This window comes from Helianthus annuus, chromosome 4 (genome assembly GCF_002127325.2).
Source record: "Helianthus annuus cultivar XRQ/B chromosome 4, HanXRQr2.0-SUNRISE, whole genome shotgun sequence".
NCBI classification, from domain to species: domain Eukaryota; kingdom Viridiplantae; phylum Streptophyta; class Magnoliopsida; order Asterales; family Asteraceae; genus Helianthus; species Helianthus annuus.
The window spans coordinates 173,464,742-173,536,830 of NC_035436.2; the positions used below are offsets into that span (position 1 = coordinate 173,464,742).

At 38.5% G+C, this 72,089-nt stretch overlaps 3 protein-coding genes across 4 annotated transcripts; 2 read left to right on the top strand and 1 right to left on the bottom strand.

Moving 5' to 3' along the window:
- Positions 1 to 12,821: 12,821 nt before the first annotated feature.
- LOC110937060 (kinesin-like protein KIN-14I) lies at positions 12,822 to 19,984 on the top strand. Of its 2 annotated transcripts, XM_022179468.2 has the most exons (20): positions 12,822 to 12,958; positions 13,105 to 13,220; positions 13,495 to 13,661; positions 13,755 to 13,898; positions 13,989 to 14,225; positions 14,350 to 14,418; positions 14,502 to 14,570; positions 14,674 to 14,745; positions 14,854 to 14,985; positions 15,073 to 15,154; positions 15,245 to 15,340; positions 15,438 to 15,602; positions 16,138 to 16,244; positions 16,330 to 16,508; positions 16,599 to 16,760; positions 16,857 to 17,110; positions 17,657 to 17,820; positions 17,927 to 18,109; positions 18,770 to 19,227; positions 19,612 to 19,984. In XM_022179468.2, the coding sequence occupies exons 2-20, from the start codon at positions 13,115 to 13,117 to the stop codon at positions 19,748 to 19,750; spliced, it is 2,985 nt and encodes a 994-aa protein (XP_022035160.1). In that variant the 5' UTR covers positions 12,822 to 12,958; positions 13,105 to 13,114; the 3' UTR covers positions 19,751 to 19,984. The 2 variants fall into 2 exon arrangements, with proteins under 2 accessions (XP_022035160.1, XP_035844513.1); XM_035988620.1 differs by lacking the exon at positions 12,822 to 12,958 and having other exon boundaries at positions 12,992 to 13,220.
- Positions 19,985 to 20,824: 840 nt separating this feature from the next.
- Positions 20,825 to 24,805, top strand: LOC110937063 (programmed cell death protein 2). Its single transcript, XM_022179470.2, has 10 exons — positions 20,825 to 21,265; positions 21,379 to 21,462; positions 21,610 to 21,758; positions 21,843 to 21,940; positions 22,719 to 22,807; positions 22,912 to 23,017; positions 23,651 to 23,766; positions 23,842 to 23,912; positions 24,081 to 24,189; positions 24,506 to 24,805. Exons 1-10 carry the CDS (start codon positions 21,035 to 21,037, stop codon positions 24,662 to 24,664), a joined length of 1,212 nt encoding a protein of 403 aa, XP_022035162.1. The 5' UTR covers positions 20,825 to 21,034; the 3' UTR covers positions 24,665 to 24,805.
- A 757-nt stretch (positions 24,806 to 25,562) lies between these two features.
- On the bottom strand, positions 25,563 to 29,435 carry LOC110937062 (probable polygalacturonase). The gene is made up of 6 exons (XM_022179469.2): positions 29,235 to 29,435; positions 27,590 to 27,916; positions 27,179 to 27,299; positions 26,895 to 27,069; positions 26,733 to 26,803; positions 25,563 to 26,624 (listed from the first exon to the last, which is right to left on the bottom strand). Exons 1-6 carry the CDS (start codon positions 29,244 to 29,246, stop codon positions 25,939 to 25,941), a joined length of 1,392 nt encoding a protein of 463 aa, XP_022035161.1. The 5' UTR covers positions 29,247 to 29,435; the 3' UTR covers positions 25,563 to 25,938.
- Between the last annotated feature and the right edge of the window lie 42,654 nt (positions 29,436 to 72,089).

Genomic DNA, 72,089 nt, shown 5'->3' on the forward strand with positions numbered 1-72,089 from the left:
CGTAAGCACTTCTGAGCCTTCAAGAAAGAGATGATGCCAACCACAGCACCACTCTTGTCGCCTTGAACTTCTAGAGGTTCCTGACCCGAACGAGGAATGCGAATAACCTTTTCGCTGCATAAGATTTCTGCCTGGTGTTGGGATAACCAATCCATCCCAATCACGACGTCGAAACTACCCAAAACTATGGGAATGAGATCAATAGAGAAGGCTTGGCCAGCTAGGATAAGATTACAACCCTGAACTACGTGCGTGGCTTCTAGACTTTTACCGTTAGCTAACTCTACTACATGTTTGGTGGGTAAAAGTGTTGGTGCACGTTTTAGCAGTTGACACATTTTCACAGACATATAGCTTGTATCCGCACCCGAATCAAACAAAACAGTAACGTAAATATTGTCGAGGAGAAACTTACCCATAACAACGTTGGGATCGTTCACTGCGTCGCCTCGACCTAGCACAAAAGCACGACCACGAGCTTCATTGCCGTTGTTGTTGTTGTTCCCGCCGTTGTTGTTGCCGTTGCCCTGGTTGTTGTTGTTGCGATTCTGGTTCAACTGAGGACAATCGCGTTTGAAGTGACCTTCAGCCCCACACTGGAAACATCCCCGGTTTCCACGCTGTGGCTGCTGCTGCTGCTGCTGGTTCTGTGGAGCTGGTTGCTGAGGCTGCTGATTCTGATTCGCAGGCCGTGGACTCCTACAGTCTTTGGCCTCATGACCCATCTTAAGACACCTTTGACAACGACCCTTGTTACATGGGCCGTAGTGATGCCTGTTGCAGTTGTGGCACCTGGGTTGACTACCCTGATATCTCCTCTGTCTGTGACCACTAGAGGATTGCTGACTGGGACTCTGATAGTGGTCAATCTTCTGCTGCTGAGATTGTGGCTGAACAGATGCTGAACCTTTGCTGGAATCCCCATCCCACTTTCTTTTACTGTCACCAGATGTAGCAGGAGTAACCGAGGTGGTGACATTAGTAGTAACATTAACACGCTTGGGCAGTTTATTCTGATCCACTGCCTGATCAGTGATGCGATGAGCAAGGCGCTGGATTTCCTGGATGTTTTCGAGGTTAGCCGACGTCACGTGGCTCTGAATTTCTGGCGCTAAACCCTTGAGATACAACTCAATGCGCTTGTACGGAGGGTCCACCATAGTAGGACACAGAACGGCCAGCTCATTAGACCGTTTAGTATACGCCTCGATTTCCGATCCAATCATTTTCAAGTTATACAGCTCGTCTTCCAGCTTGTGAATATCTTCCCGCGTGCAATACTCACGCTTGATGAGTTCCTTAAAGTCGTTCCATGGGGTGGCGTTAGCAGCTGCCAACCCTAAGATCTGGACTTGGGCGTTCCACCAAGTCAGTGCTATTCCTTCCAAAGTACCGGTGGCAAACTTGACCTTGCGAGCCTCAGGGCACTCGCACATTTCGAATACCGATTCTAACTTTTCAAACCAATGGAGGAGTCCCACTGCCCCCTCTGTGCCGCTGAAAGAGTTTGGACGACAGTCCATGAAGTTCTTGAAAGTGCAGACAGGCTGCTGCGCGTGTTGACCTATTGTGTACGAATAGGACGAAGTTAAATACGAGTGTTAATGTAGGATCTAAAGATCCTAGTGTGTGCCTATACTGCAGGATATACTACCTGCTTGAGCTGCTGCAACTGCCGCAGCAACTTGAGCTTGAACAAGAGCCTCTAGCTGGGCTTGTGTCATGTTGATTCGTCCAGACATGATCTTCATAGTAACAAGTAGCATAGGTAAGAATGGTTCGCGAGTAGGGCGATGACAGAAAAGCGTAGGCATATAGGTGTTCTCATGAAATCAAAGCATGTGTATCTAAGCGTAATGCGAGCAAAGTTCTAAACAGTTCTAGCAAACAGGCAATAAACATAAACCTTATTACCTAGAGTGTCGAGTCTTGCACGTGGAGCGAAGCGTCGTTGTGGATCGTTGAGAGCACTGTTCTGGTTATAGTCCGGTTTTAATAAAACGTTTTCCCCATATTAAAACCAAGTTCTCTATAACCAATGGCTCTGATACCAATCTGTCACACCCCCAAAATCCACCCGCGGAGTACCACCGCTTGGGAGCGTGACTGACCAGGATCAAGCCATCAATCATATCAAACATAGCATTTAATATAAAAGTAATTAACGTAAGTCACCATGACATGATTGACGTTTCAAAACCAAATACTGTTTTAAGTAGCGGAAACAATGTAAAGTAAACCCAAAACGAGTTATGAGTTCAACATCATTAACGATCCATCTGCCCACAACGACCTGCTCCTTCCCTGTGCAAGCTCCCAAGTATACCTAAGGTCCTGCAAGGCATGCAGCAAATAATCAACAAACTAGTTGAGCGAGTTCACAGAAAGTAAGTTCATAATGTAATGCATAAGTATAGCTAGTGGGGGCTTCCCATACTAGTGTGTACTAAAGGTGGGGGCTTCCCATGTTCAACCTGGTTAATGAGGGCTTCTCATTAACGGTACTTACTAGACTAACTTCCGACCATGTGTTCTTCTTTACCGAGAACAGGAAAACGTACAGGGTCACGTAGGCTTTACGTGACGTGCCCTTCCCCGAGGACAGTGGTACGCGTGGGGGCTACGTAGGCTTTACGCAGCGTGGCCTTCCGACCTGGAAGCCCGTAGATGGTATTGGGTTACGTAGGCTTTACGTAACGTGTCCTTCCCGACCCGGGAGACATATGGAAAATATACTGGGTTACGTAGGCTTTACGTAACGTGTCCTGACTAACCTGAGGACGATGGTCTATAGTCTGATATATGCGTAAGTACGAGTAATCATTCCATATCCAATATATCCAACCCCAATTCCCAACCCGGGAATCCCATGCCTTGGCTGTGTGAACTCACCTTGGTTTGCTCGGCAGATACACAGAGAGTACAAGTAGCAAGTAAATGGTCACTCACGTCCTACCATGGTTATTATACGAGTCAGGTTCGTATATAGCACGTATATAGTAATCACGTATTGTCATGGCAAACATGTACGCACGTAAGCAGATAAGACATAGCATGTGAGGATCCAATTGTCTAAGTCCAACAATACCCGGCCCAATGACATAAGCAGCCCAATAACAAAACAGTCCAGATTCTCAATCGGCCCAAGTAGCAATCACATACAAGTCTATTAATAAACAGTCCACATATCAAATCATTGGGCTCAATAGATTGGGCCCGTAACAGTGAAGGCCCAACAGTGTGCGTGTGAATGATGGTCTCGACTCGCAACGGGGTTACGAGTCGCAACGGGGATCTCGAGTCGTAACGGCTGGATACGAGTCGCAACAAATGGTCTCGGTTCATCCCGGTCTGGTTACGAGTCGCAATCTGACTCGCAACCGTGGTTGCGGTTCGTGCGGTTTGGTCTCGAGTGGGTACCGACTCGCAACTGGTGGTACCGAGTCGCAACCGTGGTGTGTAACAGCCTTCCTTAATTCTATCAATTAAACTCCGTGATTTCAGCTAACAGTTTGGTCAGTTTCGGAAACAGATCAAATCAACAATTAATCTATAATCAAGCATGTTCATAATCAACATCAATTCAAGAACAATTAACCAATCTTGTACAGAACATGTAATCGGGTCATGTGATACATAATCCCATAGACTAACATGCAACCTAGGTCATGAAACCCAAAACGAATCATCATACCAACCTTTCGGGAACAATCTATGTTAGCCGATCCTCAATCATTAAATCTAATATTATCATACACACAATCCAAACATATATCATGTTAACCGATTTATCAAGCATCTCGCTATTTGAATAACTTCATACATCCGATTTGCATGAACATACATAAGAGCCAATTTAACAAAACATTTATCAATTTACATCCCAATCAATACATTAACAAGAATTCTAGGTTAAGCAAACACCAACATACAAAACCATACGATAACCATTTAATAAGCAACCTAGTTATCAAGCACTAACCGGTTGGATTGAAGGTAGAGGATCGATTCGTTTCACAAGCTTCAAAGTGTGTGTGTGTGCCGTCGGGTTCCAAGCAAGCCGAGAGAGAGAGCAAAGCTTCTAGGGTTTGTGTGTGTGTTCTTGTGTTGTAACAAATGAGAGGAAAACAAGACCCTTAGTTTTGGTATAGTGGTTGCGAGTGGGGAGTGGGCCGAGCCCACTCGGTTGTCTAATGGACCCGAGAACAAGGAGTGGCCCAAAGGGCTTTGTGTGGCCGGTTCACATACATACGACATACATACACACATAATGCATATAACATAACATATATCATGAAATCAATTAATCATTCGGGTTTATAAAATCACATATCGTGCACAAACGTTACATCAAAGCAAGTCGAAAGTTCGAGTTGTCACACCATGATACTCTAACGGGTTAGTGGTTTAATAAAATGTAATTATTGTTAATCAAGAAAGCTTGCCCTCACGGAAGGACTCTAACGGGTTAGATGGTGTTGTTATGAATTCTTGCCATGATTTGTTAGCTTAGTTAGTAGTTTCGGCCAAAATTGCTATCTTGGTGAATTTATGCGTAAGATTTGTAAAATGAACTCGGTTGTGATTTAATCTAGTCTATGCTTGTCTCGGTGGTTGCATTGTGTTTATCGGTGTTGCTTTCCTTGATTAAGTGAGGTTAGAAAACTCCTAACGGATGACTAACTTATTTTTAGGAGATTTTTGTAGACATTAATCAATTGCACGTTAAAGAACAATTTTAGGTGGTTAAAGTGTGTTTATCGTTTTAACTTTCCGAATGATTGTCATGTTAGGATTCCCGAAAGGGATACTAATTGTCTCAAAATGGAAAATTGACCGAATGCTTCTAGTGCCAAAACTGACTTAGTTGACATGCTTTGGTTGTGTATTAAGCAAGGCTATTTATATATAATTTACTATGTTTTATAAGTATTTATTTATGCTTACTTTAGATTAATTAAAACCAAAACAACTTATGTTTTTACCGGTAATTTAGTGGCAAAGGTCTAGTATTATTTCTCCGCCCATTTCCGTGGATCGATACTTGGTTCTTACCGATACTTTACTACATATATGACGGGGTACACTTGCCCTTTCGTGTGTGTTTTGATGTAAAAGTAATAATCACTTTTATAAATTTAAAACCAATTCGTGTGTAATTTCATTGTAAAAATATGTGTAGTCGCGCACGTACCAAGTTTTTGGCGCCGCTGCCGGGGAATGGCGAGTTTTAGGAACGACCCGAGTCATTGTGTTATCGGTGTATATACTTGTTAATATTTGTGTATATTTTCGTGATTATTTATTTGTTGATTTATTTGTTAATATTTCTAGCTTTTAATTCAATTTATTCATTTTCGTGATTCTTTTGTACACTTGTAAATTTTTATTCTATTTTATTTGTTCAATCCGGATTTATTTATTCATTTATTCTTTGAGTTTTCGGCTCTTAAAAATCATTTTCATACTAGCCGATTCGATTATTTTCGTTGCTTTAATTTTTATAAAAATTTCGGCCCATTTTTGGATTTTTATTAATTTTACAGCCCATATTTATACATATTCTGCTTCTATTCAGCTAAAAAAAACAGCATTATTAAATTAATAAAATATTCATTGTGTCAGTTTTTCGTTTGCAGGTTGATGTCCTCAACTCCCGCGCCCGCTATTGCTGAGCCGACTGACGAACCAGCGCATAATCTTAGAAGAAGTAAGAGGCTGCGCGAAAGGTCGCTTGTCGTTGCACAACGCATAGAAAATGCAATCGACGAGCCGGTGATTATCTCTGAAGACGAAAACTCAGAGGACGAGGAGAGAGTCGTCATGGCGGACGACGACCGACCGTTGAATGAAACGAATCAGCCCGGAAGGGCAGGCCTGGAGCCGAGTATCCTTCAGCCCACTATAGATGCACCTAATTTTGAAATTAAATCTAGTGTTATTAACATGGTGCAGAATTCAGTAGAGTTTGACGGACGTGAGCATGAGGATCCCGGGAGGCATATCGCTGCTTTTCTTGCTATTTGTTCGACATTTAGGATGACAGGTGTTTCGGAGGATGCGATTCGGTTGAGGTTGTTTCCGTTTTCGTTGCGTGACAAAGCTAGAGCTTGGCTTATGTCACTTCCTGCCGGGTCCATCAGGACCTGGAATCAGTTGGCGGAGCAGTTTATGCAGAAATATTTTCCACCTAAGAAAACGAACAAGCTACGTAACCGGATTGTTTCCTTTCGCCAGGACGAGGGCGAGTCGTTGCATGCGGCTTGGGAGAGATTCAAGGATTTGTTGATTGATGTGCCACATCACGGCTTCTCCAAGCGACAGCTGGTTTTGACGTTCTATCAGGGGCTCAGCTATAATACGCAGGAGCGATTAGACGTGAACGCGGGCGGCGATCTTGGAACTAAGACGCCGACTGAAGCGTATGATATTATCGAAAAAGCTGCGTTGAATTCCAGCTCGAGTCGGGATGGAGATAGAGGTCGGGCATCATCATCATCATCTCGCGCAGGAGTTCATGCTGTAGACGACTACACGGCCATTACTGCACAAATCTCAGCTCTTGCATCGAGATTCGACAGGTCCCAGATGATTGCGCATGCTGGCTCGGGATGTGACCAGTGCGGAGTGTCACACGAGCCTGGGGCATGTTTTCAGGGAGTCGTATATGAGGGCCACGAAGAAGTAGATTTCGTGAGTAATCAGGTAAGGCCGCAGAACAACCCGTACAGCCTGACTTAGTTGACATGCTTTGGTTGTGTATTAAGCAAGGCTATTTATATATAATTAGTATGTTTTATAAGTATTTATTTATGCTTACTTTAGATTAATTAAAACCAAAACAACTTATGTTTTTACCGGTAATTTAGTGGCAAAGGTCTAGTATTATTTCTCCGCCCATTTCCGTGGATCGATACTTGGTTCTTACCGATACTTTACTACATATATGACGGGGTACACTTGCCCTTTCGTGTGTGTTTTGATGTAAAAGTAATAATCACTTCTATAAATTTAAAACCAATTCATGTGTAATTTCATTGTAAAAATATGTGTAGTCGCGCACGTACCAAAGCAGCACATTCACCTCCGAACATAAGATGTGCGCAGCATACCTCTTTCTCAACTTCCGCACCTCGGCCATCTTCTTCGCCTCACTCATGCTGAACCCACAATTAAAACTTTTGTTTTTCCCCATGTAGCACTCCATGTGCCGCATTAAGAAGACTCTACAATCAGTTGTGTTTGCTGTGGTCGCCCAAGTAACCGGCATACACTGGATGTTGCAGTCGTCAATGTCATCGGCTCGCGGATTACCAACCTTCCGAAGGTATTGCACAAACATATCTTTCTGCATATACATATACAAGCCATGCTTAATTAAAAAACACATCTTGAATACAATCACACTTACGGTACAACATGGGTCATTTTAATAACTTACAAACTTATACGGTGTGTCCTTGTGGAGGTAGTATACACTATCTTCTATCGGCTGAGCTTGTCTGCCTTTGTCATTATTAACAACATAAATTCCAGGGTCCCATAACTCAAACACTAGCAAGTAAAAATGTTTTTGCTCCAAGATCGGGAACAAAACAATGTCTTGCTTTCTAAAATCAGGAACCTTTTCAGCGCTGTTAACCGCACCTTTTATACCAACCCGAAACTTGTGCATCCGCTCCTCGACTCCACCTTCCTCAGTTGCTAACATCCACGGAAACTTTCACAAAAGAGAAATTAATAAGGATAACCGCTCGCCACACCAAACATGCAACAATTAATCAATTGAACATCAAACATGCAACAATTAACTTTTTTTACATTTATTTAAAGAAGGGCAAACAATTAACACATGTTAGGCAAACATGCAACAATTAACTTAGGGCAAACAATTAACCCATCTTGGGCAAACATACAACAATTAACACATCTTAGGCAAGAAGGGCAAACAATTAACACATGTTAGGCTAACATGCAACAATTAACTTTTTTTACATTTTTTTAAAGAAGCCAATTAACACATAATAGGCAAACTTCAAAGTCACACCCTAACTACTTTTGCACAAAAAAACATCAATATACACAATCCATGTCTATATACAAAACACTCACCACAACTTTAGTACCAAAGAATAGCCTACTGTAAGCCTCCCTTGATTTGTGTTTCTCTTGGAAGTTTAGCACCTCCGCCCAACAGTCGATAATACCATACGACAGGTGCCAATGTTTAAACTCTTGAACATAGCCCGAGACGCTTCTACATGGGCAGGGCTTCGAAATAGCAACTCCCTGGTTTCATATGTACAGATAAAAAATTAACTTCCATAACTTAACACACGTTACTATAATTTAACTCATTTTTTAACAGTCTCCCCCATACTTACACAACCATGTGTATCGGGCTATCTACATCATCAACTGACGACGTACCCTGTTCATTCCTGCGGCAAAAATCAAAAAATAACCAATTAACTAGATCTATTTTGTTCATGGTTTACACCTTATTATACAACAATAAACCCCGTAGTAGTTCTACTTACATGTTTGCCTCCATTGCCCGCTTCCTACGAGAATGCCCATTTAGCAAGCGCGTCGGGGATTCATCAGCGTATACGTAATCCCACAGATTCGCCTCCTTCTTAGTGATTGGTTGTCCCATGTCAACAGACCTTATATAGTAAGGTGATCTATTTGGTTCCGCTACCACTTTCTCTCTAAAAGGGAGCTTCCTTTTTTGGGCCCCCAATTCAGCTAACATACGTACACGGTGTGCTAGTGACAAATTGTCTTCCACCTCATTCGCATCACCACCAAATAATTCCAGCCCAGCTTGCCCCTTGTGGATTGCAATTGCGGGGTCATATGAGCTAACCGGTTCTACCATTATATCCATACTCAAGTTTGGGGTAGTCTCCACATTGCCTAAACACGTATAAAAAAAATAATTCACGTTACTCTGTAACCAATATAACACTTTCACAGTAACGAAAATAGTAAAGCTTACCGGAACGTTCGGGCGCTGTTTCTGTCCCAGCCATCTCATCCATCTTTGCACTTGTGCAACCTGCATGTTCGATGCAAATAAGTACATTTAAATGACTCCCACTAAACCAACAATCCTAATCATTTTAATGCTCTTACGTACCGGTTTGCTGTGACTCGTCAAAATCACCAACAATTTGTGTCATTCCAAGACTCCAATTAGGCCCATCGAAACTACGTTCATCAATAAACGTATCGCCTCCGTCCACTGTTCGTATGATTAACACATGTTAACCCACTAAATGTTCCAAATAGCGAACTGTTTTAAAACATGTTATAGAATGAAAAGCTTTACCGTTAAAATCCGGCTGCCACTCCTCTTCCAGCGCTTTGCCTTTACCTCCTCAGCTTTATCGAAAGCATCTCCTTCCACAAAGCCAACCACCACGCCAACACACTCTTCCTTATTTACGACAGTTGAATCTACTACGTCATGCTCAGTCTTACTATTTGAAGCTGCATAAAACATTCTTATCACATCTCATGCATAGGTTAGTATTTGAAGCTGCATAAAAAATTTACCATTACAATCACGGTGACACTTCTCAACAGCCGCCTTGCCTTTGCCATCCAAAACCACCTGTTCATCCTTATCAATAACATCACCTTCCACAGAGTGTGTTAACGCGACGCCACCACATTCTTCTTTACTTGCATCAGTTGCAATCCCAACTTCATGCTCAGTCTTACTATTTGAAGCTGCATAAACATTCTCGAATAAATTAGACATGACTAAACATGGTGCGTCTAGAGTTTTTACGACCCTACAAATAAAATGGTTTCTGAAGATTACCTTCATTGTCATTCCCTTCAACCTGGTCAGTAAGCTTCACATCCATCTCAGCAATTTTGGCTACCTCTTCAGCAAAGCTAAACAACGGTTCAGAAATCTTATCCTTTTTTGCGTCAGTCGCTTCTAAATCGGTGATCTGCTGATCATCGTCCTTCGCATCCACATTATTGACAGGTGGAGGTACATGTCCTGCTGCCTCCACACTACCTGCATCTTGACCAACCAACTGCATGCCAGAGCTACTGTCAACTGTCAAAGCGACATGACACATGTTAAAACATAATAAACTAATAAAGCACACTATAAAAAACAAACAATCTGAAATGGTACGGAGCACTACCACGTACACCCTGGACCACTGATGCTTTAAAACGCATTATCGCTCGCATTAAACCCAACGGCTTATGGACTTGTTCAACATCACTTTTATCCCCGCTCCCTTGTCCTTCAATATGTTCCGCCCCACCCATACTACAGTCACCTACAGTTGAATTACCAGCCTCATGAACAATCTTATCACCGTTGACGCCTTCATTTAATTCGTCCCCAACTTCACTACCCCCACCCTTTACTTTCGTCGTGTTGCTTCTCAGTCTCGTTGCACCCTATAACATCACATTAATATTAAATGGGTTCAGACACGTACGCATATTACAGGGACATAAACTTTGTCGAGCAGCAAACAACGCGTCACTATCAATGTGTACTTATGTTTTCTTCCTAGGTTGCCATCATCAACCTGCAACATGTTTAAAAGTATGGTTCAATACAAAATGTATTGACGAGTATACAAGTTTAATATAGCATAAGTATAAATATGATTTAAACGAATCCACATGACAAACTGAGTTATCAAGATTAATGTAAAACTGGCATGTGATTAAAGTGTCAACCCTCTGTTACCGTTAGCATAATACCACTGTAGCAACAATAGGACCGTTCTGTTTTAAAGACTTAACATGACCACAAGACTACGGGCGGTGCGTTACTCCTATAACGCTATACATGTTAAGGGGGAGGCTCGTATGAAGTTAATGACAAGTTTATCACATAAGAATGTTCCAGAAACACGAATAAAGTATAACGTATTAGCATGCATGTTTGGATTGTTTGTGTGATTGCATAAAATGTAAGTGTAACTGTGTAGGTTGATAATGATAAGTAAACATATTGCACCCAAAAAATGTTAAGCGGAAAAAGGGCGTTCGTGTATACTCACGGTTTTGCTAATCTTTGTTAGTTATTCTCGCGAGTTGTTGAGTAGTTGTCGAGAGCGCTGGAACACTGAGGTTACCCTACATGGGGTAAACGAAGGTGTGAGTTGTTGGAGTTGGAACTGAGGATTCGGATTGGAATACAAAGTACGTAGGTATAAGTATAAAGTATGATTAAATAGGAGTTATATTTCGTCTAGGCACTCGTTATGACACTAAGTTACTGTGATTTCACGGGTCCTGATTTGCCCGATAGAATCAGCAGCGATGAACATAGAACTGAAATAAACAGAATCCGAACATCACAACTCAGTTCGGGCGAATGGACGGTTCGCAAGGATGGCCAGTACCCTTCACGCGAGTGGGAGTTCCCTTCGCATGAATGGGGGTTGTTTGTGCGACAGAATTTCGTTTCGAACATTTTTAACTATTAAACAATTACGTTGTGAGTCCAGTTATGTCTTATCTTATATCATATACTATTGTAAACTCACTTAGAATGTTTCTGTAACTATTCAGTTGACGGAGCTCGAATTCAGTAGTGGAGAGAGATTTTCGGAGTGTGGAAGGTGAGAAATGAGGGTGAAGATTCGTATTTATAGGCTGGAAAAGAGCTTGAGACGACTGGGTTTTTGGGCGGAAGGGCTGATCCCCTTTGCACGAAGACCCAAGTTTGCCGTTTTCGCGTGTTTAAGCGTTTTAAGCGCGTAAGTGCAATGCATAAGTGTAATGTATGAATAAACATATGTATAAACAGAATTTGCATGTATAATAAGTATGAGTTTGCGTATGAATGTATCAAGTTTGCACGTATAACAAGTATTGCATAACAAGTATGTATGAAATAAGCATAACACAATGTATATAAAAGGTCGAGTTTTATTATGATTCAAGTCTCGGATTACAATGCTTGGAAATGAAAGACGAATACAAGAGGATTACAAGTTTCCATAAATATAAACACAAACAACTTTCTAAACTCCAAAAAGCGAGGCGTTACACACATGACTAGAGTTAACTGGAAATTTTAACTGAGTTATTGATAAAGGACCTGTGGTGTAATGCTTTTAACAATGAAATGATTGTGACTGTAATTATTGAAGTTAAAGGCTATCAATTGCAATCTAATACAAACATAAAGGATGAAAAGTGTAATTTACCCTTATTAAAATGAAAAAAAAGAGAGAAAATATAGTGATTTTTAGTGTAATTATATATATGGAGGGTCCAATGTAAATGCTCTTAAACCCATCAGGGTTAAGCCCAATTACGAGTTTTGTCTTTATATACACAAAATGGAGACAATGGGCAGTGGTCCATTGACAAACACAAAACCTTCAAACACTTAGGTTTGGGAGGGAGAAATTTTGGACTCAAATCTCATAGACGAAAGAAATTAAAAGAAATTTGCCGTTAAAAAAAAATCAATAAATTTAAAAAATTCAAAATATGAGGCAAAAGTCACAAAAGTAATTAAGTAAACACAACTCCACACGCTTTGACTGCATCCTTCACCTACTCATTTTAAGTTTAACTAGTTTCACCACCTAAACAGAGCCGAGAATGTAACATTGTAACCTCACTTTGACTGGGTAATAACATATTAAAGAAAAAAAAAACAATTAAAAACCATATAAAAAAAAAAATAAAAAAGTCGGCAGGACGGCTGGTTCGGTAAGAAGATGTTTAACCAGTAACCACCACCACCGATTCAAGAAGCTCGGCAACAAATTTTAAGCGGGTTTTTATTCAAATTTAAAAGCGAATAACAATAATAATAATAATTTAGCCCCGTATAAAGCAGAGACAGCCAGCTAGAAAAAAGCAAAAATGGCGAATATTAGTGTTATTGTTACACCTCAGTATTAGCATTCAAGCAAGCAAGCAAGCTTCCTTCACAGCCCCACCTGTAATCATTTTTATATATATATACACACTTTACACACCTTTTCCTACACTTCTACCCTAATTTCTCAAGTTTATTGATGCTACTGCTAGATTAACAATTGAAACTGAATTTGAATTTGAATTTGAATTTGAAATTGAAAATTGAAGTTAGTTGGTGATGGCGCTGTCGTTCTCGGTGGCGAATGTGATGGAAGATGTTCTTCAACAACATGATAATCGATCTAGAGAACTGGATTTGGATTCTCGTAGAGCAGAGGAAGCTGGTATGTGTAGTTTTTTTTAGTGTTTTGAAATTAGGTTTTAATTAATTGTTCTGGTTAGCGTTTGTTTCACATAATGGAATGGAATCCGGATGGAATTGGAATGCGGATCTCATTCGTTATGCTGTTCGTTTCAACAAAAGAAGGAATTGAAGTTGAATACAAATCACTTGAAATCATTAAATTTCAATTCCTTTTTTTAGTTTAGGATCTGAGTCTTGTTTATTATATTAGTTTTGAAAATTAGGTTATTAATAATATCTTATTTGGATTATAGCAACAAGAAGATATGAAGCCACTGTTTGGATTAGAAAAATGATTGGAGTTGTTGGGGCTAGAGATTTGCCTGCAGAGCCTTCTGAGGAAGAATTTAGGCTTGCTTTAAGAAGTGGGCAGGTTCTATGCTATGTGATCAATAAGGTCGAGCCAGGAGCTGTGACTAAGGTCAGTTCTTGTAAATTTTTATAAATATTGTAAATTTGATAATTAAATTTTGTAAATTTTTTAAAAGTTGATGGTGATTTTGATCATTTGCAGGTAGTTGAAGGTCCGTGTGATTCGGCATCTGTGCCTGATGGAGCAGCTTTATCTATATATCAATGTTTCGAAAACGTTAGGAACTTTCTGGTTGCTGTAGAACAAATGGGACTGCCTACCTTTGAGGCATCTGATTTGGAACAAGTAAGTGTTTGGATGGCGCAACGAGTGAATGAACAGTTTATGTTTATGATAGTTTTGAGTAAAGTTGAGTTGTTTTGTTTGAATTTTCAGGGAGGCAAGTCGTCTAGAATTGTGAATTGTGTTCTAGCGCTCAAATCCTTCCATGAGTGGAAACAAACAGGTGCGAACGGGGTGTGGAAATTTGGTGGAAATGTGAAACCAGTCGCGCCTAGCAAGAACTTTATACGCAAGAACTCAGAACCGTTCAAGAATTCGTTGTCAAGGAATATTTCAATGAATGAAACATCCATGAATGCTCAGTTAGTTGAAACTGAAAATAGCAAAATGGTTGGTAGCCTGGTTACCCCCCCCCCCCCCCCCCACACACACACACACACCCACACACACACACACAAATTATCTGTCTTATCTTAGGTCAAATGGATAATCTTGATACTATGCTTCTATGCAGCCTAATTCATCGTTAAATATGCTTGTCCGTGCAGTTCTAATGGATAAGAAACCAGACGAGGTTCCCGTTGTAAGTGTCATCTGGTGTTTACTGCTTATAGCAAGTTAATTCCCTGATTCGTATCTCATTAAGCAAGCATAATGTTTGTGCAGCTTGTAGAATCTGTGCTAAGTAAGGTCATGGAAGAATTTGAGAATCGAATTGCTAATCAATTCGAATTGGTAAAATTCTTTAGCTATGATATGTTCCTATTTGGTGCTTCATTAACTTCCATGTTGTCTTACATTCATACTTGCTTGTGCTTTGTGTATTGTCGATCAACAGAAAAACACATCCGCTAAAGACGCCCCTACCGGAAACAAGACTTTTTTAAAACCCACTTCTGATGAAATAAAGGTGGATTTTTTTTTCTTTTTAGTGTTGTTCCTTATAAAAACATCCTCAAACGCGTTACAACTATTAAGTTTGACATATATTTTTTTGAACTTTACTATAAAACTCAAGGTGGAAGACAAAAAACGCGCGGTTGTAAAGAAAAATCAGAACTTTCATGAGAACTCCATTCCTGATGAAGAAAAGAAAAGAAGACAACAGAAATATCAAATGCTTTTTGATATACAAGAAAAAGATATCAAAGTATGATATATTTTGAAGCGAAATCCATCGCCTTTATATTACCTTTTTAAATCTTTTGGCATCTTAAGATGATTTGTTGTTTCACAGGATTTGAAACAAACTCTCTCAGTCATAAAATCCGGTATGCAGTTCATGCAAATGAAATTCCATGATGAGATTCAGAACTTTGGTATGTTCATAACATGTCAAACGAAAATGAAAGACGCGTAATGCGTTTGATCTTTATTGTAAAACCTTCTTGTTGTGGATGTTGCTATAGGTATGCATGTTCATGGTTTAGCTAATGCTGCTTCTGGATATCATAGAGTTCTAGAGGAAAATCGAAAGCTATATAATCAGGTCCAAGATCTTAAAGGTGACATTCACGGTTTACCGAAAGTATTATGGCCGACTTTTAAAGTTCATTGAACTAGACTTTGATTGAGAGACCTGATTTGTGTTTTTTTAAATAGGAAATATAAGAGTCTACTGTCGGGTGCGACCCGGAAAGTTGAATTTGCAGAGTGTTGTTGATAACATAGAAGAAGGAACAATTACCATAAATACCCCTGCCAAATACGGAAAAGGATGTAGATCATTTAACTTCAACAAAGTGTTTGGGCCTTCGGCAACCCAAGGTTTGTTAAACTGCTTTTGGTCTCTAAATCTTACATTAGAGTAAAATGACATTTTCGTCCCCTGAGGTTTGGTCAGTTATGTGACTTTCGTCCAAAGGTTTGTTTTTTCGCATCTGGACCCAAAAGGTTTGAAATCTTGCCATTTTCATCCGGCTCGTTAACTCCATCCATTTTTTCTCCGTTAAGTCATGGGTATTTCCATCTTTTTTGTTAACTTAAAGGGCAATTCAGTCTTTTTCACTTTATGTACAAGCATTTAGCATAATGTACAAGTATTCAAGAGACTGAATTGCCCGTTAACTTAACAAAAAAGACGAAGATACCCCTGACTTAACGAAGAAAAATGGACGGAGTTAACGAGCCGGATGAAAATGGCAAGATATCAAATCTTTTGGATCAAGATGCGAAAAACAAACCTTTGACGAAAGCCGCAAAACTGACCAAACCTCAGGGACGAAAATGGTATTTTACTCTTTACATTATTTGCAACTATGTAAATGTCTTAACTATTTGCAATATATACTTTTTTCTGCAGCTGAGGTTTTTGCAGATACTAGGCCCCTCATTCGCTCTGTTCTTGATGGTTACAATGTTTGTATCTTTGCTTATGGTCAAACTGGATCAGGAAAAACACATACAATGGTAAGAATTTTGGCATTTCCTTTAATTAATAAAGATGTGACTCAAAAGTATAAAAAATACATAATTCGTTTGCTTATTTATCCAGACTGGACCAAAAGATCTTACAGAGGACAGTCAAGGAGTTAATTATAGGGCGTTGAGCGATTTGTTTTTTCTCGCGGAACAGAGGAAGGATACCTTTGAATATAACGTGTCTGTTCAAATGATCGAGATTTATGACGAACAAGTTCGGGATCTGCTTGCTACTGAGGGCTTAAACAAAAGATATCCTTTTCTTTTTGCTACTGTTTACAAGTTTAAATAATAAGTTTACACCAAAACCTCTTCTTGTTAAATTCCTTAATCCGATATCACATTAGAAATTCGCAACAATTCACAGAACGGATTCAACGTCCCAGATGCTAGCCTGGTCCAGGTGGCGTCAATGTATGATGTTATCGAGCTGATGAACCTAGGCCAAAGAAACCGTGCCGTTGGTGCAACTGCTCTCAATGACCGCAGTAGTCGCTCCCACAGGTCTAATAATCCCTATTAAGAATGTCATATCATTATATCAACATGTATTATTATGTTATTTTGTTAGTCTAATATTTAAATTGCCATTACTTGCAGTTGCTTGACTGTACATGTCCAAGGGAAAGATCTAACATCCGGAAATGTTCTTCGTGGTTGTATGCATTTGGTTGATCTAGCTGGCAGTGAACGCGTTGACAAATCTGAGGTGGCTGGAGACAGATTAAAAGAGGCACAACATATTAACAAATCTTTATCAGCGTTGGGCGATGTGATTTCATCTCTTGCTCAAAAGAACTCACATGTGCCTTACAGAAACAGCAAACTCACACAATTACTTCAAGATTCACTTGGTAGATAACTCATAACAGATCTTTGTAAAGCTTCAAATATTTACTCCTTTATTCTTTCAAGGAGTAAAATGCCATTTTTGTCCCTGGGGTTTGGCCAGTTTTGCGACTTCCGTCCAAAGATTTGTTTTTCCACATCTGGATCCAAAAGGTTTGAAATCTTGCCATTTTTCATCTGCCTCGTTAACTCCATCTATTTTTCTCCGTTAAGTCAAGGGTATTTCCATATTTTTTTGTTAACTTAAAAGGCAATTCGGTCTTTTTCACTTTATATATAAGTGTTTAGCATAATGTACAAGTATTCCAAAAATCGAATTTCCCTTTAAGTTAACAAAAAAAGATGAAAATACCCCTGACATAACGAAGAAAAATGGATGGAGTTAACGAGCCGGATGAAAATGGCAAGATTTCAAATCTTTTGGATTCAGATGCTCAAAAACAAACCTTTGGACGAAAGTCGCAAAACTTGCCAAACCTCAGGGACGAAAGTGGCATTTTACTCTTTTTTCAAGTTTTAATTATTTTCTTGTCTTGTGGGTGTGTTATTAGGAGGGCAAGCAAAGACACTGATGTTTGTTCATATAAGCCCGGAAGTTAACGCTGTCGGTGAAACACTTAGCACACTTAAGTTTGCTGAACGGGTTGCAACGGTTGAACTTGGTGCGGCCCAAGTACATAAAGATAGTTCGGACGTGAAAGACCTTAAAGAACAGGTCTTTTTAGTTCTTACATAGTTACATACCCTTTTATTTGTAGATCTTTATTTTGATTGTAAGAGATTGTTTAGATCGAAATATATATATATATTACTTGTTTCAGATTGCCAATCTTAAGGCGGCTCTTGCAAAGAAAGAAGGGGATCAGGAAAACGTGCAACACAAGGTATCTGGAAGTCCAGGTGGCAAACTGTCATCCCGTTCCCCTCCTATCTTACAACAGATAGATTCATACCATGAGCCAAAGAATCGTAGGAAGCCGAGGCCGGAAGTAAGCAATGCTGAGGTAATTTATGAATTTAATTAAATGGAATACTCATAATGTGAGATAAAACAAAATTAAGGAAATGCGGAACATGTCAAACTGGTGAACTGTTAAAAGACGCGCAAATTTTCATGCATTCAACATCCTAAATCGTTATATAATAAGTTAAAGATCATTATAGTAGTTACAAATAGTTACTTGTAAATATGTTAAGAAATGGCCAAAAAGTGTTAGCTGGTCAAACGGGTCAAAACTAATATGTTTTATCTCGAACAATTCATATCGAATACGAATTAGCTTGACGGACTAGTTAATTCTAAATGCAAACAACCCTCTTAGATAGTTTGATACGGAGATTTAGATTAGAGTAAAACATCATTTTCATCCCTGAGGTTTGGCCACTCTTGCGACTTTCGTCCGAAGGTTTGTTTTTTCCGTATCTGGATCCAAAAGGTTTGAAATCTTGCCATTTTCATCCAACTCATTAGCTCCATCCATTTTTCTCCATTAAATGAGGGGCATTTCCGTCTTTTTAGCACACTACCACCTCTAGTAGACCCCTGCATGGTTAAAGTAGGCTATTGAAACATAGATTGAACCTTTGCTTTATAGTTTATACATGATTTCTACTTTACGTCGTCTATGTTACTCTAAAACTGGGCCCGTTATCTATCTTTTCAGAGTGGTAAGAAATCTAGGATAAGGCAGAAAACACAAAGCTTTGATTTAGACGAACTACTAGCGAATTCACCACCGTGGCCTCCGGTAAGCGGTGCAGGAGAAGCGTATCTAGAAGATGACAGAGACACAGGCTCTGCTGACTGGGTTGATAAGGTCATGGTAAACAAACAAGACGCAGCCCGATGTTGGGAAACAGAAAATGCTGGAAATTCTGATGCATTTTACCAAAAATACGTTCCGGATTCTTCCAAATTATACTCGGAACAATCTTATACAGTGTTTGAAGGTGGAAGTGGGTTCGAGATTGTGACTACTGATGGTGTGGATGAACTTGATGCCGCTACCAGTGACTCATCTGAGCCTGATCTGCTTTGGCAATTCAATCATTCTAAACTTCCGACAATGTCCAGACTTAATAATAATTCTACTGGAAAACCGACAAAAAGCCCGGATTTGAGGTAATCCTATCTTGTCCTTATGTCATACTTAATTCTTAACTATCAAGGGATTTACGGTTGATTTGGGTTTTGTTTCGTCTCAAACGGGTCATGCCCACATTTTAATAATTGCAGATGGTTAATGTGTAAAAATCTGATTATACAAACCATACTATTTCATTTCAATGATAAACGAACTTGTAATAAGATTATTTAAAAGATTTTACGCCCTTAAAAATTAAATAAGTTTAGGCGAAACTCATTTGTCCCATCAAAGATAGTACATAATTTGTTCACAAGTAAATTGGTTGAAACAAGAAAGAACAATGTCAATATCACATATGTTATAATAATTCAGTTTCTAAACAATACAAATGTGGTCAATGGTATGACCAACTAAAATAGGTCAATGATTCCAAGATTTTTGCCTTCACCTTCACGGAAAGCAACCAATGTCGGTAGCCACTCTCAGCCGCCAGTGCGCGGTGGAAGACAGGTAACCGGTGGTGAAATGAAGAAGAAAACTGGGAACAGGAAGCAGTGAAGTGTAACATGACATGATTTTTTTTTTTTTTTTTTTTTTCACATAGATAGTGAGTGAGAGTGATGAGAGGGATTACATATATTTTTATTATTTTCCCTATTTTGTTGGGTTTCATGAACTGTGAAATAGTTGTTGTAACTTGTAAATTCCGCAACAATACCAGTTGTGTGTATCTGTTTGCTACGAAGGTTCTTTTGACCAACAAAATAATGCATGACACTCTTTGTTTGCACACAAATTTTCACTTCTATGTTTAATGTAACAATCAAAGTGTTAATTATTATGTAGATATAGCGGCCTAGCGGGTAGATAATTATCATGTAGCGGAGAGACAGGAAAATCCAGCTTCGCAACTATTGTTAGTCTAGAGTATGTATATTAGAATAGTTTAGAATTACAATATACCAAAGCTTTAGAATAAATTAGAACTACATAAAGTAGAAGGGGCAGCAAGAAGCTAGAAATCCCAAAAACAATCCGGCTTTCAGTTACTAACATAATATTAGTTGGTCAAAGGTCAATGAACACTTCAAATTCCTTTCTAGCTCTGTCAATGCATGTAATACCGGCAAACTAAATTTGTTTTATAGATCCCAAACATGAAAAAGAAATACAAAGATTGAAAAGAAATGAACTCTTTAAATCCCGAGCTCGGCTTTTGTGTAGTATGCCAAGATTGGGGTACACGGACTTTTTGACACATTATACACAAGATATTTTTTTTTTGTAAGGGATATAATATGAAGTACAAGGTAAGGGAAAAAAATAACACTTACGAAAAATGAACTAAAGAGAGTGGGTGAGGGATTTCGCAAGTCATAACAATGAATCTAACATTATTGCAAAAAGGAAAAGTAAAACAAAATTTCAAAAGTTACATTATTATAATCGACAACTAATGTCAACGATTCCTTTTGTATCTGTCAACAAATGTCAAGAATTGCAGATTGTAGGTATGATGACTGAGTTGTTGACTGTCATTACTATAGTTTTTTTTCCCCCTCGTGGTACCAACTACAAAGCGGTGCCACTCAGTTTTTATACAGTCAAGCCATCTCGGAGGACTGATATCGTACAATATTTAAAAAAAAAAAACTTATATATTTTACAAATAAAGGAGGGGAAAAAATAAAATCCGGTGAAACCCTAAGCACTGATTTTACAATCCACTCTTTATATAATCAGCTGCAAAACCCTAAACCCTCTTCTTCCCCCAAAAACCTGTATCTATATTTTTAAACCCTAAATTGGCTTTCGAATTCTCCAGAACATATCGATTCCTACATGTCAAAAGAAGTAATCACTAACGCGAACGACGGTTCCATAGTTAACCTCACCAGTATGCGAATTTCATCACTCGATGATGAAGAATACGAAGAATATGATGACGAAGATGATGATGACGATGAAGAATTCGAAGATGAAGCTCCTGTGTCGTTAGGTTTTGTCGAAAAGCCGAAGCATGAGTGGTCGCTTCTTCGTCATTTGTTTCCAAGCAAAGCTGGAGGAACTCCTGTACATTCATATTCTGATTGTTATTATTTTTTTAATTTAATACTGCAATTAATATTATTATATTAGTGGTTTGTGATTTGTGAATATGATTGATTTTGTTTTTGGTGATTTAGGCGTGGCTGAATCCAGTAAATTTGCCATCTGGTAAAGCATGTTTGTGTGACATTTGTGGTGAACCTCTTCGGTTTTTGCTTCAGGTATTTATTATTAACATTTTTATATATGTGATATATTCTAAGGTTTAAAAGTTTGATTTATATTTAGTACATGATGATGATTTGTGACTTTAAACAATTAGGATATTGGCATAAGTATACTAATCTTTACAGTAATTGATTTTGTAGGCATATGCTCCTATCGTTGATGATCCTCTCGTTGATACGGAATCAACATTTCATAGAACCTTATTTGTATTCATGTGCACATCAATGTCATGCCTTCTCCAAGACCAACATGAACAATGGAAACACCACCCAGAAAAGGGATCCAGGAGGTATTCTTAGATTCATATTTTTAAATATTAATATGTCATATTGATTTATTGTCTCTTGTCTAATGCTACTTTTTTTTTATCAAGTGTTAAGGCCTTTCGTAGTCAACTTCCTCATCACAACCAGTTTTACTCCAGTGAACCACCTAAAAACGATGGCAGTGACAAGCCTTTAGGGACAGCAGGTAGATAAATCTTGCTTAAATTTCATTTCATACTTTTACTTAGGGCTGTCCAAAAAGCTCGTGGCTCGGAGCTCGCTCGGATTTAGCTCGGAAAAAGCTCGCTCGATATGGCTCGGTTTGAAAGTGAGCCGAGCCAGCTCGGATCGGTTAGAAAGTGAGCCTAGCTCGGCTCGGCTCGTGACGAGCCAAATTGGCTCAGTTTGGCTCGCTTGGTAGCTCGGCTCGGCTTAGCTCGAATTATTTTACTTATAACATATTTTATTTTTATATACATCTAATATATTACAAAAAAGTGATTATTATTTACACGTATTTAGGCTTGTAGTTTGATATCTATGACATATTTAAAGGTTGATTGCCGTGCTAATGAACAAATATTGTATTTACTTGAAATATAAAACTTATTTTGCGTTGTTGAACGTGATTTTGGCTTGTAATGTATTAGGTTGAACTTACTTTGAAAATGTTTTTTTGAAGTATTGTATAATATTTTAGAATACTGAATTTTGAGAGCTATGTATTAATTTTTATTTTTAAAATCGAGCCAAACCAAGCCGAGCCGAGCCAGCTCGGTTTAAAACCAAGCCGAGCCCGAGCTTAGATTTTCAGCTCGGTTTCAAATCCGAGCCGAGCCAGCTCGATTTATAATCGAGCCGAGCCCGAGCTTGCTCTAGCTCGGCTCGGCTCGGCTCATGAACAACCCTACTTTTACTAATCTTCTATAGTTCTATATGGTTACCTAGATGATTGCTTAAAATTAGTTTCATGGTTTTTGTAGCTCCACTTTGTAGTTGGTGTGGTACCTGGAAAGGAGATAAAGTCTGTAGTAACTGCAAAAGAGCACGTTACTGTTCCAAGACGCACCAGGTTGTTACTGCAATGCTAATTTTGTTTATGTAACCTTTTTTGCTTTTAATATTTTTTGTTTGGTAACATCGGTTATTCATCTCTGTTTTTATTTCTTTTTGCAGGCCATTCACTGGAGTTCAACTCATAAAACCCAATGTAGAACAATAGACCTCATGCTTCAGCCATCGAATTCTGCGCCCACCAACTCTTCAGATGATATACCAAAAGGCTAGTATTCTTTTTATATATGGCTACATTTGCTTATTTGTGATTTTGAATCATAAAGTGACTGAAGAGGATTATGTAGTAAAGTGCTTCACTCCGTATATTTTTTGAAAGTTGCAAACATTTTCTATAGTTTTATGTTAAACATACGTATTTGCCTTATAATATGATCACACATAAATCGTTGCTCTTGATTTTGGGTGACGGTATCCCTTTCTTTGTCTTTATTGTGCGCAATTTAAGCATTTTTCTAAGAGCTTAGCTAGTCAAATGTTGTAATTGTCACTAGATATGAGTAAATTGTGGCAATTTTGACTCATACTTATAAATTGGTTTGTTTGAATTTGTGTGATCTAAATGGATCAAATAAAAAATAGCTAAAAGGGAAACACGTTGAAACGTCATTCAAAGTTCTCTTTAATGTAACAGAAACTCCTTAGTTGTTCTCTTCAATGATTTTGATTATTACTATTTGTAATGTAAAGTTTTTTCTAACTATATTTTTACCCATTAGTTTTTCATAAAAATATAATGAAATAGACAACAAGGATTTTGCTAGTCATCCTAACCTGACCTCTAGAAGGAATGCTGAATACTTCATTGGTGGTATATATTCATTATATTTATTTTGAACAGCTGCAAGCAGTGCCACCTGGCCAGAATATGAGATCATTAATGAGGATGAACCTGAGCTTGACCCTGGAACGTCAAACGTCGGTGCATATGGTAATGCATTACGTAATGACAACGAGGTATGAAATGTTTCACTGGGTGATCTATTACGTGCATATAATTTACTCACAAAATTTTGATTCTTTTCATTAAAGGATGAAGGTGATGCAAAGAGTTGGGCATATTTTACCCAAAGAATAGCACGGGCCCCAGAACAAGTATTAAGGTGATTGTGAAACCTTTTTTTATTAGGAATGAACAATAACCCGAATCGACACACTGATAAGTAAATGGGTCAAAATCGCTTATTGTAATTGTTTTACAACATTATGTTATGAAAATACCACCGTTTTGGAGCCAATGTGGGTTGATTTTTGTTTCGTTACTGTTGCAGATATTCTAGACATGAAAAACCGTTGTGGCCCATGTTAAGTGGCCGGCCATCTAAAACTGATATACCTAAATGCAGTTCATGTGGCAGCGATCGGGCTTTTGAATTTCAGGTGTAGTAATTTATTTTTCTATTCTTCACACATGGCTTTTTGTAGATGTAGGAAGCTTGTCCCATTTGCTTATGAATGGGTCATAAGAAATAGTTAACTACACACAATGACAAAAACATTAAAGTTCAATAGTTCATTACATTTTGGTGGTAATAAACAAACGGACAAAAAAGTTCGTACGAGTTACAGGTCAACCTATCCCGACCTGGCTATTTTGACCTGTTCATGGTCCCATTTTAACCCTCTGGCCAGCCCCTACCATTTTACTCACATCGTTGTATTGAAGATTCCGTATTAACGACCATGAGCTGTGCAGATTTTGCCACAGTTGCTTTACTACTTTGATGTTAAGAATGAATCCAACTCACTTGATTGGGCAACAATTGCGGTGTATACGTGTGAAGCTTCTTGTGATGGAAGTCTGGCATATGAAGAAGAGTTTTGTTGGGTTCAGCTCACATCTCAATCAAATTAAAGATCATATTCTATTTATATTTTATTTACTTGTGCTCTATGCTTTCTTTTTCATATAAGTCAATGGGATGAATTTTGACTCCCTTTGGTGTTATTGTTGAATTTGCAATTTTGATTTTATATTTTAAGATATTTATTATTATTATGGATGGTTTATAAATTTTGGGTAATGGGTTAAAAGAAGCATATCGTTGGGCGGTGGCATGTACAATGGTTACCGTACGTTTGAAAGGTCAAAGTAAATGGTATGGAAAAAGAGTGGCATCCAAAGAATATTTGTTGATACAAATAGACGACGAATATAGTGGTCCGAACTTGTAAACAAGTGTCCAATCAACACAATGCCATCCATAAATGGTTGCATGTGACCCCCTACCCCATTTCAGTAATAATGTTTCCTTTGGCTTTATTCATATTTACACATGAAAGTTAAGTTGGAAATCCAAATGATTCTACATTTCTACTACTTTTTTGACTCATGATTGACCCAAGATTTTTTCTATCAAGTCATTCTCAGAGTGTACTGTGTAGTGAATGGCGTGTTGAACGTTCTTTGTACGCATTTACATTGCACAGTTAAACACGTTTGGCGACCTGTCTTAACTAAGTTCAGACCTCTTACTAGTTCAGCGCTTAATGGTTCAGACCTCTTACAGAAGTTGTCAAACAGCCCCTAACTAAAGATTTGTCGGCACAAGAGAACTGATGTTACAAGAATAACTCATTTGAATAGTCATATATATACTATTTTTTTTATAATCCTGGTTAAAGAAAATGTGGTCCGGTCATCCCCAAATACTGGCAACAGATGTTTTCTGCAAAATCTTATTTGTATCCATTTGTGGGAAGTTTAGAATAAGATTGTACTTGTAAACAAAAGACAGAAACAGTTTATATAATAATTTAAAAAGCTTTATGCAACTTCTGCTAACATTAAACAATCTTGAACTCGAAAGCCAATAATGAAATTTACATTCGCAATGCAGTTTAAAAGAAAGATATAACATGATGAATGATGAAAGTTGTATAAGAAAAGAAAGCCGCTACAAAACTTTTCTTACACATGAAAATGAAAATGAACAAAAGGCTGTACACAAACCAGACCTCCACGAGCCGAAAGAATCCATCGATGATGCATACCCCTTCCTTTCAATAATTGAATCCCACCACTAGTATCACCATAAAGATTTCTCACTCGACTTGAAAATCAACAGCACACGCGCGTTCTACCAACAAATGATAACTTTTTTTTTTTGGAATATTTAATGTTTATAATCATAGGACAGCAACAAGATTATGTGATTTAGGGTATGATAACGAAAAGCAAACCGAAGAATTTAAAGGAGCTGTTTGGAGTTCAAGACAAGGAGCCGGAGACACGTTTTCCGAGAAACCCGAGACGTTAGAACACACCCAGGATGAACTCGAACTCGAAGTTGCCGGGTTTAACGCAAATGAGACATTAGAAAGACAGATCGAAGTAAACGGAGATTCAAGAATACCGTGAAATTCACCGGCTTTTGTGATATTCATTCCGACCATATTCTTAAAACTGATTTCTTTAACAGTAGGTAACGCTTCAGGGTCGTATTTGTCATCCGGGTGGGAGTTAGAATCACCCGTTAATTGGATTGCCAGAATGACGTTTTTCAAGTCGATATCCGATACAAAAACGTCTTTGATATAACCGCCTCTGCCTTTTGAAGTCAGGAACGAGATTCCGGTCATGGAATCATACAGTTTTAGGTTTTCGATCAGTATCTGCGATACCCCACCCGACATTTCACTCCCGATAGACAAACCCGAGCCTGTAAAAGATTGAAGACGAACCCCTCTGATGTGCACGTTCGTAGTTGGCTTACCGTATGCGATCCCGTACTCATCCCAACCACTTTTTAAAGATACCGCATCATGACCCGAGGTAATGTTGCTATTTTCAATGCATACACTATCCGAAGAATCTGAAAATTTACATTAAATATTTAAATACCATCATTATACTTAAAAGTATTACGTTTGTGAGAAAAAAAAACATATAATAAACGCGTGATTGAAAATTAACGGCGTACCTGGAACTATGCCACTTGTGTAAGGCGATTCAGCAGGAGACAATGCAGTTATATTTTGAACACGAACGTTGCTATAACATAAAAAAAACAAACTAATCAAGTCGTGTCTAGTTCATTACTCTGATAAACTTCAATGCAATAAATAAAAAATAATATTATTACCTGCAATAGGCAGGATGAATAGTATATGCAGGCGGATTTAAGAAAGTTATATTCGAGATGACAATGTCCTTAGAGTTGATAAACTCGACAATATGAGGACGGCTGTAATTCAATGTGTTAGAATTGAAATAATCCCACCATATAGAACCCTGCCCGTCAATGGTTCCATTATCACCTGCAAAAGTTTCCGAAATTTGTTAGCAAACAGTTAAAAAACCGCAACAAACTTATATCTTTCGTAAAGTTTAAAGAAAAAAAGTTCGGGAAAATGAGAGAGAATGTGCCTGTAATAACCACATCGTTAAGATTTTCTCCGGTGATCAAACTACGGTATCTTTGACCCGGGAGATCAATACCGCGACCATAAGAAGGTAAAGGATCAATAACCTTCCAATGATCGACATCCTGCAAAATTAAGTTAAAAAAAAATTAACCCATAGTTAAATGTTTCTGCAATATAAACAGGGGCGTAGCTTTCAAGGGGCCGAGAGGGGCGCCCGACCCCCCAAACTTTTCACTAAGTAGTGTTACGTATGTACGTTTCCTATAGAATTTTTTAGGTATATACGTTTTCGACCCCCCAAATATTAGGTCCGGTGACTACCGACCCCCCGGTGGAAATTTTCAAGCTTCGCCACTGAATATAAAGCAATGTAAACTAGTTGTAATAATAAAGTTTTCAAACGACCCGTTACCTGTGATCCAAGAATAATGGCTTCTTTTTCAAGAAAAAGTGTGAGATGGCTAGTGAGGTTAAAACTTCCTGTAAGCCATTTTCCCGAGGGTACATACAATTGAGCACCACCCTTATCGGTGAAAGATTTAAGATAAAATATCGCATTTTGAAAAGCAACCGTATTTAAAGTTTTCCCATCACCAACGGCACCAAATTCTAATATGGAAACACTATGCGGGCGAGGAGTTAAATGCTTTTCGGAATTGCATTCGCCTTGTTCATCGTTATAGAGTTCAATCGCATTGCTTGCTGCCGCTGCTGTCACAAGCAAAAGGAATAGCACCACCTGAAAAAAGGAACAAAAAGAAAAAGGTAAAGAAAGATTCATATTTAGGATTCGACTATGCAACAGTGTTTTTTCTACTTCGAGAAAGATAAATTTGCTCGCTTTTTAGTACCAATTGTTGTACCACTTTCAACAAAGCATATCCTACGTGTCTTAAAAAACGGCCCGAAATTAAAATATAGAGAAAAGGGAAGACGGTTAGTCGGTTACGGCAGGTTTCATCTCTTATGTTCAAGAATTTTCATTCTACCAAAAAGAAGAGGCACCCAAGGTAGCTAAAGTTAATAAATTTAGTATAAAAATCATACATTTGAAGCGAAAACTTCCTCTCACCCTCAGAAAAAATTAAAAAAAAATAATTCGGTCTAAAAACTACGGCTGACGTGACATTTCTGGCTATCGGAGAACTAGTTATGAATCAAAATCATCTTGCAAACCAATTCAATAAAATCATATGATAAAGAACAAATTTTGGGATTCTAATCAATTCTAATTGAAGCTAAACAATCAACATACATGTAGATGTATGAAAATTAACATACATTTGATTATGTACTTATGCTAAATTGCTAATCACTCAGTATTATAACATACTTAATTACACTAACAACATGCTAAATCTCCAAGAAGTGTGTGCATAAACAAAAATGAGCATATGTGATTACAAAATCAACCGAAACAGACAGATCAAAACAAGTTTGTCAATGTTCTTCAGATCCCTTTTCCCCTTAAATTCAAAACAATAATCCATTGATTAAATCAGCATCTAACACCATAACAATGAAGTAAATCTAGACAAAAACAAATCAATTTGACCCTTTTGATTTAAAAAAAAAATAGAAAAAACAACAAACAAATCAATGTGAGTAAATCAAATCAAAATGTGGAAACACCAAATCAAAATCAAAGATCAGATCCATGTTTCCCACCACTTAGATTCCAAAATCACTCAAATCAACCAACCCACCTAAAATGTTAAAAAGAAAAAAACAACAAACGCATCAATGTGAGTAAATCAAATCAAAATGTGGAAACACCAAACCGAAATTAAACATCAGATCCATGCTTCCCATCACTCAGATCCCAAAACTACTTAAATCAACCCACCTAAAAAGACCCAAAATGTAAAACAAACAAAAAAACCTAAATTGAGGAACAAAATGGGAAATTGAAATCAAGAAAAGGGGTTATTCGAAAACCCCAACAGAAATGAAGATCGAAAGGCGGAAACTTTGCGATCAAGAAGGAGAACCCAGATGAAATTCATGGATTTTTGAAGAGAAAAAATGACGAAATTACAAGGAAACAACGTACTTACTAGCCTCTTCATGGGGTAAAGATTGAAGAAGAAGAGGAAGAGCAGAGGGAGGAGAATCTTGAGGGGAGAAAGAGAGATTGTAGGATGATAGTTACGATGAGATTGATGCCCATTAAGTGACTAAACCCAAAACAAAGAAATAGAAACGTATGGTAATAGAAAACGACAGCACTAATACAATAAAAGACAGCTCCTTCTTGTTCTTCTTCTATATTTTTATTTTTTTTATTATTATTACTTAACTAATAACTAATGTTTCATTCACCAAATACCATTTTTTTTCTAATATTCCTACACCAAATATATGTCTTTTTGGTTTGACGGTACCAAGATGTTAAATAAGACTTTGTTTTAGTTTCCGAAAGTTAACAGGAAAGATACACAATTTAGATGTAACATTTGAGAGTGTGTGAATTGTCGTTAAAAAATAATGATATATGTATACTAATTAGTTTTATTGCCTATATGATCTGGTGAAAAAGTTAAATTATTTTATGTGATAAATTAAATTAAATTATATACAATGAATTAAACAAATGGAAAATACACAAAAAAGGTAACAAAATATACAAAAAATATTATTTGAGGTCATCACCTTTTTAGCTTCATTTTGAGTATTATATTTTCAATTTTTTTTCTTTTTTTTTAATTGTGGGATTGATTTTAAGAGACTTGTCAATTTTAGCAACACACATCGTAGTTAAAACTGGAAATTGTTTATTATCTCAAATAAAAATAATTTTGAAGTTTGTTACACTTTTGTGTGTTTTTTTTTCAAAATTAAAATAAAAATAATTTTGAAGTTTGTTCTCTTTTATGTGATTTTTTTCAAAAATAGATAATGTTAATAGTAAATTATTATAAAGTTATAGACGAAGTAATTAACTTTTTTCATGTGAGAAATGTTAAATTTTCTAATTGTTATGTATAGCTATATTTCTAGTAAAAGAATAATAACATTTATCATAATACCATTAGTGATGTAGGTAAATTTTAGAGAATTGGATTCACATAAAAAAATTATTTTATGGCAATATAATTGATCATATCTGTAAGAAAATTATTGAGGCGTATAATTAAGGATATTTTATACTTAGTATCTCTTTCTTGTATTATTGTTCGAAGTAAAATATTTTTAGTAAAGGAAAACAAATAATGTGACTCAAACAAAAACTATTTTGAAAACTAAATTTACTTATTTTATTATTAAGTATGAACATTATAATTGATGGGGAACATGGTATATGATTAAGTTGATGTTGACATCATGTAGTACAAGAATAATCATTCATTTGAAATATTGTTCGAGCATCTTGTATGTAAATAGTTGTCTACAACATGTTACATACATGTATGCATTGGTACCACTTTATTACATAACCAAATTTAAATATATAATCATATAACTACGTGTTCTCATGGTATTAACTATATATAGATGTCGATAAAATCGTCTTTTGTATACAGTTAAAATAATAATATGCATTTTTAACGGTTTTCTACTTGTGTGTATATATAAATTGTTATGTGTAGCATACTGGCGTGTGTGTATATATAAATAAATATAGATATATTTGTGTGTATATATAAATAATAACAGCGGTTGAATGTGAACAGTAAAATGCTAAAAATGGAGATGATTCGATCGTTTGTAATTGCCGACACATGGAATTGGAGAGAATCCTCACTGATTGTGACCAACTATTTACTATTCTAGCTGTCTCAATATAATTAATTGTTTGTCAGATACAAAAAAAACATACAGTTTCAAATGTATTATTGATATAATTTTACCTTTTAAATATCACAGTATCTTTTAAAACCCGATATAATTAATTTTCACGGTTTGAAAAAGATGTTAAATATAACCACTTATTATTAGTTAATTATGAAAAATACTACAAAATAACCATTCCAATATACAAAAATAAAATTAAAAAATAAAACGAAAGTGATGTATGTATATTAATACAGTTTACTTACTGCTCCTGGTTCTGTCTGGGGTTTAATAAATATAATTAATAAGAAAAGTAAGTGTGAAGTAAATTAGAAATGAGTTGATGATGTGGGTTTGGTTGGTAACGTAATGGGATCCAACCAGTGTTGGCATGGGACCCAACCAAGGCAATTAATCAAATGGCTAGCCTGGCTCGGTCGCTTTTGCCAGATCATAGGAACCCACCTCAGCCCCCGGTCCCACTTATTGTTTGTTTCTTTCTTCCAAGGGAAATTATTCTTTCACACCTATATTACCCTTTTGCCCCTCACTTCATCCACACATGCTTATTTTTTTAATCAAATTTATTATTATAAAACTATATATAATATGTGTGTTTTAATGTAAAACTGTAAAAAATCTCTTATTTATTCGATACCAAATTCCTATTTGATTTGAATGAATTTACAGTCATGTTATTTTTAAAGTGGTTTTCATTTATTTTTGTATATATTTTTCTTTTATTTATTTATATTGAGATTTCATTATTCATTTGAGTTTTTAATTTTTTTAAAGTGAGTTCTTGTGATGGACATTTATTACTGGAGGCGTAAGTATCGGTAGTCGGGACGTCCTGTCTAGGCTGGTATTCGTATAAATTCAATCAACGGACTGACGGTTTGTCTATCTGGGGACTAACGATGAGAGTACAATAGTTTATTAGGTCAAAACATGTCACACCAAACGTCACGTGAACTAATAACACTTTGATACATCAACGTGTTCGTATTAATTCATGCTAAACCTCATTTTATATCCCCCCAACTCGAATCACTCATTGTACAAAATCCATAATTTTTTTTTAATTTATTGCAGATAATTCTCCTTAATAAAATCAATTTAGTATTATTCGCAATATACTAAAGTAACAAGCACAAGTGCTCCTTCAAGAAGTTGAATATAAAGAGGGTTTACCACTTGCATGTCACAATCAGTATAATCACTTGTACACTCGTTTCCATTCTTCCCTTCTTTTGTTTGAAACCACACTGATTCTTGTCCCAATTGATCATATAACGTAATAACTTTGACAATCCATCCAAATGCATTAGAATCAAGTAATCAACAACAATAGGATTACAATATAATTGACTACCATTTCATATTTTCTACTGAATTTATCAATTCACATATTGTTAAAATAACTTATATATATATATATATATGTGTGTGTGTGTGTTATTTTCTTCAGTTTAAATGTTGTTAATATCTTGTTTCTATATATTTCTTATCATTTTCCTAACATCCTTTATTATTCTTTGTATGAGGATGGGCTTGTTTATTTGGGCTGAGAAGTTAAGGGACTTATGGGCTGATCCAGGAGTCAAGGCATATACGGGCTTTAGGGTTTCGCATTGTTGTTTCGGTTATAAAGAGGGTGTAGCTTTGGGATCATATACACCAACTCTCTTACATCTTTCTCCTTCTCTCTGACATCTGAAACCTTCTCTGTGTTTTTAGTTTCCCTCACACGTACATTCATGAGGATCTTGATTATATTCTTGTAAGAAGATCATCTTGTTGATAATCTTCTGTTCTTATTGATTCTCCAGTCAATCTGTGATGACTGGTTGATTTTCTTTGTATCTGTTTTGAGATTATTAATAAAATTGTGTGTGTTCTATAAAAGATCCTTGAAGTTCTGACATGGTATCAGAGCTCCGAGGTTGATTCGGTGCTCTGGTGTCCTTCTGTTGTGTATATTGTGGGGTTTGATTAACATACTTTGTTAATCAGATCTAGGGTTTCTGATTGTTTCTAATTGGAGGCAAGTTTTGCTGTTTTTCGGTGATCCTTGGAGTCTTGGTAGTCCGGAGAGCTCTGCTGATTCCAGATCTTGGTGTTTATAGTGCTTTGGAGGTTATGCCTTTCTTGGAGATTGAAACCCTAATTTCTAGGGTTTTGGTGTCCATCTGCAAGACTCTCGTTGGTCTCTATTTTCAAGGCAAACCAATAGAGTTTCTGGTTATTTGTTTTCTCATCAATTTCTTGTAACCCTAAGTGAAGGTTACAAGGCTGATCGCTGGAGGGAGTTAAACGCTTGGGTGAGATTGTTCCTTATTTTTTTTCCTTTCTTGCCTTGCATTCACGCGTGTCTTGTGTCTAGGCATACTGTTGTCGGGTTTAGACATACCGGTTTGATTTGGGATACAGAGAGGGTTCACTCTGTTGCATTCGTGTTTGTCTTGTTCTTGTGTCTATAGCTTGGATATTGTCTGCGAGGCACCTTTGAGTGACGAACCTCTGATCGGACCACTGTCATGGTTTCGCTAGTTATTACTTGTGCCTGTTTTGTTTTTTTTTTTTTTGGTCTGTGACTATTTTTCTATGATTCTTGTTGACTGTTTGTGCTTCGTTGGTATATTGTGATTAATTATTATTTGTGTCTGTTCTGTTTTTGGTTTGTGATTATCTTTCCGTGATCCTTGTTGACTGCTTGTGCTTCATTGATATATTGTGAATAGTTATTATCATGACAGATAAAGGTGATAAAAGTGAATCTTCTGTTACTTTGGTTAGTAAACTAGATGCTAGTGATCCTCTGTACTTACAAGCCAGTGATTCTAGTAGTCTTACTATTGTGAATGTTAAACTGAAATGAACTAAGAACTATGTGGTTTGGTCAAGTGCTATGAAATTTGCACTGATGGCTAAAAATAAGTTAGGTTTTGTTGATGGTACTTGTATCAAATCCACTACTGATGATGTTCTAGCCAGTCAATGGGATAGATGTAACTCAGTTGCTTTAACATGGATTCTTAATTCTGTTTCTAATGAGTTATATGTTGGTCAAGTTTATTCTAGGCTTGCTAGTGAAGGTTGGAGTGATTTAAAGGATACTTATGACAGGGTTGATCGGTCAGTTGTGTTTGGGTTATATCAGAAAATTAATTCTGTGAGTCAAAATGGTTCTAGTGTTTCAGAGTATTACCATAGAATTAATACAATGTGGAAACAATTTGATGCCATGGTTCAGTTACCTTCTTGTACATGTGTTGTCTCTACTAAATATAATTAATTTAGTCAATTGATCAAACTTATGCAGTTCTTGATGGGATTAGATGATATTTATTAACCTGTTAGGACAAATTTGTTGACAAGGATCCTTTACCCACAGTTAAAACTGCTTTTTCAATCATATCCGGAGAAGAATAACACCGAGATTCAAATAAATCTTCAAAAGTGCCTAATGTTGGGTTTGTTGCTAAAACAACACAATATAGTGATAATAAAAAACAGCTTAATAAAGGTCCCAATCCCAATCTGAAGTGTACACACTGTAATAAGATTGGTTATGTGATTGAAAATGTTCTGAACTTCATGGTTATCCTCCTAATTACAGAACTAAACCTAATCAGAACAGTACTCAGTGGTCAAAATCAAATGTGTCTGCTAATAATTTTGTGGCTAATAATGTGAATGATAAAACTGCTAGTGCTTCTTTGAATGCTTTGACTGCTGATGAATTTTCTAAATTGTTAGGTTTACTGAATGAGAATAAGTTGGAGGATATACCTAAGTCTAATATGGGAGGTAAGTGTTATAGTGCTTTTTCATCTCTAGGGTCTTATAAAAACGTGTATTGCTTTAATTCTGCCATCTTTCATCAAAATAGACTTAAGTGGATTGTTGATTCTGGTGCTAATCGGCACATGGTTATGAGTAATGATAACATGTTTAACTTAGTTGATGTTTCTGAATATAATATTTCTGTTAAACATCCTAATGGGATTGATGCTAAAGTTAAACAAATAGGGTGTTTTAAATTGTCTGAAGATGTGATTTTAAAGGATGTTTTTTGTCGTTCCTGAATATTGTGTGAATCTTATCTCTATTCATAAATTAGCCAAGGATAACAAGCTTAAGGTTGTTTTTTATGAACAAAACTGTTATATTCAGGATGTGTGCTTAAAGAAAAACCTGGTGATTGGTAGGCAAACTAATGGTCTTTATTTCTGTGCTAATTCTAACAATTCTGTCTTTGTTTGCTTTAATAAGACTGAAACAATAAAGCTCTGGCATTCTAGACTTGGTCATCCCTCAGATCAAGTCTTACAAGTGTTAAATTTTAAAAATGAAACATGTCAAACTGAACCTTGTGATACATGTCACAAGGCTAAACAACACAGAATACCTTTTCATTTAAGTGATCATAAGTCTAAAAGGGTTGGTGACTTAGTTCACCTTAATGTTTGGGGTCCTTATAGAAAGCCTAGTATAGATGGTTATAAATATTTTCTTACCATTGTGGATGATTATTCAAGGTCTGTTTGGGTTTATCTAATGAAGTCTAAAACTGAGGTGTTTGACAACATTAAAAAATTTTATGATCTGGTAAAAACTCAGTTTGAAACTAATATCAGAGTTTTTAGAAGTGACAATGGTTCAGAATTTGTGAACTCTCGAATGGAAAATTTTGTTAAACTTCATGGCATAATCCACCAAACATCTTGTACTTATTCCCCTCAACAAAATGGAATTGTTGAGAGGAAACATAGGCATTTATTAAATGTGGCAAGAGCTTTGTTGTTTCAATCTGGTATTCCTTTGAGATTTTGGTCTGAGTGTATCCTTACTGCTTCATATTTGATTACCAGGACTCCCTCTTCTGTGTTAGGTGGTAGAACTCCTTATGACTTGTTATATGGCTTTAAACCTTCTCTTGATCACTTGAAAGTTTTTGGATGTCTGTGCTATTTTACTATTCTAAATAATACTGATAAATTGAGGAAAGAGATGAAAGATGTGTTTTTATGGGCTATTCAAATCTTAAAAAGGGTTATAAAGTTTGGAGTCTAGATCAAAGGATATTCTCTTTTTCAAGAGATGTCAGTTTCTATGAAAGTGTTTTTCCTTTTAAAGTTAAGTTTTTTTTTTTTTTTTTTTTTTTTTGAGTTTGATCTAGGTAGAACACATGTTTTAAATCATTCACTTTTTTTATGTTTTTGAACTTTCAAGTGATGTAAATCTTGATGACGAAGAGAAGGAGTTTACTAATTCAGTGCCTGAGACACAACAACACAGCAGCTCTAATTAGCCAGTTGATGTTGCTGATACTCAGCAACCATTTGACGTAGATGGTATGGCTAATGTTCAGCATCAGAATGAGTCTCAAAGTGAGTTTGTGAGGGTTGTGTCTAATGGTACAAATGATGAATCAGTCCTTCCTGAGGGTAATCAATCTGATATTAGAAAGTCTACTAGACATGTTTCTGTTCCTAAGAAGTTTAATGATTTTGTTGTTGGTAATGTTAAATATACCTATGATAAAGTTGTTAGCTATGCTAATATGTCTAGTGATAATATGTGTTTTGCTTTGAATCTCAATAAAATTGGTGAGCTCATTACTTATAAAGAGGCTTGTAAAGATAAAAGATGGCTAGATGCTATGAATGATGAATTATCTGCATTGTATAGAAATGATACTTGGGACATAGTTTATCTCCCTGTAGGAAAGAAACCTATTGGGTGTAAATGGGTATACAAATTAAAGTATAAATCGAGTGGTGAAGTTGATAGGTTTAAAGATAGGCTTGTTACCAAAGGGTTTAATCAAGTTTAGGGCATAGATTTTGAAGAAACCTTTTCTCTTGTGGTTAAAATGGTCACAGTAAGGTGCGTTATTAGCCTATCTGTGCAAAATAACTGGCCTATTTACCAACTTGATGTTAATAATGCTTTTCTTTATGGTGATCTTAGAGAGGAAGTTTACATGAATTTACCTGATGGTTTAAATGTTGATAGTAAAAATAAAGTGTGTAAACAGAAAAGGTCTTTATATGTTTGAAACAAGCTCCTCGTATGTGAAATGAAAAACTTGTTCAAATTCTTGTTAAAATTGGTTTCGTTCAATCAAAGTGTGATCATTTTATGTTTGTTAAATCTGCTGAATCAGTGTTTATTATGTTGTTGGTTTATGTGGATGATATTGTGTTGACTGGAAATAGTTATATTAAAATTGATAAAGTAAAATCCTTGTTAAAAAAAGAATTTTCGATCAAAGATCTTGGGTTATTAAAATATTTTCTTGGTATTGAGGTCATTAAAAATGATGATGGGATTTGTCTTTCTCAAAGAAAATATTGTATGGATCTGTTAAACGAATATGGTATGAGTAGATGTAAACCTGTCAATTGCCCTATAGAGCAAAATTATGTTTTAACACGTTTAAGTAAAAATGAAGATTTAGAAAGTGTTAGTGTTACTGAATATCAAAAGTTGGTAGGTAAACTTATCTCTCATACCCGACCAGATATTGCATACGATGTTCATTATCTGTCTTAGTATATGCATAAGCCAACTGAGGTTCATACTCATATAGCTTTTAGACTGCTGGGGTATTTAAAGAATGCTTCTGCTTCTGGTATTATGTTTAAACAAAGTGATTCTTTTCAATTAACTGCTTATGCTGATTCTGACTGGGAAAAGTGTGTTGACAGCAGAAAGTCTGTCACATGGTATCGTATTTTTCTTGGAAAATCTTTAGTTTCTTGGAAAAGTAAGAAACAAAGTGTGGTTTCCCGTTCGCATGCTGAAGCAGAATACAGATCCATGTGCAGTGCTTCGTGTGAAGTGTTGTGGTTAGTGAATATTTTTAGGGAGTTGGAAGTAAAAGTTGATCTTCCTGTTACTCTGAGATGTGATAATAGTGCAGCTATTTCTATAGCTGCAAATCCAGTGTTTCATGATAAAATAAAGCATTTTGAGGTTGACTTGTTCTTCTTGTGAGAAAAGATAGCATATGGTATCATTAAAATAGTTGGCATCAAGTCTGAGTTCCAACTTGCAGACATGTTTACAAAGGTCTTATTGCCAAGGAGTCATGATGAAATGTGTAAGTCCTTAGGTCTTACAAATTTGTTTAAACATTTAAACTGAGGGGGTGTTAAAATAACTTATATGTGTAATTTTCTGCAGTTTAAATGTTGTTAATATTTTGTTTCTATATGCTTCTTATTATTTTCCTAACATCCTTTTTTATTCTTTGTATGAGGATGGGCTTGTCTATTTGGGCTGAGAAGTTAAGGGATTTATGGGCTGATCCAGGAGTCAAGGCATATATAGGCTTTAGGGTTTCACATTGTTGTTCCGGTTATAAAGAGGGTGCAACTTTGGGGTCATATACATCAACTCTCTTACATCTTTCTCCTTCTCTCTGACATCCAGAACCTTCTCTGTGTTTTTAGTTTCCCTCACACATACATTCGTGAGGATATTGATTATATTCTTATAAGAAGATCATCTTGTTGATAGTCTTCTGTTCTTGTTGATTCTCCAGTCAATTTGTGATGACTGGTTGATTTTCTTTGTATTTGTTTTGAGATTATTAATAAAACTGTGTTTTTTCTATAAAGATCCTTGAAGTTCTGACACATATGTGTATACTTATTATATATAAAACCCACATATTGTTAACCATTCTTAAGAAGTGCGTGTTAAACTTACAATTAATAAATGTGTATTTTATAACTTTGATTTTATCGTGTAAACATACTCAGTTTTGTTTATTCATACTTCAAATATATGATACTTTTCTACGTTTCATACAATTCACACATACTTTTTATTAAATAAAGTTGATGCTCGTGTGGTGTTGTATATTTTTATATATATTTTTAGCCCTTTTTACACGTTAGTCAAGTTTTAAATTTATAAAACACGATATTTTACTAACACCAAACACACATATGGGCAAGTGCACCCATCGTGAGCGTAGTATAGTGTTGGTAAGATACCTAGGTCGTCCAAGGACACAGGAGCTTTTAGTATCGGTTTATCCTCAACGTCTAATCAAATCAAAAGTTTAGAAAAATGTTTTAAACTAGAAAATAAAAACTAAAAATGCTGAAAATAAAAATAAAAGTAAAACAGATAGACAAGATGAATCACTTGGATCCGACTCGTGTGTAGTGTAACCTTTGATTATTTTCGCACATTTGCACTTTTTAAGAGATTATCTTAGTTATTGTAGTAGGCCCCTCTTTTGAAGGTGACGTTAGCCTCAACCCAGTAGTTTGAGTCAGCAAGGATACAATCCTAAAGGGTCAGATTATTGAAAGATAATTAATTAAGTTATTAATGCATAATGTGGTAGGCCCCTCTTTTGAAGATGACGTTACCCTCGGCTAAGTAGTATGAGTTAGCAGGGATACAATTCTAAGTAGCCGGGTTAAAGTTTTAATAGTAGCTTACATATGAGGGGATCAAAGAGTTTGGACCCCCGCCATCCAATACCGGTGGGTATTGAAGGATGTCATACTAAATTTGACCCAGGTCCTTGCAGGATCTATACACTGAACAAGGAAAGACTTTTACCAAACCATTCCCTTAACCCCCGACCAGGTAGCCAACATATCTCCATATAGACCGTGGAGATATGAATGGTGAAAATCTTTTATTTTATATAGACAGTAAAATAATGCCAAGACACCACGGGCAAATGATAAGGAAGAATCACCTTCAACACAAGAAACTAGTTATTAAAGTCATTAATATATAACCAAATAAAAAGTGCGAAAAGATTAAAAATAAAAAGTATTACACTAAACACTTGTCTTCACCAAGTGATGTAAGATACTTAGGTAAACATGGCCTTTGATTGTCAAGAACTCTTATGATCAATCTTGGATCCCGAGACGACTCACACACTCTATGATGGATGATGGTGGTGGATGATGGTGTTGTGGTGGTGGTGGAGTGTGGGTGAAGTGTGAGAGAGGTGGTGTGCCAAGGGATGGTTTGCAAACGAGCCAAGCACCCCTATTTATAGCCTGAACAGCAGCTCGGGCACGGCCCCGTGTCCATCCTTCTTCTCTTTCTTCATTAATTGCAGTTTATCTGCATTAGTTGACCACGCCCCCGTGTCTGCTGGGCATGACCCCGTGTGCAAAAGCGTATCTGTACTATCAAGATTTCCTCAGATTCTGCGAATCTTAGAGTTGACCACGGCCCCGTGTCCGCTGGGCACGCCCCCGTGGTGGGTGATAGAAGCTTCTACAACTTTGTCTTTTCTGCAGACACTTGGGCACGCCCCCGTGCTCACTGAGCACGGGGCGTGTTCAGCCTTCTATTCTCTTGTTTTTGTTTGGGAAGATGCTGTCGGGGGGTCGGACATGCCACGTTTGTTCCTTTTCTTGTATTTATGTTAGATTTAGCTGTCTTTTTGCTTCTTTTGTTCATTTGAGCTCATTTAATCCTGAAAATACAAAAGGAAGACAAAAACACACTTTTTCCAACATTAGTACTAAAAAGGGTTGGTTTTATGCCACATTTGATGTAATTTATATGTTGCATTTTGTGCACATCAAATACCCCCACACTTGAATCTTTGCTTGTCCTCAAGCAAAACTCTTTATAATGTGGCTTTTACACTCCCAAATGGTTTTGGGCTTGTCATAGAGTGTCGGGATTTCCAAGATTCTTTATTAAGTTTTATTTTTATTTATTTACAATCCTATTCGTCATGATTTATTTAAAACGTTACATAAGATAAATTATTTATTAGGGCATAACATGCCTTTCTAAAATTCCATTTATATACAAGTTCACATACCTCACGGGGGATCTCTCATCACTCGGCCGAAGATGTATTTTAGTGAATCACTTGAGAGCGGCATGGAACTTACTCCTACCATAAGCTTGCCAAGCAATCAATCCTCCTCCTTTTTAACTATACACCTTTGTAAATATCAAGAGGACTTTTGGGGTGAAGGGTTAGGCTTGGGTTAAAGGTATGTGGTTGGGTTAGTGGTTAGTAAAAGGGAGAAAGGCATATAAAGCGTCGGTTTTCGTAAGACTTTTTATTTTTGTAACTTTTTACTTTGATGAAGCACTTTTTTCAAACAAAGTTCTTTTTGATAAACTTGTTTGGTTATTTCTTTTGGCTTCATCATCATCAATTTTTTTTTTGATAAGGAAGAAAGTCATAAGAAAATCCGAGCTTTATTACTAAAATAAAGGGTTAAAAATAAAAAAAAAGGTTTTGGTGGGTAAAAGGGTGTTTGTTTGGGTTAAGAAATGAAAAAGGTTTAGGCTCAAAGGGGTTAACTAGGGGGATTTTGGGTAGGTGGTAAAAAAAAGAAAAATAATGGTGTAGAAATAAAAATGGCTAGTCCTAATGCCTCCATCATTTACTTACTCGGGTTTAAGTTGGTAAGGACCGGGAATGTATCGTCGTGGCAAGTTCTAGAGTCGTAAGAACCAAGCGGCTATTCACACAAGAAACGAAAAATGAGCATTTAATTTAAAGATGTTTATTTGTACGCTCAATAAAGGCTCAAAACTCACTTTTTGTGGGAATGGGTTTTTACGTGATCAAGTATATATAATTAAATTTTAACTAAACTTGTCATGCCGTTTCATAATTTCTTATGTTGGTTCTTTTTATCACGACGCTATCGGTTGTAAATTTGTAAAAATATAACCTTTTTAGAACTTGAAATTCCGAAATTAAACCTAGACAAGTAAGAAAAAAATGAAAAAATTTTGAAAAAACTTGGGGTGATTAGCGGTTCCAATAGAGTTTTGTGTAAGGCTTGTAATTAAGACTTGCAAGATTCAAGGTTTTAGCATCCCCCCCACACTTAAATTACACCTTGTCCTCAATGTGTCCCAAAAATAAGTTTTTAGGTTGATTGAATGTGTAAAAAGGTGTGAAAAAGCAAAATTTTATGTTACAGGGCGTCTGGACACGGCCCCGTGGTGTCCGGGCACGGCCCCGTGTTCAGATCGCCAGTAACAGAAATTGGTAAAAAGAAACAGAAGCCTGGGCACGGGGGCGTGTTCAGTGAGTACGCCCCGTGTCCAGTTACCTGAACTGGGCCTTTTCTGCAGATGGTTGGGCACGGGGGCGTGTTGGGTGAGCACGACCCCGTGCTGAACTTGCTGTAGTGAAGAAAAATTGTCGGGTGGCCCTGTTTTGTGCATGGGGTGATGGTTCAAGTTTCCCTTGGTATCCTTCACCATCCCGAGTGTGTTTTATCCATTACAACATCATCCAAACACCAATTTAACTAAAACCATCTTTCATTCAAATAGAGAAAAATTACATAATACTCCTAATAAGTTAAAATTCTAGATAAATAGGTCAAAGCACAAGAAGTTTAAACCAAGAAGTTCTAGCCTAAAGTTTATTTTATTAGCAAAATTTCCGAAAAGATAATTCTCTCGGTTGGATGCGGCTCGAAGAACTTCTTCCTCCGGATATGGGTCCCTCACACGTCAGCGAGCCATTCCTTTATCTCCCTTGGGAGAAGAAAGGCGGGCTCATTGGCATCGGTTTGAGGGGGTGCAACCTCCACCGGGACTTCTTGTAGATCTTCAAGAGGAGGCTCCACTGGAATGTCATCCCATCCGGTAGGATTGTTGACTCCAAGTGCTAGGTTCCAATCCTTTTGAGGGAGGATTGATTCCATGGGAGGTGTCACAAGAATATTCAACCTTTGGTGCAAGAGGTTGATTTCTTGAAAACTGTTTTCCAACCCCACCGTAAGATAATTTATACGGTCTATGAGGACCTCCTCTACCGATGTCATCTCATCAAGAGCCTCACGTAATGCCATCACGTAGCGTACGAGAGTTACTTCAATTGAAGACCTTCTTTCCCTTCGACTGTTTCTGGAGTGCGCAGAAGAGGTTCCACTGTTTTGGCTTAACATTCTACGAAAAAAAACGGAAAAGAGTTCATTTTAATGAAACAGTAACCTCGGACACGACCCCGTGCTCAGTGAGCACGGCCCCGTGTTCACCTTTCTGCAGATTTTTGGAACAAGGAATCTTGGAGTTTTAAATTATTTTTCTAACTTCTAAAGTAGTTTTGAGCAGAAATAACTTAAAACAATGTTGCAAAACTTATTTTTAACAAGATTCCTTGAACAAAAATCTAACAAACATCACAATAAAGCTTGGAATCATGGTGATTTCAAGCTCTAATGGAGGTGTTGAGGTAAAAGAAATGGAGAAGAAGGTAATGGACAAGAGAGGAAAGGACAAGATGGTTGTTGAGAACCTTCTTTTAGAAAATACCTAGGATGGTATGTGTGAAGATCCCACCAAATCTCTGTCCCTGGAATGGTCCAAATGTGCAGGATTCTTAGCTGCATTTATAGAAAACGACAGCACGCTGCACTCGACCCCGTGTCGGCTGGACACGACCCCGTGTGTAGACAAGGTCCTGACACATTTTGTCCGTATTCTGACAAAAAGTCAGAAAGGAATCTTTTGGTGGACACGGGGGCGTGTTGACCTGGACACGGCCCCGTGTCTAGAGGCTGTTTATGGAGTTTCGTCTATTTCTAAGGAACTTATCCGGATCGGGCTGTTCCTTACTGGATGGAACAACCCCAAAGTGCCTTAGATACCTTAATTGCTCTAGATTAAGACTATAACGCAAGAGGTTGTCGGTGAGGGTGATTCCTATGCTAAATGTAGGTGGACAAGTCCAACCCTTTCCCGGGCTCTCGTTAAAGAAGGTGTATGCCGAATCGCTCAGGTCTATGTATGAACCGAACGAAGTCGATGGAGAGTCCTTCACGGCACAATCGACACAGGGACGACTATGTGACAACTCGTATTTCAGAACCCGTCTTTGTGTTTAATGTAACGTATGTGGACCCTATGTGATTATGTGAACTATGATGATTAATGAGATATGTGTTATTATGTTATGTGAATATGTATTGTGCATGTATGTATGTAATAGGACCACATAAAATGAACCGATCACCCAACAACAAACCCGATCGCACAAGTCCATTCGGTTTGCATCTATTGTACTCGAAACCCAAAAGGGCAGCCCATGTATGGGTTCGGCCCATCCCTTTTATGCCTATACTATCACCTAAGATAGGGTTTTGTTTCTCATTAGTTGCAAACCTCCCAACACACACAAACCCTAGACTCCCTTCCTCCTCTCTCGAAGTCGACGGCATCACAACCCCTCTCCCGAAGCTTTGATTCGGATCATCCTCTTCTCTAATCGGTTAGTGTTTTAATCATTAGTTGCATGATAGATGATGTGTTGGTTTACATGATAATCTAGGGAGATTATGTGTTTGATTATGATTTGCGTTCATAAACTCGGTTCACATGTGTAAATTGATAATGTTCATATAGTTCGGATTGCATGATTATTGACTTTAAGAACCAAATGTATATTACTCGACTGTGATGTGTTTATGTTTAAACGATTTATGGCGAGGTCATGATAGAATGCACATAGGTGATTTAGATCTTGAACCATGATTGACATGCTAAGTGTTATGATAGTTGTTGATGTTATGTTTTAGGGTTCATAAGAAATCGATGTTAAAACCTTTGTTTGATCGATCATTGTTTGGTTTGGAAACTGTTAGTTGTTGATTGATAATCTCATAAATGGAAATCACATAATTGATTGATTGTTGACTAAATCGGATAATAGAAACAATGTAACTGATTGCATGAATTAAGGAAATTGGTTAACTAATCGCACAAGCTCCTCAATCGTACAAGAGCCAAACGTACAAGCTTCCCATCGCACAAGCCTTTGATCACACAAGATCTGATCTGATCGCACAAGTGTGATCACACAAGCTTGGTACAACCGATAAAGCACAGGGTACTGTTTAGTTATGCATGATCGCACAAGACCTTGTGGATCGCACAAGACAGTGCCGGTCGCACAAGGCTTGGGCCACACACAAACTATTTGAACTGTATTACTGTTGGGCCTTAAAGCCCAAATATCAGTCGCACAAGATACATTGTAATCGCACAAGGCTATAGCAAATGCACAAGATTATCAGAATCGTACAAAACTCATGTTTGTTGTTTGGGCCGTTTACATGCTGGACTGCTTATATTTTATTGGGCCGGGTATCATTGGGCTTCAACGGGTGAATCGCACAAGACTGTTAGACTTGTGCGAGCCCATTCTTTTGAATCGCACAAGTCGGACATGTTATGTACTTGACTGTTATGTGTTTGCCATGATCCATACGTGCTCGAAAACTGTTAGTTATGTGTAAACATACGTGCATTACTTAAACCCAGTCCTGACTTGTATGGTAACCATGTTAGGACGTGGTTGACCACTTATAACTCAAGTAACCTTCCTGTGTATCTGCCGAGCAAACCAAGGTGAGTTCACACCCTTACCAAGGCATGGGATTCCCGGGGTTGGGAATGGGATTGAATGATTTCTTGTACTTTCGTCGTTACTAGAAGATGTACCACTGACCTCGTTAGAGGAAGGTCACTTATAGATACAGCTAGACTAGAACACATGGGAAACCCCCACTAATCTTCGCACACATGCCTGGAATGGCCGCGATACGAATACGAATCTTCGCACACATGCCTGGAATGGCCGCGATACGAATACTAATCTTCGCACACATGCCTGGAGGGCGGCGATACAAATACAACTAGTCTAAAACACATGGGAAACCCCCACTAATCTTCGCAAACATGCCTGGAAGGCCGCGATACAAATAAAGACGATACTTGGTTTACAAAACGAACATATTCTTTACGAAACAAATACTATAACCAAACAACCAACTGTGAACTCGCTCAACTTTGTTGTTGACTCGTTGTTACATGCCTTGCAGGTCAATAGGTACTCATGGAGCTTGCACCGGGAGCCGTAGTCGTTGTGGACATGGATCGTGGATGCCATGTTAAACAATTATGACATTTCGAACTTATTTCTTATGTTGGGTTTTACATTTATGCTTCCGCTAAACATTGAAACTATACTTTTGTTTTGGAACACCTTTCATATTGTTGGGTTGAATTATATTTACTATTGTTCAATATGATTGGTGGCTTGATCCTGGTCATGTCACGCCTCCAGGCGGTGATACTCCGTGTGTGGATTTTGGGGGTGTGACAGATTGGTATCAGAGCCATTGGTTATAGCGATCTTGGTTTTAATAAGGGAAAAAGTTTTGTTAAAACCAGACTATAACCTGTACAGTGCTCAACGATCCACAACGACGCTTCGCTCCACGTGCAAGGCTCAACATTCTAGGTGATATGGTTTAAGTTTTATTGCCTACTTGTTAGTTACATAGAACTTTGCTCATGGTATGCTTAGATAAACGTAGCGACTATTGTTTGAATTGCATGCGTGCTTACTCTCTTCTGTCATCGCACTTTCGCGAACCTCTCTCACTCATGTTTCCATGATGTTATCAAGATCATGAGTGGACGCATTAACATGACTCAAGCCCAGTTGACGGCTCTGATCAACGAACAAGTTGTTGCGGCACTTGCAGCCGCACAAGCAGGAGGTATACCCTGCAGTCGCAAACTCACTCTAGGATCTTTAGATCCTACACTCCTAAACCAATTCTTGTGTTAAACCTTGTCATGTTCTTATACACAACAGGTCAACACGCTTAGCTACCTGTATGCACCTTCAAGACTTTCATGGACTGTCGTCCTAGCACATTCAGTGGCACTGAAGGAGCAGTTGGACTCCTCCATTGGTTTGAAAAGCTCGAGTCCGTATTTGAGATGTGTGAATGCCCTGAGGCTCGCAGGGTGAAGTATGCCACTGGTACTCTCGAAGGCATTGCACTGACCTGGTGGAATGCGCAAGTTCAGATTTTAGGGTTGGCAGCTGCTAACGCCACCCCTTGGAACGATTTCAAGGAACTGATCAAGCGGGAATACTGCACACGAGATGACACCCACAAGTTAGAAGTGGAGTTCTTCAATCTGAAAATGACGGGGTCAGAGATTGAGGCATATACGAAAAGGTCAAACGAGCTGGCCATCTTGTGTCCAACTATGGTGGACCCTCCTATCAAGCGTATTGAGTTGTATCTCAAAGGGCTAGCACCAGAAATTCAAAGTCATGTGATATCGGCCAACCTTGATAATATCCAGGATATTACACGCCTTGCTCATCGCCTCACAGATCAGGCAGTGGAACAGAACAAGCTGCCCAAACGTATCGGTGCTACAAATGCTACTACTTCCGCTACTCCCAGTGACAACAAGCGGAAATGGGATGGGGATTCCAGCAAGGGTTCAGCTACAGCTCAGTCCCAGGCTCAACAGCGAAAGACTGATAATTACCAGAGCCCTGGTCAGCAACTTTCTGGTAGTCAAAGGCAGGGTGGATATCGAGGAAACCTCCCAAGGTGCAATACATGCAACAGGCACCACAATGGCCAGTGCAATAAGGGTCGTTGCCAGAGGTGTCTCAAGATGGGTCATGAAGCGAAAGATTACAGGAGCTCACGGCCTGCGAATCAGAACCAGCAACAACAACCACCAGCTCCACGAAACCAGCAGCAACAACAGCAGCGAGGCAACATGGGATGCTATCAGTGTGGTGCTGAAGGCCACTTCAAGCGAGACTGCCCCCAGTTAAACCAGAACAACAACAACAACAACAACAATAATCAGGGCAATGGGAACAACAACGGGGGAAACAATGATGGAAACAACGGCGCTAGGGGTCGAGCATTTGTGCTGGGTTAGGGTGATGCAAGGAATGATCCTAACGTGGTGATGGGTAAGTTCCTTCTCGACGACTTTTATGTTACTATATTATTTGATTCGGGTGCGGATACCAGTTATATGTCTCAAAAAGTTAGTCAATTGTTAAAGCGTATACCAACACCTTTAAACACCAAGCATGTCGTAGAGTTAGCTAATGGTAAAAGTCTAGAGGCCACACACATAGTTCAGGGTTGTAATCTTGTCCTCGCTGGTCAGACTTTCTCTATCGATCTCATTCCCATAGTTCTGGGTAGTTTCGACATCGTTATCGGGATGGATTGGTTATCTCAACAACAAGCAGAGATCCTATGCAAGGAGAAGATTGTTCGTATTCCCCGTTCTGGTAAAGAACCTCTCGAAGTTCAAGGCGACAAGAGTGGTGCCGTGGTTGGCATCATCTCCTTCCTGAAGGCCCAGAAGTGTCTACGAAAGGGCCACACCGCTATCTTAGCACTTGTTACTGACGCATCATCGAAAGAGAAGAGATTAGAGGATATTCCTGTAGTGCGTGACTTTCCTCAAGTGTTTCCTGAAGATTTACCTGGGCTACCGCCTCATCGCCAAGTCGAATTCCAGATCGAGCTAGCTCCAGGAGCAGCACCAATAGCTCGTGCACCGTATCGCTTAGCCCCATCAGAATTGGAAGAACTATCCAAACAACTGCAAGAACTCTTGGATAAGGGTTTCATTCGTCCTAGCTCTTCGCCTTGGGGAGCTCCAGTGTTATTTGTGAAAAAGAAAGACGGTACCTTCAGGATGTGCATCGACTACCGTGAGCTCAACAAGGTGACCATGAAGAATCGCTATCCTCTTCCACGCATCGACGACCTGTTCGACCAATTGCAAGGGTCGAGCTATTATTCGAAGATAGATCTGAGGTCAGGCTACCATCAACTGAGAGTCTGGGATGAGGACGTCTCCAAAACAGCATTTAGAACTCGCTACGGCCACTACGAGTTTCTAGTTATGCCATTCGGGTTAACAAACGCGCCTGCGGTCTTCATGGATCTTATGAATAGAGTGTGCAAGCCTTACCTGGACAAGTTTGTTATAGTTTTCATCGACGACATCCTGATCTATTCTAAGAGTCAGGAGGAGCACGAGCAGCATCTACGACTCATTTTGAAACTACTTCGAGCAGAACAGCTATATGCCAAGTTTTCGAAATGCGACTTCTGGCTTCGTGAAGTCCACTTTCTAGGCCATGTGGTAAACAAGGATGGGATTCATGTTGATCCATTCAAGGTAGACTCGATCAGGAACTGGCCTGCACCACGTACACCAACGGAAATACGCCAATTCTTGGGTTTGGCGGGTTATTACAGACGGTTCATCAAAGACTTCTCAAAGATTGCACAGCCGCTTACGCTACTGACACAGAAAGGTGTTACTTATCGTTGGGGTAATACCCAGGAAACAGCTTTTCAACACTTAAAAGATAGGCTCTGCAGCGCGCCTATTCTTTCATTGCCAGAGGGCACGGACGATTTTGTGGTCTATTGCGATGCATCCATTCAAGGTCTTGGATATGTGTTAATGCAACGTGACAAGGTCATTGCTTATGCGTCACGTCAACTTAAGGTTCATGAACGGAACTATACTACGCACGATTTAGAGCTGGGAGCTGTTGTTTTCGCGCTTAAGATATGGAGACATTACCTGTACGGAACCAAGTGCACCATCTACACCGATCACAGGAGTCTCGAGCATATCTTCAAGCAGAAGGAATTGAACATGCGTCAACGACGATGGGTCGAACTTTTGAACGATTACAAATGTGCCATCAAGTACCATCCAGGCAAAGCCAATGTTGTGGCTAACGCCCTCAATCGAAAAGATACTACACCTAGGCGTGTACGAGCATTACAACTTACCATTCAGTCTAGTCTTCCGGCGCAGATACGAGATGCTCAGGTAGAAGCATTGAAACCAGAAAACGTCAAGGCTGAAGCCCTACGCGGCTTAAGGCAACGATTAGAACAAAAGGAAGACGGCGCCTACTATGTAACAGGACGCATCTGGGTCCCACATTATGGAAACTTACGCGAGCTGGTAATGGATGAAGCACATAAGTCTCGCTACTCAGTACATCCTGGTTCAGATAAGATGTACCACGATCTCAGAACTACGTATTGGTGGCCTAGCATGAAAGCGCACATAGCAACTTACGTTAGCAAGTGTTTGACTTGTGCGAGAGTCAAGACGGAATACCAGAAACCATCAGGCCTACTTCAGCAACCAAAGATACCACAATGGAAATGGGAGGAAATTTCCATGGATTTTGTTACTGGCCTGCCTAGATCTCAGTGTGGGAATGATACTATTTGGGTGATCGTGGATCGACTCACAAAGTTTGCACACTTCCTGGCTATTAAGGAAACGGATAAGTTCTCCACTCTAGCAGACGTATATCTTAAGGAAGTTGTCTCAAGGCACGGAGTGCTGACCTCTATTATCTCTGATCGTGATGCATGTTTTACTTCAGAACTGTGGCAAGCGATGCACAAATCTTTTGGCTCTCGATTAGACATGAGCACAGCTTATCACCCTCAGACGAATAGGCAGTCTGAGCGCACTATCCAGACTCTAGAAGACATGCTTAGGGCATGTGTGATTGACTTTGGCAACAGCTGGGAAAAGCATCTGCCATTAGTAGAATTTTCATATAATAACAGCTACCACACCAGCATTCAAGCCGCTCCATTTGAGGCATTGTACGGGCGTAAATGCCGATCACCTCTTTGTTGGGCGGAGGTGGGTGATAGTCAGATCACTGGTCCAGAACTTGTGGTAGACGCAACAGAAAGGATTGCTCAGATACGGCAACAAATGGCGGCAGCTCGTGACCGTTAGAAAAGCTACGTTGATAAGCGCAGAAAACCACTCGAGTTCCAGGTTGGGGATCGAGTGCTACTCAAAGTCTCACCTTGGAAAGGTGTAGTTAGTTTTGGCAAACGAGGCAAGCTTAATCCGCGGTATGTTGGACCGTTCGAAATCATAGAAAGAATAGGCAAAGTGGCCTACAAACTAAACCTACCAGCAGAACTCGGTGCAGTTCACAACGTTTTCCACGTGTCGAATCTGAAGAAGTGTCTGTTAGATGAGACCTTATAGTTCCTTTGAAGGAGCTCACTATCGACGAACAGTTGCGATTCGTCGAGGAACCAGTCGAAATCACGGACCAGGATGTTAAGGTCCTCAAGCACACCAGAATACCTCTTGTTCGAATTCGTTGGAACTCCCGTCGTGGCCCAGAGTTCACCTGGGAACGCGAAGATCAAATGAACAAAAGTATCCCCAATTGTTCGCAAACAGTACAACCACTACTGAGGCTGAAGCTACTGCGGAATTTCAGGACGAAATTCCAAACCAACGGGGGAAGGATGTGACACCCCAGGAAAACCATGCAACTTAACTAGCTTCCTCAGTGAGTACGTACCAAATTTCGGGACGAAATTTCTTTCAACTTAGGGATAATGTGACAACTCGTATTTCAGAACCCATCTTTGTGTTTAATGTAACGTATGTGGACCCTATGTGATTATGTGAACTATGATGATTAATGAGATATGTGTTATTATGTTATGTGAATTGTGTTGTGCATGTATGTATGTAATAGGACCACATAAATGAACCGATCGCACAACAACAAACCCGATCGCACAAGTCCATTCGGTTTACATCTATTGTACTCGAAACCCAAAAGGCCAGCCCATGTATGGGTTCGGCCCATCCCTTTTATGCGTATACTATCACCTAAGATAGGGTTTTGTTTCTCATTAGTTGCAAACCTCCCAACACACACAAATCCTACACTCCCTTCCTCCTCTCTCGAAGTCGACGGCATCACAACCCCTCTCCTGAAGCTTTGATTTGGATCATCCTCTTCTCTAATCGGTTAGTGTTTTAATCATTAGTTGCATGATAGATGGTGTGTTGGTTTACATGATGATCTAGGGAGATTATGTGTTTGATTATGATTTGCGTTCATAAACTCGGTTCACATGTGTAAATTGATAATGTTCATATAGTTCGGATTGCATGATTATTGACTTTAAGAACCGAATGTATATTACTCGACTGTGATGTGTTTATGTTTAAACGATTTATGGCGAGGTTATGATAGAATGCACATAGGTGATTTAGATCTTGAACCATGATTGACATGCTAAGTGTTATGATAATTGTTGATGTTATGTTTTAGGGTTCATAAGAAATCGATGTTAAAACCTTTGTTTGATCGATCATTGTTTGGTTTGGAAACTGTTAGTTGTTGATTGATAATCTCATAAATGGAAATCACATAATTGATTGATTGTTGACTAAATCGGATAATAGAAACAATGTAACTGGTTGCATGAATAAAGGAAATTGGTTAACCAATCGCACAAGCTCCTCAATCGCACAAGAGCCAAACGTACAAGCTTCCCATCGCACAAGCCTTTGATCGCACAAGATCAGATCGCACAAGATCTGATCTGATCGCACAAGTGTGATCGCACAAGCTTGGTACAACCGACAAAGCACAGGGTACTGTTTAGTTATGCATGATCGCACAAGACCTTGTGGATCGCACAAGACAGTGCCGGTCGCACAAGGCTTGGGCCACACACAAACTATTTGAACTGTATTACTGTTGGGCCTTAAAGCCCAAATATCAGTCGCACAAGATACATTGTAATCGCATAAGGCTATAGCAAACGCACAAGATTATCAAAATCGTACAAAACTCATGTTTATTGTTTGGGCCGTTTACATGCTGGACTGCTTATATTTTATTGGCCCGGGTATCATTGGGCTTCAACGGGTGAATCGCACAAGACTGTTAGACTTGTGCGAGCCCATTCTTTTGAATCGCACAAGTCGGACATGTTATGTACTTGACTGTTATGTGCTTGCCATGATCCATACATGCTCGAAAACTGTTAGTTATGTGTAAACATACGTGCATTACTTAAACCCAGTCCTGACTTGTATGGTAACCATGTTAGGACGTGGTTGACCACTTATAACTCAAGTAACCTTCCTGTGTATCTGCCGAGCAAACCAAGGTAAGTTCACACCCTTACCAAGGCATGGGATTCCCGGGGCTGGGAATGGGATTGAATGATTTCTTGTACTTTCGTCGTTACTGGAATATGTACCACTGACCTCGTTAGAGGAAGGTCACTTAGAAAAAAAAAACGATTAGGCCGTTGATTCCTACCTTTCTTAAAATCCTTGTGTCCCCAGCAACGACGCCAAAAACTTGATCCGCGTGTGGTGTTGTATATTTTTATATATATTTTTAGCCCTTTTTACACGTTAGCAAGTTTTAAATTTATAAAACACGATATTTTACTAACACTAAACACACATATGGGCAAGTGCACCCATCGTGAGCGTAGTATAGTGCTGGTAAGATATCAAGGTCATACAAGGACACAAGAGCTTTTAGTACCGGTTTATCCTCAACGTCTAATCAAATCAAAAGTTTAGAAAAATGTTTTAAACTAGAAAATAAAAACTAAAAATGCTGAAAATAAAAATAAAAGTAAAATAGATAGACAAGATGAATCACTTGGATCCGACTCGTGTGTAGTGTAACCTTTGATTATTTCCGTACTTTTGCACTTTTTAAGAGATTATTTTAGTTATTGTAGTAGGCCCCTCTTTTGAAGGTGACGTTACCCTCAACCCAGTAGTTTGAGTCAGCAAGGATACAATCCTAAAGGGTCGGATTATTGAAAGATAATTAATTAAGTTATTAATGCATAATGTGGTAGGCCCCTCTTTTGAAGGTGACGTTACCCTCGGCTAAGTAGTCTGAGTCAACAGGGATACAGTCCTAAGTAGCCGGGTTAAAGTTTTAATAGTAGCTTACATATGAGGGGATTAAAGAGGTTGGACCCCCGCCATCCAATACCGGTGGGTATTGAAGGAGGTCATACTAAATTTGACCAAGGTCCTTGCAGGATCTATACACTGAACAAGGCAAGACTCTTACCAAACCATTCCCTTAACCCCCGACTAGGTAGCCAACATATCTCCATATAGACCGTGGAGATATGAATGGTGAAAATCTTTTATTTTATATAGACAGTAAAATAATGCCAAGACACCACAGACAAATGATAAGAAAGAATCACCTTCAACATAAGAAACTAGTTATTAAAGTCATTAATACATAACCAAATAAAAAGTGCGAAAAGATTAAAAATAAAAAGTGTTACACTAAACACTAGTTTTCTTCTCGAAATCACCTGATTTGGACCTCTTGAAGATGGCTTTCATTCGGTTGCTTATGCAAACTGTTGTGTGACATCATCTCATCAAGATTGGTTTAGATCTAAAGGATTTCCACACTTTTAACTTGATCTCAACAAGATCTCAACACTTTTCAACTGTTTTCAACTTTTCTTCAACTTTTCTACAACTTTCACACTAAAACCGATGGGATTTGGGTTCATTCAGACTGTCTACTCAATCCTTAGTGGAGAGCCGGCTTGAGAACGGATTTCCACCGGAGAGATGATCGATTTACAGGTCAAACATTAAAGATCACTAAGAACAGCTCGACTGATCGAATGGGGTGGTACCCATCCGATCGAGTGAAATGAATGCGGTATGTTTCCGTTATTTGACACGTCATCACGACGTCTCTGTTAAACTTCAAACTCTTACTTAGAAAATTTTACAAAGTTTTCAAAATAACAGATCACTCACTCAAATGATCATCCGATCAGATGACCATCCGATCGAATGACCATCCAACTAGGTGACCTGTCCCTTATATTATTCCTTGTTCAAAACGATTTGATTAAAATTCGAACTTCAACAATTTTCCAAACAAAGCACACTCATTCGAATGGCCATCCGTTCGAATGGTCATCCGCTCGGATGACCATCCGTCCGGATGACCATCCGCTCGAATGAATGGTCATCCGTTCGGATCACCATCCGAACACCCTACCATTCGACACTCTGTTTACACGCTGTTCAACGCTTACGCTACTGCTCTATGCTCAGGCTAACTCCAACGTGCTCCCTTCAATCCAATAAAGTCTGTGTTTACTAGCTAAACACGCACGGTGAGTATACTCAAACCCACTTTCTTTTAACGCACTTTTGGGTGTTACATACGTTCTCTATCAAAACACAACGACACACAACATATGTGACAGGTTGATAGGATGCTATGATGTGATGAATCAAGTAGGAAGTCTAGAAACCCACCGAATAAAAATCTGAATAGTATTTGTTCTTGAGACTGATATCTGTAATGACTGTTTGCTTTATATGTTTGATAGTATGGGATATTAAACGTTAAATATATTTTCATTAATAGTTGTTATGGATTCTCTTGGACAATCTGTTTCGCTCAGTGCCACGCCCCGATGTTTCCGCCATCGGTTGGGGTGTGACAGATTGGTATCAGAGCCATAACTATAGGGAATTAGGTCGTGTCTTAGGTTTGACCTAGTCTATAGTCTAAGTACCACAGACCAGCTCTTTGCGAACCCAGTAGGGGTTTCGTACGAGCCCACTATTGACATTCTCGCTCGAACTCGCGAAAACTACATCTTTGCGCGAACACCGCATACTACAGCTTCGTGCAAAGATGACCTTTCCTAAGGTCAAAAACTATTTTGCCTTTCCTAAGGCTAACACAATACACATGTTTTCGAAAACACTCGCATAACATAATCGAGTGATTGGGTCGAGAATAGGTGTGAAAACCAAGAACTCTCGATAAAATCGCTCACTCCACGCGTATTGTTACTCCCAGCACGAGATCTTCGTTGAGTTAGGAGTGACATCTATACCTCAACGGGAATCTCCATCTCTACCTCATGGTTTTGCCACACCTTCAGGAACGAAGTTGTTAAGTTAGGGGTGAAACCCGCATCTCTGTAGGATCGTTGTTAGACCCAAATAAGTCGATCAGAAGAGTTGTTTGTCCGAATCAAAGGCGGAATCAGTGAAACGGATGCTCGATTCAATATAAATGTCTCTTAGATTGATCTAATAATGTTTACAGCACCTGGAGACAATTCGGCAGCACTTCGTTACCGATTACAAGATCACACACATAATCTCGCTCCAAATGAGCATGACCCCTATATATAGAGTAAGAGATTCTGCTTGAAATGAACCAAACCTGTTCAAGCGGAATTAGATAATATGTTGATTTCGCTTGAAATTTCAAGGGCAGTTTCAAGCGAAATCACTTGAATGAGATTTCGCTTGAAATGACTCTTGGCTCTTTCAAGCGGAATCACTACCATGACCCTCAAAATCAGTTTCTAGCACCTCGGGCACTGATTATCCTATCCTATCTCATTACATGACTCGATACAAGACGAAGTCAATAGACATAATGCACTAACAGACTCCCCCTTGGATATTGACGAAGTCTTCAGTGTCTAATCTTTATCATGACACATCTTCAGTCTTGATCAGTCTTCATTCTCTTTCTCGAATTGTCTAGCACTGTAATCATCCATCAATCTTCATTTTTTCTTTATAAGCTCCAATCCTGACTCTATCTTTATCGATCAACCAGAATCTGAACTTGACTCTTACTTTTTCATTTTCTTCAGGCTCCCCCTTTCATCAAGCTTCCGTGCTTTAGGGATCGATACCTTTCTTTCCGGTTACAAGCTCCCCCTTGCTTTGAGCTCGTCTTTAGACTCCCCCTTAGACTATGCTTTCAGGATCGTAGTCTGGACTTTTACCTGCAATACTCATACGTTTATAAGTAACAGCATTTAAATTTCAAACATTCAGAAATATTAATCTAGCTTACTCAAACAGTCCCCCTATCAACAATCTTTATTGATTTGGCAGTATTAAGAATCCAAAATCCCTCACAGTTAATCATCCAAGTCCAAATTAATGACCTTGGAGATTATCACAAACTGTTTTTAATTTTTGTTAAAAAATTCAAGTTTCAAATTAATGAACTTGTTTTATTTTCAGAAACACAATCAGCTTACTTAGATTTTGAAACTCAGCATCCCAGACATCAGTTGTCGAAAATAAAGCAGAAATCAAAATCTTTTTGTATTTTTATGAAAATATAAAGCAGTAAAGAAATATATACAAACATATTTACAGACAATATTTTTGTTTGGGTATGCGTCAAAGGATCATATCAGTTTTTGACAAGTCACAAGTACCGTTGAGCTTAGTTACACATTAAGAATTAAACAATTCACTTAGATTGTCGATATACTGGTCCCCTTAAATTTTCACACAAATTTCAACTGATTCAGGATACGAATTAGGTGTTTTAAGAACTTAAACTCATTCATGTGTCCCACCTCTTGAATATAATCCCGTATCCAGATCCCAATATTCAGTCTTACAGGTGAGTATACCTAGATGATATCTGTAAGGGGTTAGATGCGAAACCGTGAGAGCTCAGGTCAGAACTTCCGTTCAGCAGAGAGATGACGGTTCGACTTTAGGTGTGTCCCCTTTAGAGGATCTTTTCTTCAACAGCAATGATTATCAATTTTATTGTTTCATCATTTTTGCTGAGGGCGATGCTATATTTCAAGCAATGCGAAAAATATTATTCGGGGACTAGGTCAGAACTTCCATTTAGCAGAAGTCCCGGAATAATACCCCAGATATACTATAAAGACCTAGTATCTCAGAAAGAGGGGTCCTTCAAACGAGATTTCAGGGGTTACCTATATATCCAAGTAGTGTTCCCCATGAAATAAGCAAGTTTGAATTTAAGTTTATATCCCGAAAAAGTCTACTAAATGTATAAAAACCTATCGACATATCATCAGTGAGACTGTTTAACGCTATTTAATCATTACATTTCTTTAGCATACTGTAACTGTCTACTGATGTACTATCATTTCCTCTTTTTACACAAAACTCAAATTTTCAATTTTATCATGTTTTTGGCTTTTTCAAATTTTCTAATGTTTTTGGATTTTCTGACAATTTTTCTCCCCCTAAAATGCAAAATCATTAAAAGAAAATTTGACAACACGATACTGATAGCTTTGTCTCGCCATCCATTTTCTGTTTAATGTGCCCTGAACTACAGAAAATATAACATAAAGTACCCCCATGATTTACAACCCATTGATTTTCGACAGTTTGAAAACCGTTTTTCAATCTTGTGAAAGTAATCATGTTTGTTCCACCGTGAGTGTTTCGGCCTATTCAATCAACACATATTTTTGAATTTTCTATATTTGACAAAAATTAAAAACAAACATATTTTTGGTTTTTCAAGTTTATAACAAACTAAAAACATATTTTTGGTTTTTAATTTTTTTCAAATTTTTAGAGTTTTTGAAAATATTGTTTATTTATGTACAGAAAATGTTAAACTCCCTGTTTCAACCAACACAGGGTCCAACAGCCTTCTCCTCCTGTCGTTGTGCCAGGCTGCTCCATTTTTCATTCTTACAGTCTTTGATTTTGTTGAGCACCTGCACATTCAACTAACTCAATTTCTTGAACAATTTAGCCCAGGTATGTTGAACCTTAGGCATTTCAATACAATATGTCTCATTTAATTTTGGGAAATCTTTGTCATTTTGTACAAAGACTTTTTCATCTTCGACCTTAACTTTCTCATCCTTTATCGAAGTCGCTTGTTTCTTAATAGACTATTTTTGACCCTTTGGTGTACCTCTTTTGTAAAAATGTGTCTCTTTTTTTATCACTTTGATTTTGAACAACAACTTTTGGTTTCCAAAACTGTTGGGGTTTTGTCATATCAACTGATGTTTTCCACCTTTGTGTTGTTCTTAATCTAGGTGTCACAGGTTTCCATGTTTGTTGTGAGTCAGCCTTTGATATTTTAGGCTTCCAAGTTTGCTTTGAAACAAACTTGTTTAACTTCTGAGTCACAACATCAGACTTTTGTTTTTCAACATCAACAGATTTCTTTTTGTCATCAACAACAGGTTTCAGATTTGGACACTTTCGTGCAAGATGTCCAATTTGATCACATTTGAAACATGTTCTCTTGGACACATCTTTGACCTGTGGTTGTTGCTTTTTCTTTTGAGCTAAGAACTCGTCAATAGACTGTCGTCTAAATTTTAGTTCTTTCTCTTCTTCTGACGTTGTTCCATGAACAAAATTCATCTTTGTTTGAAAACTTGGAACTTCATTTCTTTTTCCACGTTGTTTCTTTTTATAACCCAAACCAACCTTTATGTTTTTCTTCTTAAAACCTGGTTTGTTATAAAAAGTTTTATGACCTTTTCCAGCAAACTTTGGAATCTCAGATTTTTCAATCTCTACCATCTTGAAAACTTTGTCAATCTTTTCCGAAATCACATTCTGAATTGGGAATACAACATCTAAGAATAATTTGTCCGATCCAATCATGGTATAAACCAATCCTTTTGAATCTTCATTCAAATTTTTGTCGGATTTTGTGTTTTTCAGATATCTATCATGAAAATTGCCTTCATTTTCATCCTGTGATTTAGATTTACCTGTATCAACTGACTCTTCTTTCAACACACTTTCAACAACTTTACCTACCACCTCTGAATCATGAGTATCATCAGATTTGGAATAGGTTACGTCAATGTTGTCTGGCAATTGATCTACCAGGTTGAAAGCTTTTTCGACCTTTTCCTCATCATAAAATGCAAACTTTTCCGGTGGTGGAACTTGATGAAACTCTGAGCCAATACCTTTCTTGTTTTGCTCAGAATCCTTTCCATCCGGTTTTATTTTGAAAATACGTTCAAGCACATATGACGACGCGTGATAACTTTTTAATTTGTTGTTATCCTGTTCTAAATCAACAATCTGTTGCTTTAGCTTAGCAACATCCTCAATATAGAAATTAACAACACCTTGTTTGATTTCATACATTTGTTTAAGCTCTTTAGTTGTTTCAGAAAGATAATTCATTCTTGATTGAGCGAATTTCATTTCATCTTTCACTTTTTCATATGACTCTTTTGTAATATGATATGCCAGTTTCATTGAGTCATATTCTTTCTTCATTTCTTGACAGACAATTTCTTTTTGATCACATTCTTCTGTTTTTTTCAAAACATTTTCTTTCAAAGCTTCATTTTCTTTTCTAACTTTTTACATTTTTTTGAAAGTTTTTCATCATTTTCTTTTAAAACTTTTTCTTTTTCTAGCATTTCTGTGCATTTTTCTTTAAAAATGTTTTCAATTTTTGTAAATTCAAGATCTCTTGTTCTGAACTTCTGATCTTTTTCAGTACAAGCTCTGCATGTTTCCATGCATTTCTTGCATTGTTTAGTCGGTTTTAAGATTTCAGAATCAGAATTTACCTCAGTGATTGGCACTTTGGTGTTTTCAGCTATCTCGGTCTGCTTCATCTCAGCAACATTCTGTTTTTCTTCAACACTTGCTTCATCACCAGCATCACCAGCTTCCAAATTCTCATTCTTTACTTCTGTCAAACTTTCAGTTTTCTTCTCTTCTTCTCCAACTTGCTGTTTTCAGTAACAGCTTTCTCAACTTCTTCTTTCACTTCTTCAACATTCACAACTTTGATTTATTTCCCAGCCTCAACTTCAACAGCTTCAACTTTAACCTCTTCAGCAGTTTTCTTCAGATTGTTCACCATTTCTTCAACATTCTTCTTCATTCTCTCTTCATCCCTTTTTCTCAGACACGATGTCAAGGCATATTTGATATCTTTTTCATGCCTTTTTGCATATGTGTCATCTTTCAACACATTTCTATAGTATTCGGCTCTTAAAGGAATTATGAGAAGAACATCTTCAAAGATTATGTCTTTCTTTGGAACAACTGATTCACCTTCTCGGTTAAAGTAGCATTCTCTCTTCTTATCCCATCTCTTGTTGCTGACAGCACTCTCATATTCTTCTTGCATGTCATCCATTCTGTTTAAAACAATGTTTCTTTCGTGATAAGTTTTCTCACTCAAAATCTCTACTCGAGTTTTCTCTTTGACCTCAGCAACAACATTTTTTTCTTTGTTTTCAGCTGTGTCTTTGTCTTTGTTTTCCTCTTTAATTTTAGCAACAAAGGCATAATGATCATGTTTCTTTAAAGGAATTTCTGAATCTTCCATTGTTCTAATCTTGAATCGATAATCAAGCCGATCTTCTTCTGGACAAATCTGACTCCAATCAAAACCTTCATCATCATGAAAGACTGCACAAGCCCTTGACTTGGGTTTATCTTCAATCATTTTTGGATCTTCTCTGCTTCGGTGGTAGATTGCCTTTCAGTAGTAATCATCATTGAACGGGTGTTCATTTCCACCAACTGCAGAATTTGTGCATTCTCTCTTGAAATGACCTTTCTGCTTACATTTAAAAGAGGTCACTTTGGATTTATCGAATCCAAGCTTTGTTGATGCACCTCCAAGAGATTGTTTCCCAGTAATTTCCATATATCTCTGAGCTCTACGGATACAAGTAGCTAAACACCAGCGAATGTTAATGAGTTCCATCTCTTCCGGATCAATCTGGTCGTAATCTTCTTTGGTTAACTCTGAATTTCCAATTTTGCCAGCTACTAGACCTTCATACGATTCCAGAACAGATGCAAGGAAACTCATTTGCTGCTTAGCTGCATTGATGCTCATTGCAGGAGAATTCTTTAACTTGAGAGCAATGTTGCACAATATCTCCTCTGCTTCTTCAGAACTAGCTTTTGAAGCTGAAGAATGATAACCCGGATCATAACTTGATGAGCTCTTCTGTGGCTCTTGTGTCCTTTCACCACTGAATGCTGTCTTCGGTGAACTGACAACTTTCTCTGAAGGTAAACCTCCTTTGAAGTACAAGCCAACATTCTGTTGATGTGAAGAACTGCTCATCTTGTTTTGTTTCTGCAATTCAAGCTCATGAGTTTCAATCTTTTCAAACAATTTATCAAGAGAGATTGTTTCATACAAAGCATCATTTTTTAAAATAAAAACAAATGTTTGCCACTGATCAGCTCATGGTAATGCTTCAATCACTTTGTCTATAATTTCCTCTCTTGTTTTCACTATCTCAAATCTCTCAAGTTCAGTTTTAAGATGACAGAACCTCTCAATCATTTGCCTCAATGTCTCTCCTTTTAAACTATCAAACAGATCAAATTCTTTCTTTAGTAAAGCAATTTTGTTCTTTTTTATCTGTTTACCCCCCCTCAGCTTTAACACGTAAAGCTTCCCAAACTGATTTAGATGACCCATCATGATTAAGCAACGCAAAATATCATTTCTGATTGCTGACTGAATCAACGCAATCATTCTCTGTTCGGCGGCAAATTCAGATTTATCCTCTCTGGTTAGTTTCTTGAATGGAAGTTCTTCGCCTTTATCATCTTTTGGTCGTTCGTATCCAAACTCTAAACAAAACCAGCTTTCATGCGCATATGCTTTCGCCCAGTTGAGAAACCGTTCTTTCCACCAAGTATAATCCTCAATGCTTTCCAGAGTTGGTGGCTTTGAGTGTGCTCCGTAGAAATTATCATGCTTGATGTTCTCATTGATTGCTTTCATGATGGTTTTTGGGGTAACAGTTGTAATCTCGGAAGATTCGGAAGTGAACGCATTGAAAAACATGTTGTAGAATTCTTCAGCCATGGTTTGATCTTTGAATAACCTGGAGACAAACAAATAAACAAACACAATCAGTACAAATAATATCAAATTATCTGAAACAGACTGACACTCGGTTGACGTGAAATGATCTTGACACGAAATTTCACTTTTCAAGCGAAATAGGAAACTCAAGCGGAATCACTTTGTTTGACAGCTCAAGCGAAATCACAAGTTGACTAGTTGAAGCGAAATCAGTTGTCTAGTACTTCAAGCAGAATCACTTAGATAACATCTTTAAGCGAAACCAGACAATGACACTTCAAGCGGAATCAGAATTAGTCTCAAGCGGAATACTGATTCAAGCGAGATCAGGTATTCATTTCAAGCAAAATATGATTTGAAGCGGAATCTGATGACTTTTTCAAGCGAAATATTTGTTTCGAGCGTAATTACTTGCTATTTCAAGCGGAATATGATGAATCGTTCAAGCGAAATAAGACTACTCGTTCAAGCGGAATCAAGTATTTGTCCAGTTTTTGTCATTTTTAAGCTGTATTTTGGTCTCAAACTCTCAAGGCTTTGTTAATATACTGTTTTGCACATTCGGTGAAAAATTCATTCCATTTTGACCGTGAAATCTTGTCCAGATTAAAAAAGGTGTAGAAGATAGAAAACTGATGCAAACGAGCTGAACTCTTCTTCCTGAGCTCTGATACCACTTGTAGGATCGTTGTTAGACCCAAATGAGTCGATCAGAAGAGTTGTTTGTCCGAATCAAAGGCGGAATCAGTGAAACGGATGCTCGATTCAATATAAATGTCTCTTAGATTGATCTAATAATGTTTACAGCACCTGGAGACAATTCAGCAACACTTCATTACCGATTACAAGATCATACACATAATCTCGCTCCAAATGAGCCCCTATATATAGAGTGAGAGATTCCGCTTGAAATGAACCAAACCTGTTCAAGCGGAATTAGATAATATGTTGATTTCGCTTGAAATGTCAAGGGCAGTTTCAAGCGAAATCACTTGAGTAAGATTTCGCTTGAAATGACTCTTGGCTCTTTCAAGCGGAATCACTACCATTACCCTCAAAATCAGTTTCTAGCACCTCGGGCACTGATTATCCTATCCTATCTCATTACATGACTCGATACAAGACGAAGTCAATAGACATAATGCACTAACAATCTCAATAACACGTTCCACTCTACTTTGATTTTACAAAACTCTCACCAAAGTCTCGACTATTCTGATGATTCGAGTCACATAGTAACTGGAAGGATGAGTGTCGTTCGCCGTGTATCGGCGAGAGCACGGTCTATTAGGTCAAAGCATGTACTCGAGGTCATTATGAATGGTTGAATCACTTTGGGTAGTCGCGTCTAACACCCAGGACACTCTATTTTCGATTCAAGCCCGCAATGGCCGATTTTACATGTTAATCGATTTTTATGTGTTTATATGTTTCGATTTTGGAGATTTACGCTTTTCCGCTCACCGCCTTACTAAACGCACACAACACGCAGAACCCTCTTAATCTAAAATGCTAACAAATCATGAACAGAATAAACACTCTCGTACGTTATACTCGCAACATTATTCACAACGCTACTCGCTACCGCTCGCAACTCTCGAACGCGATTCGCGGACTTGAAAGATAGGTGAATACGTGCAAAATATGTAGGTGAATACGTGCAAAATATAGGTGAATACGTGCAAAATATGTGCTCCTGTGTGCTTACGTCTTTACACGTATACGTGCTTATGTGCCTACGTGACTATGTGCCAATGTGTTATGTGTCTACGTGTTCCTGAGCTTTATGGAGTAATAATAATAATAATACGCTAAACTTTTCGAATCCCGATATAATCGAATCTCGTCTAATTCATATGACGACGTCTGCTGCAGACAATGTCGTCATTTGGATCTCATACGCAACGTGCTGCTCGATGTAACCATGCCGACAAGCGCATCGCTTCACTGGTAGCCAAGGAAATGGCTAAGGTCATACCTCAGACTGTTAGTGAGATCAACGAGGTCAGCAGCAAGTCCTCTGTTGAATCCAAGAGCGACTCTCCAAAAGCGCCTTTCAGCTTTAAGTAATTCAAGGCCTGCAGTCCTGTCACAACCCCCGAACCCTAGTTCCCGGGAACGGGCGGCCGTGAGCCAGTTTCGGTGGTATCACGTTTATTTATCCAATTTGGCAACGGAAATTTTCATCAGGACCGTAGTTAGGAAATATTTAATCAGAGTAAACCACCACGTTTTATAACATTAAACACATGGGTAAAACCCAAGTTTTTAGTACACACATGTCATAGGAATAAATCCTATTTTATTTAATAAAAACATCTATTTTATTCTTAGGTAACTTTATTGCCACTTTTCCAAGCCTTCTATTTGGCTTTCACATTTTGTTACCTGAAACGCGTTTTAAAAACATTTTGTCAGTGGGAAATACTGGTGAGTGAATCCCAGTTTAATCAAGTTTAAATAAAAAGTCAGAGTGAACAGTATTGAGGGCGATCCCGCAATTACATTTGTTTCCAAGTTATATCAATTATCACCCGTCGGTACTGTCAGACCTGACTTGTGGAAATGTTACTCCTTGACCAGGTGGTAACAAATTTTGTATTCAAAACCCCAACATACCCACGATAATTGTATTCTTACAAATACTCAATAACTGTTATTCGCATGGAAAGGTATTTAAGGTTTTGTAAAAACAGTTAACAAAAGTGGATCAACTCACATAAAGGAGTATATAAAAAGAGGATTAACTCACATTGCTGTCTTAGATTACTCTTTAGGGTTTCCTGGTGAAAATCTATAAATTACACAAATGCGCGCGTGTTAGTATAATAACCCATTTTAACATTAGTAATACCCTCCCCGAGACGGCATTCCAACGACTACGTCGGGCAGAACCACGACAGCCGTTACGGAACCCTAGATCAATCGGGCAGAGTATCTAATACGTATCCAGGGGTTATAATACTTACAACGGAGCAGAACCTCGCTATTTAGGGGGGTATAATACCCGGGTATAATAACTCTACTACAGAAATTTAGATTGAAAGAAAGGAAATGAACGATCGGAACTGAAGGCCCGTTGCTCTCTTATATAGGGCTGTAATCGAGGTTTCTCGCGGCCCGCGTAAAGGTAGACAAGGGTCTACGCGGCCCGCGTCAAACTCGGTCAGCGCGATAGCTTGGCTGGGTCAGCGTATAGGCTTGTCGTGTGTTGGGCCACGTGGCCGCACCAGGCTGCGCCACAACTTAGGTCGCTCGCGGCCCGCATAAACTTATCGAGAACTCTTATGCGGCCCGCTTTAACTTAAAGAAATCAAAGGAATCCGGTTTACATCTTTATACGGCCCGCGTGAGATGTTGGGGTGGGTCTTCGTGGCCCGCCTCAACTTAATATTTAATGTTTTTAATTTATTTTATAGGTTATGTTGTATTTTGGCTCGGTTTTCACATACGGGGTGCATATAAAAACATATTGAGACATTTTAAGATATATTAGGGTGTCGGAAAAGTTATAAAGGTATCGGTTTACGTTAGGGCTGTTATAAGTCCTGCTAACTTCACTGGTGAAGATGGGCCCAGTGCTATGTTCCAGTGGTTTGACTCTATCGAAGTCACCTTCAGGCAAAGCGGATGCCCAGAAAATCTGCGTACTGTTAATGCTACTGGAGTTTTTCAGTGCAGGGCTCTGGACTGGTGGACTGCTGAGCGCAACAGGCGCGACAATGATTCAGCTTATGGTCTTTCTTGGGAGGAACTCGGGGAGCTTATGATGAAGGAGATATGTCCTCCTCATGAAGTTCAAAAGTTGGAGAATGAATTCTGGCATATCAAACAAGATGGAGGTGACAATGCTGGTCTCACCGCTCGCTTCAAGCAGCTCAGTATCATCTATCCTAGTCAGGTGGCAATGTCTGATATGACAATCAAGAAGGACATTCGAGCTTTACCTGACTGTGTAGCTGACTTTGTTCAGGCAGCTAAACCTGCTACTGTTGAGGAGACCTACCAACTCACAGCTGAGATCCACGATAAGCGAGTCTTAGCTGGGTATTTCAAAACCTCAACCAAGAGCCTCAATCAAGCAACCGCTACTCCCGCTACTGATGAGTTGGTAAAATTCCATAGCTTAATGGTTTTAATTTCGGTTAATTACACGAAGTTACTTTCAAGAATACACTACTTTGATATGGTTTGTGTTTTGCAGGCATTGACGGGTTTAAGGTGCATTTTGGAGATTTACTGAAGCTTTGGGCGGATGCTAGAGAGAACATAATTGAAGAAAATGCAAAAAGAGGCAAAACCGAGCTGAACTCTGCTCCAGAAGCAGTCCAAACTTCATTTTGGCTTATCGTGAGCTAGAAAATGAGTTTCGGGGCTTATAATATATGCATTTGGGGTAGCTCGACGAGACGAATCAAAATATAAGGTTTTGAAGGGCCAGAAATTGACGCATTATCTGATGCACACCGGCTGATTAGTAAAAACGGGATTTTTTTGAGAGAAAAAAAAAATCAATTTTGGAAAAGGGAGTTTAAAAACACTAGAGGGGATCATTCCTAAGGATCTAACCCATTCCCAATCATCTCTAACACCACCTACCATTCACCTCTAACCTAGAACCCTAATCCATTCCACAATCACCATTTCCATCATCTTGCTGATTAGTAAAAGCGGGATTTTTTGAGAGAAAAAATCAATTTTGGAAAAGGGAGTTTAAAAACACTAGAGGGGATCATTCCTAAGGATCTAACCCATTCCCAATCATCTCTAACACCACCTACCATTCACCTCTAATCTAGAACCCTAATCTATTCCACAATTACCATTTCCATCATCTTCAATCATTCTCCATCAAACCTTCAAACCCTAACTTCCACCACTCGTCAAGACTCAAAGATCATGGCTCGGTGTTCGCGCTCGTCGCTCGGTGATCGCGTCCATTCAACCATGAACGGCTAGTCTCTTCGGTTTCACCCCGGTGTAGATTTTTGTAAGAATTCTAGGGTTTATGCATTTGTATTTTGATTGGATTTTGTGACAAATTGTTTAGTATTTGAAACCTTTGATAATTGTCTTGCATTTGTTTCGAATTCGTAAATTGTCGAACAATGATAAAGTTATGACTTTGCGAAATAGTTATGTGCAATTATGCCTTATCTTAGGTTAGGATTTACATGTCCGATGTAACGAAGTGCATTGCGGTCCGTTGCCTATGACGTAGATAGCAATTGGCACCTAAGCTTCGTGATGGTAATCCGTTTATCACTATATGAAATTGAATCGAGTTAAAACATGTAGGAACCATAGGTCTTGCAATAATCGAACTGGGTGTGGAACTTGTCTCTAATTTCTTGTTTTAATCATTTAGTAATTTAGTTGCAATTTTAGTTAATCACAAGTGTTTTAGATAATACCAATTGTCGGGTCACTCCGATTTATTTTCCAACCAAATAAACTTATAAAAAATTAGCAATCTTCATAATCACCTTGTACATTTTTGTGAATAGTTTAACTAATCGAACAGGTCGTGCGATACTGACTACATGCTCTTCGTGGATACGATACCCGACTTACCCTAGCTACCTAGGTTTAATTGGGTTTTTGACTAATCGGGACGACATGGTCACGTCAGCTACTGACACCGCTGCACCTCAAATTTCAAAGTCTTCACGTCAGAACCGCAAGCGAAAAGGCAACAACAACAAGAACTACGCTACTACCGCTGGTCCTCTCAACGCATTCCCTGTACAACCCAACAACCAGAACCGCCAAGTGGTAGCACATGTGACCAACGCACTGCCTGCTAAGCGTGCGTATGCTGGTGTTCATCCTCTCTGCCCTAGTTGCACCTATCATCACCCAGCTGGGGTGAACAGTCGCTTCTGTGCGAATTGCAACATCTATGGTCATTTTACTGCTCACTGTCCTTCAGGACCACGTCAGCAAGCTGCTCAAGCTCTTCCAGCACCACCAGCCCAACCTCTTGCTATTCAGGGTAACCAAGCAGCTCCTGCACCTGCTGCTCATGCACGAGCTTGCTACTCTTGTGGTGACCTAAATCACTTTTCTAACGTCTGCCCGAATCGAGTTGTGAAACAAGAACAGCAGCAGCGACCACCGCAGCAACAACAGCAGCAGCCGCAGCAACAGCAGCAGCAGCCACATCAAGCAGCCCGCGGAAGAACTTTCAACATTAATATCTACCAGGCTCAGAATGACAACAACGTTGTCAATGGTACGTTCCTCATTAACGGTATTTATGCTTCGTGTTTATTTGATACTGGAGCCGATAACTGTTTTGTGTCGTTTAAATTCGAAAAGCTCCTAAAACGTAAATGCGTTAACCTCCCAACGATGTTTGACGTAGAAATTGCCACTGGAAGAACCGTCACCGTTAGTTCTGTTCACCGTGATTGTACTCTTGAACTCAACAATCACGTTTTCCCGATCGATCTCATTCCGATGCAACTTGGTAGTTCGATATCTAGTAGGAATGGATTTTCTCCATGAAAATCGTGCTGAAGTCGTTTGTTTCGAAAAGATGATTCGTTTCTCTCTTGCTAATGGCGACCAACTCTGTGTCTATGGCGAAGTATCCTCGAAGGAACTGAAACTTATGTCATGCATTCAAGCAAGCAAGTATCTCCGCAAGGAATACATGGCTTTCTTAGCTCATATTGTAGTAGCAGTGGAGGAAAAGAAGCCGATGGAAAAGGTACTTGTGGTTCGTGATTTTCCTAATGTCTTTCCTAACGATTTACCCGGTCTACCCCCGACTCGTGATATCGATTTCCGTATCGACCTTATCCCTGGAGCTAACCCTGTCGCTAAAGCCCCTAATTGCCTCGCACTATCCGAAATGCGTGAACTTTCTAGTCAACTCCAGGAATTACTTGATTAAGGCTTTATATGCCCTAGCACATCTCCATGGGGTGCACCTGTCCTTTTCGTGAAAAAGAAGGATGGATCGTTCCGAATGTGCATCGATTATAGGGAACTCAACAAGCTTACTATCAAGAATCGCTACCCTCTACCTCGAATCGACGATTTATTTGATCAACTACAAGGCGCTACGTGTTTCTCTAAGATCGATCTTCGCTCTAGTTATCATCAACTGCGAATTCAGGAACAGGATATCCCTAAAACCGCTTTTTGTACCCGTTATGGCCATTACGAATTCGTGGCCATGCCCTTTGGTCTTACCAATGCACCCGCGGTCTTCATGGATTTGATGAACCGTGTGTGTAAGCCCTTTCTTGATCGCTTCGTTATCGTGTTTATCGATGATATCCTTATCTATTCGAAGTCGAAAGCCGAACACGCTCAACATCTCCGTCTAATTCTCGAACTTCTCCAAGGGAATCGCCTTTACGCCAAGTTCTCTAAGTGTGAATTTTGGCTCGAGGAGGTTCAATTCCTCGGTCACATCGTCAATAGTCAAGGTATTCGCGTCGATCCCGCGAATATTGAAGCAGTTAAGAGCTGGATTCACCGAAAACCCCGTCCGAAGTTCGTTCTTTTCTCGGATTGGCGGGTTATTACCGTCGATTTATCGCTGATTTCTCTAAAATCGCCGTTCCTCTCACCTATCTGACGCATAAAAACAATACTTTTGTTTGGGGAACTGAACAAGAGGTTGTCTTTCAAACACTTAAGAGTATGCTTTGCAACCCTCCCGTAATCGCGCTACCCGATGGAAACGACGACTTTGTTGTTTATTGCGATACCTCTAACCTGGGTCTTGGTTGTGTTCTTATGCAACGAGACAAGGTTATCGCGTACGCGTCTCGACAGCTCAAAGTCCACGAGAAGAACTACAGAACCCATGATCTCGAACTCGGTGCAGTTGTTTTTGCGTTAAAGATTTGGCGACACTACCTATATGGTACTAAATGTACGGTCTTCACCGACCATAAGAGCCTACAACACATCTTGAACCAGAAAGAACTAAATATGCGCCAACGCATATGGGTTGAACTTCTCAACGATTACGACTGCGAGATACGCTACCACCCGGGCAAAGCAAATGTCGTTGCCGATGCCCTTAGTAGACGAAGCTATTACATAGTGTTCATAATGTTCAAGCTCAACACGACTTCGAAGCCCTCATTCGCGACGCTCAACACGCTTGTTTTCTCGAAAGCACTTTGAAGGAAGAAAGAATACTCGGAACCAAAAATCAACTAGTGAATAAACCTAATGGTATTTTTCACTATCTCGATCGCATTTGGATACCTAGTCGCAATAATCTCCGAGAGATTTTGCTAACTGAAGCCCACAAATCTCGATATTTCATTCATCCTGGTGCCGACAAAATGTACCAGGACCTCCGTGCTAGGTATTGGTGGCCAGGAATGAAGAAGGATATCGCTCTATACTTTTCGAAGTGCCTAACTTGCTCGAAAGTTAAGGCCGAACATCAACGACCCTCTGGCTTACTCGAACAACTCGAGATCCCGATGTGGAAAGGGGAGAGTATAGCCATAGACTTCATTACGAAACTCCCTCGCACGCCATCAAGTCACGATAGCATTTGGGTTATCGTTGATCGTCTCTGGGACTTCATTACGAAACTCCCTCGTGATATCATCTCTGACCGCGATGGTAGATTCACTTCGCATCTCTGGGAGACTTTTCAATCTGCTCTCGGTACTGCTCTTAATCTCGGTATCGCATTCGATCCCCAGACCGACGGTCAGACTGACCGCACAATCCGCACCCTTGAGGACATGCTTCGTTCGTGCGTTATAGATTTTGGTGGTAATTGGGATTCGCATTTACCTTTAGTCGAATTCTCGTACAACAATAGTTATCAAGCTAGTATTCAAATGGCACCCTTTGATGCATTATATGGTAGAAAATGTCGATCGCCTATTGTATGGCACGAGATCGGAGACGCACAAATCACTGGTCCTGAATTATTACAAGAGACGACTGACAAAATTCTCCAGATACGAGACAACCTCTTGAAAGCTTGGAGTCATCAAAAGAGTTACGCTGATAAACGTCGCAAGCCCCTTGAGTTTGAAGTTGGAGATCACGTACTCCTAAAGGTTTCACCTTGGAAGGGGGTGATCCGATTCGGCAAGAAAGGGAAGCTAGCGCCACGATACTGTAACACCCCAAAAATATAAACCTGTTATTATAAATTCAATGTTGGTAATAAACAAAATGAACTAACTAGGAATAAAAATAACCTAGTTAAATTGAAGTCTTGTAGTAATACGTTAGTGTGTTGGAAACACCTAAAATAAGAAATAACAATAGTTGGGGGGCCAAAGGTGTTAAGTTTGAAACTAATATTATTAAAACAAAAATAAAAATACCAAACACACATGGTTCGATCAAAACACAGGGGGCGACCAAAAATCCTCCACCAAACCCTAGTTCCTGCAAATTGTCCAAATTGAACGCCAAATTATGTTCCAAATCGAAATCCAAGCATAGAATAGTGATCTCCTCAGTAAGGGGTCATAAAGTATGTAGAATTTCATAGAAAGGTTCCATCTTCTGGATGAACACTTATGATTTGAAATTATGTTTGCATGATTGTTGTTTAGATGAATTTGGAATAAAATTGTGTCTAGGATGTAGGTCGTTTGCACGACCAAACGAGTCGATCAGAAGAGATCTCGTCTAATACGAAAGGCGAAAACAGACGTATCGGAGTTATTTCAGCTTTATACACACTAGAATCACTTTAACTATATCTTGTGTTGATTTCGGAACGTTTTACAACCTGGAGATACTTCGGCAGAGCTTCGCTACCGGAATTCGAAGTTACAAATGAAATGATCAA

Coding starts and splice junctions, on each gene's coding strand:
- LOC110937062 (XM_022179469.2), bottom strand. Junction 27,300..27,589: donor CCATTATTCTTGGATCACAG/GTAACGGGTCGT, acceptor TTAATTTTGCAG/GATGTCGATCATTGGAAGGT. Junction 26,804..26,894: donor ATTCATCCTGCCTATTGCAG/GTAATAATATTA, acceptor TTTATGTTATAG/CAACGTTCGTGTTCAAAATA.
- LOC110937060 (XM_022179468.2), top strand. CDS start 13,115: ATGGCGCTGTCGTTCTCGGTGGCGAATGTGATGGAAGATGTTCTTCAA. Junction 14,419..14,501: donor AACCAGACGAGGTTCCCGTT/GTAAGTGTCATC, acceptor ATGTTTGTGCAG/CTTGTAGAATCTGTGCTAAG. Junction 14,746..14,853: donor CCACTTCTGATGAAATAAAG/GTGGATTTTTTT, acceptor ATAAAACTCAAG/GTGGAAGACAAAAAACGCGC.
- LOC110937063 (XM_022179470.2), top strand. CDS start 21,035: ATGTCAAAAGAAGTAATCACTAACGCGAACGACGGTTCCATAGTTAAC. Junction 21,266..21,378: donor GCAAAGCTGGAGGAACTCCT/GTACATTCATAT, acceptor TTGGTGATTTAG/GCGTGGCTGAATCCAGTAAA. Junction 23,767..23,841: donor CATTACGTAATGACAACGAG/GTATGAAATGTT, acceptor TTTTCATTAAAG/GATGAAGGTGATGCAAAGAG.